General features: G+C 34.5%; 4 protein-coding genes across 5 annotated transcripts; 3 read left to right on the top strand and 1 right to left on the bottom strand.

The window, feature by feature from the left end:
- Window positions 1–45124: 45124 nt before the first annotated feature.
- Window positions 45125–50693, top strand: LOC139872395 (probable galacturonosyltransferase 7). Of its 2 annotated transcripts, XM_071860260.1 has the most exons (9): window positions 45125–45308; window positions 45963–46030; window positions 46180–46239; window positions 47198–47240; window positions 47363–47409; window positions 47499–47791; window positions 47910–48261; window positions 48673–49194; window positions 49959–50693. In XM_071860260.1, the coding sequence occupies exons 1-9, from the start codon at window positions 45149–45151 to the stop codon at window positions 50220–50222; spliced, it is 1809 nt and encodes a 602-aa protein (XP_071716361.1). In that variant the 5' UTR covers window positions 45125–45148; the 3' UTR covers window positions 50223–50693. The 2 variants fall into 2 exon arrangements, with proteins under 2 accessions (XP_071716361.1, XP_071716362.1); XM_071860261.1 differs by lacking the exon at window positions 45125–45308 and having other exon boundaries at window positions 45978–46030; window positions 46180–46262.
- A 2082-nt stretch (window positions 50694–52775) lies between these two features.
- LOC139870009 (putative F-box only protein 15) lies at window positions 52776–53954 on the bottom strand. Its single transcript, XM_071857863.1, has one exon. The coding sequence runs from the start codon at window positions 53952–53954 to the stop codon at window positions 52776–52778; it is 1179 nt and encodes a 392-aa protein (XP_071713964.1).
- Window positions 53955–57623: 3669 nt separating this feature from the next.
- Window positions 57624–58403, top strand: LOC139870008 (uncharacterized). Its single transcript, XM_071857862.1, has one exon. It carries the CDS (start codon window positions 57624–57626, stop codon window positions 58401–58403), a length of 780 nt encoding a protein of 259 aa, XP_071713963.1.
- A 5573-nt stretch (window positions 58404–63976) lies between these two features.
- On the top strand, window positions 63977–71227 carry LOC139873473 (ethanolamine-phosphate cytidylyltransferase-like). The gene is made up of 9 exons (XM_071861403.1): window positions 63977–64393; window positions 68441–68676; window positions 68917–69098; window positions 69191–69262; window positions 69360–69427; window positions 69556–69676; window positions 69947–70012; window positions 70102–70224; window positions 70851–71227. Exons 1-9 carry the CDS (start codon window positions 64071–64073, stop codon window positions 70920–70922), a joined length of 1263 nt encoding a protein of 420 aa, XP_071717504.1. The 5' UTR covers window positions 63977–64070; the 3' UTR covers window positions 70923–71227.
- Window positions 71228–72089: the final 862 nt, after the last annotated feature.

Raw genomic sequence — 72089 nt, 5'->3', positions numbered from 1 at the left:
GACAAAATTTATTTAACGGGTAGGTACTGTAGTGACCCGAACTTTTCCATTTTATATATATTAATTGAGATTGATATTTACATGATTAAATGTTTCCAATATGTTAAGCAATCAAACTTGTTAAGACTTGATTAATTGAAATATGTTTCATATAGACAATTCACCACCCAAGTTGACCGGTGATTCACGAACGTTAAAACTTGTAAAAACTATATGATGACATATATATGGATATATATATAGTTAACATGATACTATGATAAGTAAACATATCATTAAGTATATTAACAATGAACTACATATGTAAAAACAAGACTACTAACTTAATGATTTTTAAACGAGACATATATGTAACGATTATCGTTGTAAAGACATTTAATGTATATATATCATATTAAGAGATATTCATACATGATAATATCATGATAATATAATAATTTAAAATCTCATTTGATATTATAAACATTGGGTTAACAACATTTAACAAGATCGTTAACCTAAAGGTTTCAAAACAACACTTACATGTAACGACTAACGATGACTTAACGACTCAGTTAAAATGTATATACATGTAGTGTTTTAATATGTATTTATACACTTTTGAAAGACTTCAATACACTTATCAAAATACTTCTACTTAACAAAAATGCTTACAATTACATCCTCGTTCAGTTTCATCAACAATTCTACTCGTATGCACCAGTATTCGTACTCGTACAATACACAACTTTTAGATGTATGTACTATTGGTATATACACTCCAATGATCAGCTATTAGCAGTCCATTTGAGTCACCTAACACATGTGGGAACCATTATTTGGCAACTAGCATGAAATATCTCATAAAATTACAAAAATATGAGTAATCATTCATGACTTATTTACATGAAAACAAAATTACATATCCTTTATATCTAATCCATACACCAACGACCAAAAACACCTACAAACACTTTAATTCTTCAATTTTCTTCATCTAATTGATCTCTCTCAAGTTTTATCTTCAAGTTCTAAGTATTCTTCATAAATTCTACAATTTCTAGTTACATAAAATCAAGAATACTTTCAAGTTTGCTAGCTCACTTCCAATCTTGTAAGGTGATCATCCAACCTCAAGAAATCTTTGTTTCTTACAGTAGGTTATCATTCTAATACAAGGTAATAATCATATTCAAACTTTGGTTCAATTTCTATAACTATAACAATCTTATTTCAAGTGATGATCTTACTTGAACTTGTTTTCGTGTCATGATTCTGCTTCAAGAACTTCGAGCCATTCAAGGATCCATTGAAGCTAGATCCATTTTTCTCTTTTCCAGTAGGTTTATCCAAGGAACTTAAGGTAGTAATGATGTTCATAACATCATTCGATTCATACATATAAAGCTATCTTATTCGAAGGTTTAAACTTGTAATCACTAGAACATAGTTTAGTTAATTCTAAACTTGTTCGCAAACAAAAGTTAATCCTTCTAACTTGACTTTTAAAATCAACTAAACACATGTTCTATATCTATATGATATGCTAACTTAATGATTTAAAACCTGAAAACACGAAAAACACCGTAAAACCGGATTTACGCCGTCGTAGTAACACCGCGGGCTGTTTTGGGTTAGTTAATTAAAAACTATGATAAACTTTGATTTAAAAGTTGTTATTCTGAGAAAATGATTTTTATTATGAACATGAAACTATATCCAAAAATTATGGTTAAACTCAAAGTGGAAGTATGTTTTCTAAAATGGTCATCTAGACGTCGTTCTTTAGACTGAAATGACTACCTTTACAAAAATAACTTGTAACTTATTTTTCCGACTATAAACCTATATTTTTTATGTTTAGATTCATAAAATAGAGTTCAATATGAAACCATAGCAATTTGATTCACTCAAAACGGATTTAAAATGAAGAAGTTATGTGTAAAACAAGATTGGATAATTTTTCTCGTTTTAGCTACGTGAAAATTGGTAACAAATCTATTCCAACCATAACTTAATCAACTTGTATTGTATATTATGTAATCTTGAGATACCATAGACACGTATACAATGTTTCGACCTATCATGTCGACACATCTATATATATTTCGGGACAACCATAGACACTCTATATGTGAATGTTGGAGTTAGCTATACAGGGTTGAGGTTGATTCCAAAATATATATAGTTTGAGTTGTGATCAATACTGAGATACGTATACACTGGGTCGTGGATTGATTCAAGATAATATTTATCGATTTATTTATGTACATCTAACTGTGGACAAGTAGTTGTAGGTTACTAACGAGGACAGCTGACTTAATAAACTTAAAACATCAAAATATATTAAAAGTGTTGTAAATATATTTTGAACATACTTTGATATATATGTATATATTGTTATAGGTTCTGAATCAACCAGTGGCCAAGTCTTACTTCCCGACGAAGTAAAAATCTGTGAAAGTGAGTTATAGTCCCACTTTTAAAATCTAATATTTTTGGGATGAGAATACATGCAGGTTTTATAAATGATTTACAAAATAGACACAAGTACGTGAAACTACATTCTATGGTTGAATTATCGAAATCGAATATGCCCCTTTTTATTAAGTCTGGTAATCTAAGAATTAGGGAACAGACACCCTAATTGACGCGAATCCTAAAGATAGATCTATTGGGCCTAACAAACCCCATCCAAAGTACCGGATGCTTTAGTACTTCGAAATTTATATCATATCCGAAGGGTGTCCCGGAATGATGGGGATATTCTTATATATGCATCTTGTTAATGTCGGTTACCAGGTGTTCACCATATGAATGATTTTTATCTCTATGTATGGGATGTGTATTGAAATATGAAATCTTGTGGTCTATTATTATGATTTGATATATATATATATAGGTTAAACCTATAACTCACCAACATTTTTTGTTGACGTTTTAAGCATGTTTATTCTCAGGTGATTATTAAGAGCTTCCGCTATCGCATACTTAAATAAGGACGAGATTTGGAGTCCATGCTTGTATGATATTGTGTAAAAACTGCATTCAAGAAACTTATTTTGTTGTAACATATTTGTATTGTAAACCATTATGTAATGGTCGTGTGTAAACAGGATATTTTAGATTATCATTATTTGATAATCTACGTAAAGCTTTTTAAACCTTTATTGATGAAATAAAGGTTATAGTTTGTTTTAAAATGAATGCAGTCTTTGAAAAACGTCTCATATAGAGGTCAAAATCTCGCAACGAAATCAATTAATATGGAACGTTTTTAATCAATAAGAATGGGACATTTCATGTAGAATGGCTCACAAACTAGTGAACCAGATTGAAGAAAGAATTAAAGAACAGACTGCTGAAGAGGCCAATGTGAAGCAAGTCAAAAGAAAGTGGGAGGAAAACGGTGATAAGAATCACCAATACAACAACAACAGCAATTACAACAATAATCGCAACAATTATCCCAACAATCGCAACATCAATCGCAACTACAACAAACGGCCCAACAACAACAACAACAACAACAACATCAACTACAACAATCATCCCAACAACAATAATAACCGCAACAACAACAACAATCAGAAGCAGCTATGCCAAAGGTGTGAAAAGTATCACTCGGGGTTCTGCACCAAATTTTGCAACAAGTGTAAAAGAAATAGTCATAGCGCGGTGAAGTGTGAGGTCTACGGACCAGGGGTTAATAGAACGAAAGGAACAAATGGTGTCGGAACGAGTAATGGCAGAGCAAGTAGTGTCGGAGCAAGTTATGCCAATGTAGTTTGTTATAAATGTGGAAAATCGGGCCACATTATTAGAAATTGCCCGAACCAGGAGAACACGAATGGATAAGGCCGCGGAAGAGTTTTCAATATTAATGCGGCAGAGGCACATGAAGACCCGGAGCTTGTTACGGGTACGTTTCTTATTGACAATAAATCTGCTTACGTTTTATTTGATTCGGGTGCGGATAGAAGCTATATGAGTAGAGATTTTTGTGCTAAATTAAGTTGTCCATTGACGCCATTGGATAGTAAATTTTTACTCGAATTAGCAAATTGTAAATTAATTTTAGCAGATAATATATGTCGGAATCGAGAAATTAAACTGGTTAGCGAAAGATTTAAGATTGATTTGATACCAGTAGAGTTAGGGAGTTTTGATGTGATAATCGGTATGGACTGGTTGAAAGAAGTGAAAGCAGAGATCGTTTGTTACAAAAATGCAATTCGCATTATACGAGAAAAAGGAAAACCCTTAATGGTGTACGGAGAAAAGGGCAACACGAAGCTACATCTTATTAGTAATTTGAAGGCACAAAAACTAATAAGAAAAGGTTGCTATGCTGTTCTAGCACACGTCGAGAAAGTACAAACTGAAGAAAAGAGCATCAATGATGTTCCCATTGCAAAAGAATTTTCCGATGTATTTCCGAAAGAATTACCGGGATTACCCCCACATCGATCCGTTGAATTTCAAATAGATCTTGTACCAGGAGCTGCACCAATAGCTCGTGCTCCTTATAGACTCGCACCCAGCGAGATGAAAGAACTACAAAGCTAACTGCAAGAACTATTAGAACGTGGTTTCATTCAACCAAGCACATCACCATGGGGAGCTCCTGTTTTATTTGTCAAGAAGAAGGATGGTACATTTAGGTTGTGTATTGACTACAGAGAATTGAACAAACTTACCATCAAAAACCGTTATCCACTGCCGAGAATTGATGACTTATTTGATCAACTACAAGGCTCGTCGGTTTATTCGAAGATCGATTTACGTTCTGGATATCATCAAATGCGAGTAAAGGAGGATGATATTCCAAAAACTGCTTTTAGGATGCGCTATGGTCATTACGAGTTTATGGTTATGCCGTTTGGATTGACTAATGCACCAGCTGTGTTCATAGACCTTATGAACCGAGTGTGTGGGCCATATCTTGACAAGTTTGTCATTGTTTTCATCGATGACATACTTATTTACTCAAAGAATGATCAAGAGCACTAAGAACATTTGAGAAAAGTGCTAGAAGTATTGAGGAAAGAAAAACTGTACGCTAAGTTTTCAAAGTGTGCATTTTGGTTGGAAGAAGTTCAATTCCTCGGTCACATAGTGAACGAAGAAGGTATCCAGGTGGACCCGGCAAAGATCGAAACCGTTGAAAAGTGGGAAACCCCAAAAACTCCGAAGCATATACGTCAATTTTTAGGATTGGCTGGTTACTACAGAAGATTCATCCAAGATTTCTCCAAAATAGCAAAACCCTTGACTGCATTAACGCATAAAGGGAAAAAATTTGAATGGAAGGATGAACAAGAGAAGGTGTTTCAATTATTGAAGAAAAAGCTAACTACGGCACCTATATTGTCATTGCCTGAAGGCAATGATGATTTTATGATTTATTGTGACGCATCAAAGCAAGGTCTCGGTTGTGTATTAATGCAACGGACGAAGGTGATTGCTTATGCGTCTAGACAATTGAAGATTCACGAGCAAAATTATACGACGCATGATTTGGAATTAGGCGCGGTTGTTTTTGCATTAAAGACTTGGAGGCACTACTTATATGGGGTCAAAAGTATTATATATACCGACTACAAAAGTCTTCAACACATATTTAATCAGAAACAACTGAATATGAGGCAGCGTAGGTGGATTGAATTGTTGAATGATTACGACTTTGAGATTCGTTACCACCCGGGGAAGGCAAATGTGGTAGCCGACGCCTTGAGCAGAAAGGACAGAGAACCCATTCGAGTAAAATCTATGAATATAATGATTCACACTAACCTTACTACTCAAATAAAGGAGGCGCAACAAGGAGTTTTAAAAGAGGGAAATTTATAGGATGAAATACCCAAAGGATCGGAGAAGCATCTTAATATTCGGGAAGACGGAACCCGGTATAGGGCTGAAAGAATTTGGGTACCAAAATTTGGAGATATGAGAGAAATGGTACTTAGAGAAGCTCATAAAACCAGATACTCAATACATCCTGGAACGGGGAAGATGTACAAGGATCTTAAGAAACATTTTTGGTGGCCAGGTATGAAATCCGATATTGCTAAATATGTAGGAGAATGTTTGACGTGTTCTAAGGTCAAAGCTGAACATCAGAAACCATCAGGACTACTACAACAACCTGAAATCCCGGAATGGAAATGGGAAAACATTAGCATGGATTTCATTACTAAATTGCCAAGGACTGCAAGTGGTTATGATACTATTTGGGTAATAGTTGATCGTCTCACCAAGTCAGCACACTTCCTGCCAATAAGAGAAGATGACAAGATGGAGAAGTTAGCACGATTGTATTTGAAGGAATTCGTCTCCAGACATGGAATACCAATCTCTATTATCTCTGATAGGGATGGCAGATTTATTTCAAGATTCTGGCAGACATTACAGCAAGCATTGGGAACTCGTCTAGACATGAGTACTGTCTATCATCCACAAACTGATGGGCAGAGCGAAAGGACGATACAAACGCTTGAAGACATGCTACGAGCTTGTGTTATTGATTTCGGAAACAGTTGGGATCGACATCTACCGTTAGCAGAATTTTCCTACAACAACAGCTACCATTCAAGCATTGAGATGGCGTCGTTTGAAGCACTTTATGGTAGAAAGTGCAGGTCTCCGATTTATTAGAGTGAAGTGGGGGATAGACAAATTACGGGTCCGGAGATAATACAAGAAACTACCGAGAAAATCATCCAAATTCAAAAAAGATTGAAAACTGCCCAGAGTCGACAAAAGAGCTACGTGGACAGTAAAAGAAAAGATATAGAGTTTGAAATTGGAGAAATGGTCATGCTTAAGGTTTCACCTTGGAAAGGCGTTGTTCGATTTGGTAAACGGGGGAAACTAAATCCAAGGTACATTGGACCATTCAAGATTATAGATCGTGTCGGACCAGTAGCTTACCAACTAGAGCTACCTCAACAACTCGCGGTTGTACATAACACTTTCCACGTCTCAAATTTGAAGAAATGTTTTGCTAAAGAAGATCTCACTATTCCGTTGGACGAAATCTAAATCAATGAAAAACTTCAATTCATTGAAGAACCCGTCGAAATAATGGATCGTAAGGTTAAGAGACTTAAACAAAACAAGATACCGATTGTTAAGGTTCAATGGAATGCTCGTAGAGGACCCGAGTTCACCTGGGAGCGTGAAGATCAGATGAAGAAGAAATACCCGCATTTATTTCCAGAAGATACGTCAACACCTCCAACTGCTTAAAATTTCGGGACGAAATTTATTTAACGGGTAGGTACTGTAGTAACCCGAACTATTCCATGTTTATATATATATTAAATGAAATTGTTATTTACATGATTAAGTGTTTCCAACATGTTAAGCAATCAAACTTGTTAAGACTTGATTAATTGAAATAGGTTTCATATAGACAATTGACCACCCAAGTTGACCGGTGATTCACGAGCGTTAAAACTTGTAAAAACTATACGATGACATATATATGGTTATATATATAGTTAACATGATTTTATTATAAGTATGTATCTCATTAGGTATTTTAACAATGAGTTATATACATAAAAATGAGACTATTAATTTAAGAAACTCGAAAACGATATATATAACGATTATTGTTATAACAACGTCTTACTAGGTACATATGAATCATATTAAGATATTGATACACTTGGTTAATTATGTTAAATGATAAGTAAATATATTATTAAGTGTATTAACAATGAAATACATATGTAAAAATAAGACTACTAACTTAATGATTTCGAAACGAGACATATATGTAACGATTATCGTTGTAACGACATTTAACTGTATATATATCATACTAAGATATATTATATATCATAATATCATGATAATATAATAATTTAAAATCTCATTTCATATTATAAACATTGGGTTAACAACACTTAACAAGATCGTTAACCTAAAGGTTTCAAAACAACACTTACATGTAACGATTAACGATGACTTAACGACTCAGTTAAAATGTATATACATGTAGTGTTTTAATATGTATTCATACACTTTTGAAAGACTTCAAGACACTTATCAAAATACTTCTACTTAACAAAAATACTTACAATTACATCCTCGTTCAGTTTCATCAACAATTCTACTCGTATGCACCCGTATTCGTACTCGTACAATACACAACTTTTAGATGTATGTACTATTGGTATATACACTCCAATTATTAGCTCTTAGCAGCCCATGTGAGTTACCTAACACATGTGGGAACCATCATTTGGCAACTAGCATGAAATATCTCATAAAATTACAAAAATATGAGTAATCATTCATGACTTATTTACATGAAAACAAAATTACATATCTTTTATATCTAATCCATACACCAATGACCAAAAACACCTACAAACACTTTCATTCTTCAATTTTCTTCATCTAATTGATCTCTCTCAAGTTCTATCTTCAAGTTCTAAGTGTTCTTCATAAATTCCAAAAGTTCTAGTTTCATAAAATCAAGAATACTTCCAAGATTGCAAGTTTACTTCCAAGTTTTCTAAATCAATTCCAAGTAATCATCCAAGATCAATAAACCTTTGTTACTTACAGTAGGTTATCTTTCTAATACAAGGTAATAATCATATTCAAACTTTAATTCAATTTCTATAACTATAACAATCTTATTTCGAGTGGAAATCTTACTTGAAATTGTTTCGTGTCATGATTCTGCTTCAAGAACTTTCAAGCCATCCAAGGATCCTTTAAAGTTAGATCTATTTTTCTCATTTCCAGTAGGTTTATCCAAGGAACTTGAGGTAGTAATGATGTTCATAACATCATTCGATTCATACATATAAAGCTATCTTATTCGAAGGTTTAAACTTGTAATCACTAGAACATAGTTTAGTTAATTCTAAACTTGTTCACAAATAAAAGTTAATCCTTCTAACTTGACTTTTAAAATCAACTAAACACATGTTCTATATCTATATGATATGCTAACTTAATGATTTAAAACCTGGAAACACGAAAAACACCGTAAAACCGGATTTACGCCGTCGTAGTAACACCGCGGCTGTTTTGGGTTAGTTAATTAAAAACTATGATAAACTTTGATTTAAAAGTTGTTATTCTGGGAAAATTATTTTTATTATGAACATGAAACTATATCCAAAAATTATGGTTAAACTCAAAGTGGAAGTATGTTTTCTAAAATGGTCATCTACACGTCGTTCTTTCGACTGAAATGACTACCTTTACAAAAACGACTTGTAACTTATTTTTCCGACTATAAACCTATATTTTTTCTGTTTAGATTCATAAAATAGAGTTCAATATGAAACCATAGCAATTTGATTCACTCAAAACGGATTTAAAATGAAGAAGTTATGTGTAAAACAAGATTGGATAATTTTTCTCGTTTTAGCTACGTGAAAATTGGTAACAAATCTATTCCAACCATAACTTTATCAACTTGTATTGTATATTATGTAATCTTGAGATACCATAGACACGTATACAATGTTTCGACCTATCATGTCGACACATCTATATATATTTCGGAACAACCATAGACACTCTATATGTGAATGTTGGAGTTAGCTAAACAGGGTTGAGGTTGATTCCAAGATATATATAGTTTGAGTTGTGATCAATACTGAGATACATATACACTGGGTCGTGGATTGATTCAAGATAATATTTATCGATTTATTTCTGTACATCTAACTGTGGACAACTAGTTGTAGGTTACTAACGAGGACAGCTGACTTAATAAACTTAAAACATCAAAATATATTAAAAGTGTTGTAAATATATTTTGATCATACTTTGATATATATGTATATATTGTTATAGGTTCGTGAATCAACCAGTGGTCAAGTCTTACTTCCTGACGAAGTAAAAATATGTGAAAGTGAGTTATAGTCCCACTTTTAAAATCTAATATTTTTGGGATGAGAATACATGCAGGTTTTATAAATGATTTACAAAATAGACATAAGTACGTGAAACTACATTCTATGGTTGAATTATCAAAATCGAATATGCCCCTTTTTATTAAGTCTGGTAATCTAAGAATTAGGGAACAGACCCCCTAATTGAAGCGAATCCTAAAGATAGATATATTGGGCCTAACAAACCCCATCCAAAGTACCGGATGCTTCAGTACTTCGAAATTTATATCATATCCGAAGGGTGTCCCGGAATGATGGGGATATTCTTATATATGCATCTTGTTAATGTCGGTTACCAGGTGTTCACCATATGAATGATTTTTATCTCTATGTATGGGATGTGTATTGAAATATGAAATCTTGTGGTCTATTATTATGATTTGATATATATAGGTTAAACCTATAACTCACCAACATTTTTGTTGACGTTTTAAGCATGTTTATTCTCAAGTGATTATTAAGAGCTTCCGCTGTCGCATACTTAAATAAGGACGAGATTTGGAGTCCATGCTTGTATGATATTGTGTAAAAACTGCATTCAAGAAACTTATTTTGTTGTAACATATTTGTATTGTAAACCATTATGTAATGGTCGTGTGTAAACAGGATATTTTAGATTATCATTATTTGATAATCTACATAAAGCTTTTTAAACCTTTATTGATGAAATAAAGGTTATGGTTTGTTTTAAAATGAATGCAGTCTTTGAAAAACGTCTCATATAGAGGTCAAAACCTCGCAACGAAATCAATTAATATGGAACGTTTTTAATCAATAAGAACGGGACATTTCAGTTGGTATCCGAGCGTTGGTCTTAGAGAACCAGAATTTTGCATTAGTGTGTCTTATCGAGTTTGTTAGGATGCATTAGTGAGTCTGGACTTCGACCGTGTTTACTTGAAAAATGATTGCTTAACAAATTTTGTTGGAAACTATATATTTTTAACATGTGAATATTATGTGATATATTAATCTCTTAACGTGTTTGATATTATGTGATAGATTTCTACCTCTAGAACAAGTCCCATTGACTCACCTAATAATAATGAAGAGTCAAATGTAAATTGGAATGATTCGTGGACTGATTCACAAGTTCCCGAAGAGGAACCGGAAGAAGAGTCGGAACCGGAAGAAGAATCGAAACCGGAAGAAGAATCGGAACCAGATGAAGAAATAGAACCGGTGGGGGAAATAATAAAATGGTTAAGTAAAAGAAAATCCTCAACCAACCGACCAAGGTTAATTATGGTCAATGGTGTTTCCGCCAAGGAAGCAAAATATTGGGAAGATTACCAATTCTCCGATGAATCGGATTCCGACGAGAATTCCGATGATGTTATAGAAATTACCCCAACTGAATTTAAAAAGGCAAAAGAAAATAATAAGGGAAAGGGCATAAAAATAGAGAAATCTAATTCCAACCCCGATGAACTTTATATGTATCGTCAACCCCCGAAGTCCTTAAGTTGTAACAATGACCCGGGAACCTCTAAACCACCAGGTTTTTCTAAACCAATGTGGAAAATGACGGCTCGTATTAGGGGAACATCATATATCCCTAGAAACTTGGCAAAATGAACCAAAACCGAAGAAGAAGAAACAAGCGAGTCGAAATAAGATAGTTGTATTCGTGTGGTGTAATATATGTAATATAGTGTGCTTATGCTTTATGATATATGTAAAAATTGCTTGTATTAATAAGTATTTTTTTTTATGAATCTAACTCTTGTCTATTTTACAGTATAAAAACACAAAATGAATAGACATGTATGAGAGCGCGCCGCGCACCCTTTCCAGTGTAACACCCTAGGCAAATCCCACATCGCCCATGGACATGAGTGATCATGGGATTATAAGGTAATACTCACGCTTAAATGACACAACGCGTTTTGGGACCACAGGCAGAGCGGGTGTGCGAGTACATTGTAGTTAAGCGTGCTTGGACGAGAGCACTACCAGGATGGGTGACCTCCTGGGAAAGTGCTTCTCGTGTGTGGTCGCCAAGAAAAAGCCTTGCGCCTGCGGGCAAAGCGGACAATATTGTGGTCATGTTAAGCTGGGGTGTTACATCCAGCTGGCAGTTTCTGTTTCTTTTAAATGGATATTTTAGAAGGGCTTTTTGGTAAATTCACCTGGAGACGAGTTTAAGGCCACTAGATCAGATCTTGGGGTGACATTTACTCCACTTCCAACAACCTCATCCCTTCCACTTAAATTTTAGAGAGAGAATCCTAGTGTGAGAAAGCTCAAGCAAAGGAAGAAGAAGTTAGATTCGGGTCCTAGCTTGAGTTATAAAGTTGTTCATCTCATCTCTAGCTATGTTTTGATTGTGGTAGTAAGTACTAATCTTGATTTTTCCTTAGTTTGATTTGGTTAAGGGTTAGGGTTTGGGTTAGTGATGAACATAAAACCCATTGTGGGTGATTTTGGGGGGTTTTTGGGTAAGACTGAGTCATGAGGACTCATGATTGACTAACCTAGGGTTTCAAAGTAATAAATGGTGTTAATGAGTCTTAAATGGTTAGTTAAATTACTAGCTCACTTGTGTTGTTAGTGAAAAGTGTTTTGGGGTTCATGGTGGACTTGAAATAGGTCAAATGGGTAAGTTTGACTTAGCGGGATGAATTGGGTATGAAAACACCCTAGATATGTTTTGATGGGAGTCTTAGAACCTTAATCACTAGCTTTTAGTGGTTAGTTGGGGTTTTGGACCTCGGTTGAGTGATTCTAGTGCAAATGAGTTATAAATACCCTATTGGGTCATAAATGCACTAGTGAGATTAGTTGGTGTACAATCCAACTTGTAATGTGAATTAATTGGGCATTAATTATATTTAGGTGACTTGCTTTGAAGGTTACAAGTTGTTGGAAATTTCACCAAGACGTCAAGGTGAGTGGAATACTTATGTATGTATGTATATAATTTATGTGCCCGTGTTAATTGTGTACATAGCCGTTTTGTGCACATGGTTATGAGTAATGGCCGTTATTAAGTGATGTCATAGCTGTTTTGGGACACTTTGGGGGAATACCATAGCCGTTTTGGGATACCTCGGGGCTAGCATACCATAGCCGTTTTGGGAGCTAATCGAATAACCGGTTCTTACTCACACGTGATCAAGTGATGCCATAGCCATTTTGGAACACTTGGGGGTGATGCCATAGCCGTTTTGGAACACCTCGGGTGTTAGCATACCATAGCCATTTTTGGGAGCTAACGGTTGTTATGAACACCGATGACTTGTTCGCGAGGTCATTCCCTTGCGATGTTGGTTAACCATGGTTTATACTTGTTGATGTTTAGCATTTCATTATTATTATGATTTTTATGCTATTGATATTGCTAGTTGTACGTTTGATGATACTAGCTTTTATTACGAGATGATATGCGATTATATGCATTGTATGATGTTGTGGATACGAGTAGGTAAGTTGTATATGCATGTATATATTTATTCTACTCACTAAGCTTTAGCTTACCCTCTCGTTGTTTACCTTTTTAGGCTCCGGCTTGGATAAGGGCAAAGGTATTCGCTTGGATTAATGGCTCACGAGGGTTTTAGCTTTTTAGAAGTTCAACCAAGATATGGGTAGTTTAACCTTAAACACCATGCTCTAAGTGTCGTTTGGAAATTAAACTTTTGTGGTCGAAACTCGTACTTCGTATTTAAGGGTATTTTGGGCGTATGTGGGTCCCGCGTTGAAAAACTCGTTTTATTATTGGAATGTGTTAGTTTTACTTAATATAACATGCTGTAAAAAGCGTTTCGTCTAAAAGTTCCGGGAAGTGGGAGATCTTTAAACAAAAATCACGGAATTTGGACAGCGGGCTGTCAGCCTTTCTGCGTGCCGCGCACAGACTGGGCTGTGCGCCACGCACCCAGTCTGGGCAGAAGTGTTTCAATTTTTTTTTCATGTTTTTGGTTGGTTAACGGGTTGGGTCGTTACAAGTGGTATCAGAGCATGGTCTAAGGGATTTAGTGACTTGAGATAGGCGCCTAGACTTAGACTTTTGTGTTGTTGAGTTATATGCGGACTTGTAGGACTACGGGTCGGTACGGGTTTTGATTAGTGCCTTGGTGCATAGGTGGACTAACTATGCTATGTTATGATGTTACTAATCATGTGAATTGTTTTGAACATCGAGCAAAATAGTTGTGATACGTTTGAGCATGGCACGGCATCCGAGCGTAATAGTGAGTCGCGACCACTATTACGGTTGCAAGTCAAGTCAAGCAAGGACGTGTGACAAGTATTGAGCTACGTGTGGTGTGCTTGTGGTCATATGTATATATCCTTATTGTTTTGACGTGACGTCTAATCCATTTCAGTTTTTAGAATGAAGACGAGAAATGGAACGGATACAAATAACGGTGGTGGTCCCTCTCATGTGGAGGAAGATGAAATGAATACCAAAATAGAGGTCGCTCTAGAGAACTACGTCTCGGTTTTCTTTCTAAAGGTTAAGCAAATACTTGAAGAGTCGGTTTCGGAACATATTGTCGATTTAATTCGGGAACAAATGGCCGACGCCTTGAAAGAAGAACTTGAAAGGAGGTTTCCTAGACCTTAAAACGGGGGCGAGATGGTTTTTAGCTACAAAAACTTTATGGCAACTAAGCCTCCTCTCTTTTACGGGGATCCCGACCCCATGAAAAGTACGGCTTGGATCTTCGATGTTGAGGGTTGCTTTCGTACTAGCGAATGCCCACCCGAAAAGAAGACAAGGCTTGCCACTAGTTTAATGAGGGGCAACGCTAAAGATTGGCTTAACGGTAAACTTGCTATGGTGGGTGAAACGGCTTTTGTAGGGTTGTCTTAGGAGGAGTTCAAGAAGGAGTTTTTCCTTGAGTATCGTACGCAAGAGAATCTTTCTAAATTGCGAAACGAGTTAAGAAATATGCGTCAAGGGTCTTTAGACCTAAACACTCTTAAAACCAACTTTCTCGCCAAAGCGCGTTTTTGCCACGAGTATGTGGGGAATGATCAATTGTTGATGGAAGATTTTCACGCAACCCTTAGAGTTGATTTGAAGGGTAAAATTAGTATCGATCATGTTGAAACTTTTGCTAAGCTATTGGCGGTGGCGAAGGGGTTTGAAGCGCAAGCTCCGAGTCCGGTTAGTTATGGGACGAGTAAGAGAAAATTTGAAGCGTCTAGTTACTCCAACAAGAAGAGCAAGGGCGGGTCCGAAAGTGTCGGAAGTGTGAAGAGAGGTGGTTCGAATACTTTTACACCTACTTGTTATAGTTGTGGGAAGAAGGGTCATTTCTCCCGCGATTGTCCGAGCAAGACGGTCACATGCTTTAATTGTTAAAAAGCGGGGCACCGGAAGTCGGAGTGTCCCGAATTGTTAGGGGATCAAGTGAAGAAGCTAGAAAAGGCGGCGGGTACGGCTAGGGGAAGAAACTATTTAATGACCAACGATGAAGCTAAACAATCCAACGAAGTTGTCTCATGTACTTTCATGGTTAATTCTAATCTGGCAAGAATACTATTTGATAGCGGTGCTAATTTATCGTTTGTGGCTCCGCGATTTGTGTCTAAGCTTAATAAACCGCTAGCTAAGTTAAGTCATCCGATAGAAGTCGAAATAGCGGATGGTAAGACGGTGTTAGGGGTTGATGTTTGTAAAGATTGTAATGTTGTGTTTGGTACCGAAACGTTCAAAACCGATCTTATTTCGACGACTTTGGGTGAGTTCGATATTGTTGTGGGTATGGATTGGCTCGATCGTTATTGAGCTGATATTGCATGCCATGAAAAGTTTATTCGTGTGAAGACCCCAAGTGGGGGAGAGTTAATTATTCATGGCGAGAAACGGAGAAGACTTGTGCCATTGTGCACTTATGCACGAGCGCGTCGTTTCCTTAGTAATGGTGGCATGGCTTTTCTTGCCTATGTGGTTGATACTCGTGAAGAGCTACCACCCATTCGTAAAATACCGGTGGTTAATGAATTTGAAGACGTTTTTCCGGATGAGTTGACGGGTGTTCCGGCGGAAAGACAAGTTGAATTTCGCATTGAGTTGGTTCCGGGGGCTACCCCCATTGCTAAAAATCCTTATCGTTTAGCACCAACAGAAATGCAAGAATTGTTAAATCAAACCCAAGAGTTGCTTGAAAAAGGTTTTATCCTATCGAGTGCTTCGCCATGGGGCGCTCCGGTTTTATTCGTGAAGAAGAAGGATGGTAGTATGCGGATGTGCATCGATTACCGGGAGTTAAATAAAGTGACGATTAAGAATCGTTATCCATTGCCTCGGATTGACGATTTGTTTGACCAACTCCAAGGTGCGACGTATTTTTCGAAGATTGACTTACAGTCCGACTATCACCAAATGCGGGTCCGTGAGGAAGATATTGAGAAGACGGCTTTTCGAACTCGTTACGGGCATTTTGAATTTGTAGTGATGCCTTTTGGTTACGAATGCACCGGCGGCATTTATGGACCTTATGAACTGAGTGTGCCAACCCATGTTGGACAAGTCGGTAATTGTGTTCATTGATGACATACTTGTCTATTCGAAAAGTATGAAAGAACATGAACACCATTTGCGTGAAGTGTTGAAGATGTTACGGAAGGAGAAGTTGTATGCTAAATTCTCAAAATGTGAATTTTGGCTAAGGGAAGTGCAATTCCTTGGCCATATTGTGAACAAGGAAGGGATTCAAGTAGATCCGGGGAAGATAGAGACGGTAAAGAGTTGGGAACAACCGACTACACCAAAATTCGAAGTTTTCTCGGATTGGCCGGTTATTATCGTCGGCTTATTTAAGACTTTTCTAAAATTGCCTCTCCATTGACAAAATTGACAAGGAAGAATACAAGATTTAATTGGGAGAACGAGCAAGAAATTGCTTTTCAATTGTTAAAAGTGAAATTGTGTCAAGCTCCGGTCTTAGTGTTGCCGGAAGGTGTGGAAGATATGACGGTTTATTGTGATGTCTCATTAAAAGGAATCGGGTGTGTTCTAATGCAAAGAGGTAAAGTCATCGCTTATGCCTCTCGACAATTGAAGGAACACGAAAAGAGATACCCGACTCATGATCTTGAATTGGCGGCGGTGGTACATGCGTTGAAAATTTGGCGCCATTACTTGTATGGTGTCAAGTGTACGATTTATTCGAATCACAAGAGCTTGAAACATCTTATTGATCAATGAGATTTGAATTATCGTCAATGTAGATGGATGGATGTGGTAAAAGACTATGATTGTGAGATACTTTATCATCCGAGCAAGGCGAATGTGGTTGCGGATGCGTTAAGTCGAAAGAGTCAACATCCGGCAATACGATTAGGATTGTTACGTATGATAATTTCTAACGATTTTCTTGTTAAGCTCGGTGAGATTCAAATTGAAGCTTTTGTTAATGACAAACATGAAGAATGAATTGTGAGGCAAACGGAGTCTATTCAATTAGGCCCTCATGGGTTGTTATCCTTTCAAAATAGGGTGTGGGTACCAACGATGGGGGATTACTGAAAGGTACTTCTTGATGAAGCGCACAAGTCAAAGTATTCCATTCATCCGGGTGCAACAAAAATGTACCTCGATTTGAAGAAAGAGGATTGGTGGCCCAAAATGAAACGTGATGTGGTTAAATATGCTGAAAAATGTGTTACGTGTTTGCAAGTAAAAGCCAAACATCAAAAACCTTATGGTAAATTGCAACCTTTAGAAATCCCGAAGTGGAAGTGGGAGCATATTACCATGGATTTTATTACCAAGTTGCCGAAAATGGCAAGAACCCAATTTGATACTATTTGGGTGATCGTTGATAGATGGACGAAAAGTGCTTTATTTCTTCCTATTAAAGAAGCAATTACATCGGAGGCACTTGCGTTAATGTTCATTAAAGATGTGATATCTAGACATGGCGTTCACGTGTCTATTGTTTCGGATCGGGACACGCGTTTTACTTCTCGATTTTGAAAAAAGTTTCATGAAGATATGGGTACGAGGGTGAATATGAGTATGGCGTACCATCCTCAAACGGACGGTCAAACCGAACGTACAAATCAAACATTGGAGGATATGTTACGGGCGTGTATTATCGATTTCGGTGGTAGTTGGGATGAACACTTGCCTTTGGTGGAATTCTCGTACAACAATAGTTATCATGCTAGTATTGGAATGCCACCTTATGAGATGCATTACGGGCGTAGGTGTCGAACTCCGATTTGTAGAGGTGAAGTGGGGCAAAGGGAAATCGGGAGTACCGATTTGGTTTTAGAGACAAATAGTAAGATTGAGATGATTCGGACTCATTTGAAAGTGGCTCAAGATAGACAAAAGTCGTATACCGATAAGCGTAGGCGACCAATTGAGTTCCAAGAAGGTGACATGGTGATGCTTAAGGTTTCACCATGGAAGGGTATTACTCGATTCCGAAAACGGGGAAAGTTAGCTCCTCGGTTTATTAAGCCATTCAAAATTTTAGCTAGTGTTGGTGAAGTTGCATATCGTCTGGAATTACCCGAAGAGCTTGTGGGGATCCATAATACATTTCATGTTTCCCATCTCCGTAAGTGTCTTGCGGATGATTCTTCATGGGTGCCATTAGACGAGATTGAGCTAAACAACAAATTAGAGTATGTTGAAGAGCCGATTGCTATACTCGATGAAAAGGTGAAAAGGTTGAGAAATAAAGAGGTGAGAACCTTTAAAGTTCAATGACGTCGTAGTAAAGGTTCCGAGTTTACAGGGGAACCCGGAGAGTTTGTTTTGGTATATCTTCCCTCTTGTCATGCGGCTTGGATCGCGAGGACGCGCTCCGATTCAAGTGGGGGAGAGTTGTAACACCCTAATATTTATTGTACAAAAGTGTAAATAAGGTGCATGAAGTGTGGGAAGCTGTGTGTAATTAAACTGTGATCAGAGACGGTTCAGATCATTGTGCGCGCCGCGCACATGTATGGGAGCGCGCCGCGCACCCTTTCCAGCTGGCAGTTTATGTTTTTTTAAATGGATATTTTAGAAGGGCTTTTTGGTAAATTCACTTGGGGACGAGTTTAAGGCCACTAGATCAGATCTTGGGGAAATTTCCGACTAAATTTAAACTTTATCTTTATATTATTCTGACACGATAAGCAATGTTTGTTAAGTTAAATCTCAAGGATTTTAAACTATGTTTATACATTCATTTAAACCTCGACCAAATTCCAATGATTCACGAACCATTAAATGAACATATATGAATATGTATGTATATGTGTATATGTTATAAATTGAAAATGTCAACAAAGTATTTAAACGTATAATGCTTTATATGAACGTATTTGTTTCAATATGATTATCGACGAAATTAAAAAAAAATATATTAAATGATTGAATTATCAGAAACATTGAATTATGATTACAAGTCTCTGTTGAGAGGTCCACTATAATTTGAGAAAATCTATTCCTCTTAACGATATTTGGAATAATTTGTAAAACTATTTATAAATAAAAATAAAAAGTGTCATTTACGAAAGTTAGACAAAAGCTAGTGGAGAATTGGTTTCCATAATATTCTATTAATCTATTTTCAAACGTACAAAAATGTTTTCAGTTTAAAAAGAACTTTATTATTAAAACGTATATAACTTTTATAAATATCTAGAATCACTTTTGACAACTCATTAGTTAACCAGTATAATAAATATAACGATATTTATATTTTATTTCATTAAATATATATAACGATTTAAATTAATATTATATATATTTATACGCGTATTATACATACATAGTTTTTAAACTTTTACTATAATTTAACTTTACATTTACTTTACTTTTACTTTACTTTAACTTTAATAATTCACTTTAATAATTCGTACTTTAATAATTCACTTTAATAATTCATACTTTAATAATTCACTTTAATAATTCATACTTTAATAATTTACTTTAATAATTCATACTTTAATAATTCACTTTAATAATTCATACTTTAATAAGTCACTTTAATAATTCATACTTTAATAATTCACTTTAATAATTCATACTTTAATAATTCACTTTAATAATTCAAAAATCTATTATAAATAGAATTCAATAGGTTTCATTATTTCATAGAAACTTGAAAATATATTTCTCTAAACTCTCTCAATCGATTTACATATATATATATATATATATATATATATATATATATATATATATATATATATATATATATATATATATATATATATATATATATATATATATTTGCTCTGTATTATTTCAAGATATTATTAGTATACATAAAATATTACGACGGAGTAATGTCCGAGTGATTTCAAAATAGTTTTTTTGAATGAGTCGAAGCTAAGAAAAGTATATTTTACTACTTAAGATATATAAAAGTATATTTTATCATATATAAACGTTAATATAAATTTTTATTAATAAATGACTTTTATTATTATAAAATCTAATAAATATATTTAAATATATAAAACGACTATAGTTAAGTTATATAATAAACACGTATAAATTTTAGAAGTCATTTTGGGTCAAGTTGACTTTTGTTGACTTTTGCATATTAGTCTCGAGCATTAGGATTGTGGTACACTATGACTTGACCAAAAATTGTTAGACAAACATTGACCAACATATAAATATATATAATTAATATAGGTTCGTGAATCCGAGACCAACCTTGCACTTGTTAAATGACGTTATATGTATTTTTACTACGAAATACAGTATGGTGAGTTTCATTTGCTCCCTTTTATATATATTTTTGGGACTGAGAATACATGCGCTGTTTTTTATAAATGTTTTACGAAATAGGCACAAGTACTAAAACTAATTCTACGTGGGTTTAAACCAGAAATATACCCTTAGCTTGGTAACATTAAACTACTTGTCTATGTACGGTAGGCGTGAATCCTAAAGATAGATCTATTGGGCCTGACAAACCCCATCCTGTCTATGGATGCTTTAGTACTTCGAGGTTATTTTAAACACACCTGATCTGGTGTACTTTAGAGGGTAAAACATGAACGTTAAGGCTTGTTACCGGGTGCCTACAATTTATAGAATACTTTTATACACTTACGAATGTACATATATTTATAAACAGAAATCTTGTGGTCTATTAATATATTGAAATGATTGTTATGATAAACCTATGAACTCACCAACCTTTTGGTTGACACTTTAAAGCATGTTTATTCTCAGGTATTAAAGAAATCTTCCGCTGTGCATTAGCTCATTTTAAGGATATCATTCATGGCATATTTTGAAAGACGTTGCATTCGAGTCATTGAGTTCATCAAGATTATTATTATGTCAATTATAGTTGGATGTATTATGAAATGGTGTGCATTCCATCAACTTTCGTTTTAAAGAAAGTTTGTCTTTTAAAAACGAATGCAATGTTTGTAAAATGTATCATATAGAGGTCAAAATACCTCGCGATGTAATCAACTATTGTGAATCGTTTATAATGTATATGAACGGGTCCTTTCAGTTGGTATCAGAGCGGTGGTCTTAGCGAACCAGGTCTGCATTAGTGTGTCTAACTGATAGTCGTTAGGATGCATTAGTGAGCCTGGACTTCGACCGTGTCTGCATGTCAAAAGTTTTGCTTATCATTTTTGTCGGAAATTGCCTGCTTATCATTCTTAGTCTAGACACGTCTTACTGCATTGATTGCATGAATAGTGTATAGACAACATTCATATCTTAGCGTATCTGCTAATCCATATCTTAGCGTATCTGTTACTGTAAACTTTGCCTGACATATCCCGTAATTTCCTCCGTAATCTACGAAATCTTTTGCGCTATATATATAGATATTCTATGTAATTAGAATACCACCCGATAGCCGAAAAATCATTTCATATCGAAAAATCCTTTATTCAATCGAATGAAATGGAATTCGTCATTAATTCAAGTCCCTCGAATTCCGATATGGAATCCCACTCAAGCTCCGAAAGCAGTGTGACCAGAATGGATCAACCAATTAGCCATTATCTATTCTGGATGAATTGGGGATAGGTTCGTAGCCTCCTCAATAATTGGAGACAAGAAGAAGGTGATCCCTTCCATCCACCACATTGCCCTCTTGGCGATGAACCTGAAGCATTTACCGGCGAACCGGTCCGAAACACCATTTTCTCTCTCATTTCCAGAGTATCTCATCACGATTATATACTACATCAAATTCTAGATTTTATTTATCCGCTCGTCCGAACCGACAATCACCCTGGTGTAATAGAAGAAGTCAACGAGCTTCGCGCTCGAGTAGTGGCTTTAGAGAATATGGTGCAAGGGTTACAAACACCAACAAATAACGAAGTATTAATTCATAATTTCAATTTTATTGAATAAATACTCCGTAAAAGTTATGTAATTTCTAAAGTCTTTAGGGATTATTCAGTTCTAGTTTCAACCGTAAATCAAATGAGTTTAATTTAATATTAACTCATTAAATCTATGTTACATCTGAAGAAAATATGCACATATATATTTTCATAAAGACTGTAATAAAATTCTGTTGTACAAAATATTAATTGTGAAATTTTTTTTAACGGGTAGGTAATACCCGAGAGATATATAAATTCACAATTAATATGTTACATTTTTCGAATCTGATTAAGCAAATCATCAACTATACTCCCAAAATCTCACAACAATATACATTCTTGTATAGAAATCAAAACAACCATTCTCACCTAAATTTGAATTACGCATTCTGATTTTGACAAATCAAAATTCAAGTCATGATTTAACAGAAGACATCACTCTTAGATTCCTACATCTTTCAAAGCTATACTTTGACTTCAAAACTATGTTAGAACATCATATGTATATTAACGATTACAAACTGTGTTCAAACTCTCCGAAGTTTTCGAAGACACTTCAAACAATGAACAATCGAGATGATGATCCAACCACATATTACCCACATTTATGTACCTAAAAAGCTCTCGAAGCCAAAGTCATAGTTCTACGCGTATCCATGTTAGACCCTTTGGCATTTACTAGCTAAAATGACTTTTCAATTCCTTTTCAAAGTAGACAGTTTTGTCACAGCTCCAGCAAGTCAACTTTGACTTTTCAGTCGGACTAGTCGTATTATAACCTCGATAGATACGTTGCCCTTTCGTCATCATTACTGGGGACCTTTCATATCTCGCCACCTTAGCAATAAACTTACCAACAACTTCAATTATCTTTGACTTTTCGAAAAATCATTATATTTATTGAAATCACATCATTTACTCATTCGCATCTTGTAACGAGAATTGTCATACGAATCATCGGAAAACAGTAACCAGTATTTTGAAATCTCGCAGCATGTCTACGCCAACAGTTATATGTGTACGTAAAACGTCAATCTCCTGTACTTACATACTTTGAATGTGAAGTTCTGAAAAATATTTTGAACTGCAAACTAGTTCTTGAAATGCTGACGAAGCATCAAAAACTGTAAAAGATCTTAACAGTAAAAAGTTTGATGACAAAGAATAGTAAGGTGGTAAAGCTGAGAAAAAGAGAAGGTTTGGAACTGGAAAACGGATTGAACAGACTATGAAGGAGGCTGTGGATAAATCACAAAGACTAAATCTGCCTTCAAAGAATCCAAATGATTCAGTGCCTGCTAAAGTCATTAACGAATACCTTACTCTTTATTCTAAACCTTTACAGACAAATCTTCATCATCATCCATCAATATTAGAAATTCTAAGATATTATCATATCTTTCATTATAAATATCCGCGATATTTCTGAAGATATTTTCACAACTAATCTTATCTGAAGTCATTTATCTCTTTGCGCTATCAGTGTTACATCATATAAGAAACTATTAGTTTCTATATTCTATAAACTTTCGAGTTTAAATTATGAATGTTTTGAAGTAATGTTGGGAACTGAAGCATGAGTTAGTATAATATAATGACACTTGATCAACGTGATTATATTTCAGTAAGTCATGCTGAGTTTCTAATGGGACATGACGATTCACAGACCATGCGGTCATCGTGTTCCATGTTACACGACTCTTGTATTCTATTTAATCTCTAAAAATATCAAGAATATATTTACTTGATGATTCGGTCTTTTCAGGGTATTCTGGTAAATTAACAAATCAAGATCGTGCCATTACCATTTCCTTCTTAGAACATTAACTATGTTCATTCTGAAATTCATATCTGCGAATACTGGACCATTACAAACATTGCTTAATCGCAAGAAGAAGAAACGAAAGGAAAAAACTCCAAAATAGAAATTGGAGTATAAATCGCAGCAAATAGAAGGGAGCATTAACTGTGGATGTCAATGATTATAGAAGACAAAAGCAGGGGCTTTGAAATATAAGGGAAGATATAAAACCCAACAACCACCCAAAAAAATTATAAACCGTATATATCGATGCATATAGCAATATAAAGACACGGAAGAACTAAAAACACTATAAAACCGAGAGTATAGTAGAAGTAAATAGATTCTTCCGGAGACAGATGAAAAAGAAGAACGACAGATATGAAAGTGAGGAGTATATCGAGAATCAGTACTGGATGAAGCATATTGACAAATACTTTAAAATATGAGTTGAGGGAGAAAGAATAGAAGGTGTGAGTTGTAAGGAAACGAAGGAGGTGGATTTATAGTGAAATACCCGACAGAGAAATCAAGATGGATTATCGTATTAATTCGAAGAGAATCATAATCTCCTTAATCACCGAAGCATCAAATCCAACATAGATTACAAAGATTTTCTTTAAATTCGGAGATCAATTGTGATGACGTCAAAAGATATGACGAATCACTATAATCTTATTTCCTTCATTTATGATAACTTCCCTCATACGCTTTGAGTAATCGAATTATTTTATCCATACTTCTTAGACATGATAAAACTTCATAATCGTCATAATAACATTCTCATTGTTAGCCATAACGACCTCTATCAAATTTCGGGGACGAAATTTCTTTAACGGGTAGGTACTGTGACGACCCGGAAATTTCCGACTAAATTTAAACTTTATCTTTATATTATTCTGACACGATAAGCAATGTTTGTTAAGTTAAATCTCAAGGATTTTAAACTATGTTTATACATTCATTTAAACCTCGACCAAATTTCAATGATTCACGAACCATTAAATGAACATATATGAATATGTATGTATATGTGTATATGTTATAAATTGAAAATGTCAACAAAGTATTTAAACGTATAATGCTTTATATGAACGTATTTGTTTCAATATGATTATCGACGAAATTAAAAAATATATATATTAAATGATTGAATTATCAGAAACATTGAATTATGATTACAAGTCTCTGTTGAGAGGTCCACTATAATTTGAGAAAATATATTCCTCTTAACGATATTTGGAATAATTTGTAAAGCTATTTATAAATAAAAATAAAAAGTGTCATTTACGAAAGTTAGACAGAAGCTAGTGGAGAATTGGTTTCCATAATATTCTATTAATCTATTTTCAAACGTACAAAAACGTTTTCAGTTTAAAAAGAACTTTATTATTAAAACGTATATAACTTTTATAAATATCTAGAATCACTTTTGACAACTCATTACTTAACCAGTATAATAAATATAACGATATTTATATTTTATTTCATTAAATATATATAACGATTTAAATTAATATTATATATATTTATACGCATATTATACATACATAGTTTTTATACTTTTACTATACTTTAACTTTACATTTACTTTACTTTTACTTTACTTTAACTTTAATAATTCACTTTAATAATTCGTACTTTAATAATTCACTTTAATAATTCATACTTTAATAATTCACTTTAATAATTCATAATTTAATAATTCACTTTAATAATTCATACTTTAATAATTCACTTTAATAATTCATACTTTAATAATTCACTTTAATAATTCATACTTTAATAATTCACTTTAATAATTCATACTTTAATAATTCACTTTAATAATTCAAAAATCTATTATAAATAGAATTCAATAGGTTTCATTATTTTATAGAAACTTGAAAATATATTTCTCTAAACTCTCTCAATCGATTTACATATATATATATATATATATATATATATATATATATATATATATATATATATATATATATATTTGCTCTGTATTATTTCAAGATATTATTAGTATACATAAAATATTACGACGGAGTGATGTCCGAGTGATTTCAAAATAGTTTTTTTGAATGAGTCGAAGCTAAGAAAATTATGGGTTATAGCTATGGAGGTGATGGGTATGGTTCATGGGTATGCTCGTGAGGTCAATCTAGTGTTTATCATCTCCGTTGCGTCTACCTACTTTCCTGCAATATTGAATCTCAATATTGATACGTGAGCACTCATAACTTAACTTTTATATATCAATAGTGTATCCCTGACTAGTGCTCGAGTATATAGGATTATGCATGCTTGTACATTCGATATTGTCCTTAGATAGGTTTGTTGAATCCTGAATTAGATACATATGCTACTGAGATAGGGTATATGATATGCATGTCATTGGAAAGCTAGCGAAAAATTAAGAACTTTTCATTTAGATATCGAATGGTTTCGATGAACGGATTTGAAGTTATAGTCAACTGAATTTTAGTATTATTGTTAAAATGATTATTATTACTATCGTCGTTATTATTTTAATAGAAATATCATTGTTATTATAAAATATCATTATTACTATTATGTTAGTATTATCATTTTATCATAATAACATTTTTAGTAAATATAAATATTGTTATTTTTTTATAGAATAATAATAATTATTATTACAAAATAATACAACTTTTACTTATTATTATTATGATCAATATTATTTTATCAAATAAATAGGGGATACAAAGATATTTTTCACCACGCGTAATATAATTACATTAATAATACATACCACTATAGTTTTACGATATTAAGTGAACTTTATAAATTTTACTACTTAAGATATATAAAAGTATATTTTATCATATATAAACGTTAATATAAATTTTTATTAATAAATGACTTTTATTATTATAAAATCTAATAAATATATTTAAATATATAAAACGACTATAGTTAAGTTATATAATAAACACGTATAAATTTTAGAAGTCATTTTGGGTCATGTTGACTTTTGTTGACTTTTGCATATTAGTCTCGAGCATTAGGATTGTGGTACACTATGACTTGACCAAAAATTGTTAGACAAATATTGACCAACATATAAATATATATAATTAATATAGGTTCATGAATCCGAGACCAACCTTGCACTTGTTAAATGACGTTATATGTATTTTTACTACGAAATACAGTATGGTGAGTTTCATTTGCTCCCTTTTATATATATTTTTGGGACTGAGAATACATGCGCTGTTTTTTATAAATGTTTTACGAAATAGGCACAAGTACTAAAACTAATTCTACGTGGGTTTAAACCAGAAATATACCCTTAGCTTGGTAACATTAAACTACTTGTCTATGTACGGTAGGCGCGAATCCTAAAGATAGATCTATTGGGCCTGACAAACCCCATCCTGACTATGGATGCTTTAGTACTTCGAGGTTATTTTAAACACACCTGATCTGGTGTACTTCAGAGGGTAATACATGAACGTTAAGGCTTGTTACCGGGTGCCTACAATTTATAGAATACTTTTATACACTTACGAGTGTACATATATTTATAAACAGAAATCTTGTGGTCTATTAATATATTGAAATGATTGTTATGATAAACCTATGAACTCACCAACCTTTTGGTTGACACTTTAAAGCATGTTTATTCTCAGGTATTAAAGAAATCTTCCGCTGTGCATTAGCTCATTTTAAGGATATTACTTGGAGTCATTCATGGCATATTTTGAAAGACGTTGCATTCGAGTCATTGAGTTCATCAAGATTATTATTATGTCAATTATAGTTGGATGTATTATGAAATGGTGTGCATTCCATCAACTTTCGTTTTAAAGAAAGTTTGTCTTTTAAAAACGAATGCAATGTTTGTAAAATGTATCATATAGAGGTCTAAATACCTCGCGATGTAATCAACTATTGTGAATCATTTATAATGTATATGAACGGGTCCTTTCAGGGTGACATTTACTCCACTTCCAACAACCTCATCCTTTCCACTTAAATTTGAGAGAGAGAGAGAGATTCCTAGTGTGAGAAAGCTCAAGCAAAGGAAGAACAAGTTAGTTTCGGGTCCTAGCTCGAGTTATAAAGTTGTTCATCTCATCTCTAGCTACGTTTTGATTGTGGTGGTAAGTACTAATCTTGATTTTTCCTTAGTTTGATTTGGTTAAGGGTTAGGGTTTGGGTTAGTGATGAACATAAAACCCATTGTGGGTGATTTTGGGGGTTTTTTGGGTAAGATTGAGTCATGAGGACTCATGATTGACTAACCTAGGGTTTCAAAGTAATAAATGGTGTTAATGAGTCTTAAATGGTTAGTTAAATCACTAGCTCACTTGTGTTGTTAGTGAAAAGTGTTTTGGGGTTCATGGTGGACTTGAAATAGGTCAAATGGGCGAGTTTGACTTAGCGGGATGAATTGGGTATGAAAATACCCTAGATATGTTTTGATGGGAGTCTTAGAACCTTAATCACTAGCTTTTAGTGGTTAGTTGGGGTTTCGGACCTCGGTTGAGTGATTCTAGTGCAAATGAGTTATAAATACCCTCTTGGGTCATAAATGCACAGATTAGTTGGTGTACAATCCAACTTGTTATGTGAATTAATTGGGCATTAATTATATTTAGGTGACTTGCTTTGAAGGTTACAAGTTGTTGGAAATTTCACCAAGACGACAAGGTGAGTGGAATACTTATGTATGTATGTATATAATTTATATGCCCGTGTTAATTGTGTACATAGCCGTTTTGTGCACATGGTTGTGAGTAATGGCCATTATTAAGTGATGTCATAGCCATTTTGGAACACTTTGGGGGAATACCATAGCCGTTTTGGGATACCTCGAAGTTAGCATACCGAGCTAATCGAATAACCGGTTCTTACTCACACGTGATCAAGTGATGCCATAGCCGTTTTGGAACACTTGGGGGTAATGCCATAGCCGTTTTGGAACACCTCGGGGGTTAGCATACCATAGCCGTTTTTGGGAGCTAACGGTTGTTATGAACATCGATGACTTATTCGCGATGTCATTCCCTTGTGATATTGGTTAACCATGGTTTATACTTTTTGATGTTTAGCATTTCATTATTATTATGATTTTTATGCTATTGATATTGCTAGTTGTACGTTTGATGATACTATCTTTTGTTACGAGATGATATGCGATTATATGCATTGTATGATGTTGTGGATACGAGTAGGTAAGTTGTATATGCATGTATATATTTATTCTACTCACTAAGCTTTAGCTTACCCTCTCGTTGTTTACCTTTTTAGGCTCCGGCTTGGATAATGGCACAGGTATTCGCTTAGATTAATCGCTCACGAGGGTTTTAGCTTTTTGGAAGTTCGACCAAGATATGGGTAGTTTAACCCCAAACACCATGCTCTAAGTGTCGTTTGTAAATTAAAATTTTATGGTCGAAACTCGTACTTCGTATTTAAGGGTATTTTGGGCGTATGTGGGCCCCGCATTGTAAAACTCGTTTTATTATTGAAATGTGTTAGTTTTACTTAATATAACATGTTGTAAAAAGCATTTCGTCTAAAAGTGCCGGGAAGTGGGGGATCTTTAAACGAAAATTACGAAATTTGGATAGCGGGCTGTCAGCCTTTCTGCGCGCCGCGCACCCAGTTTGGGCAGAACTGTTTCAATTTTTTTTTATTTCATGTTTTTGGTTGGTTAACGGGTTGGGTCGTTACAACTCCGGTAAGGTTCGAGTTGCGAATGGGAGTACAATTGATATTGCAGGTATTGGTGATCTCGTGGTTAAATACTTGAGTTATGCTTGGATCTTGAGGAATGTGTGGTTCGTTTCAAAGCTCAAGAGTCGATTGATCTCGGTTGGGCAATTGGATGACGATAATTGTCATGTCCTATTTGGAGATCAAAAGTGGGTAGTGCTTAATGGAGATTATGTAGTTGCTCGCGGGTTTAAAAGGGGAACCATGTATATGGATCAAAAGTGGGTAGTGCTTAATGGAGATTATGTAGTTGCTCGCAGGTTTAAAAGGGGAACCATGTATATGGTTGAAGTTCCTAAGGAGGAATGGCTAGGTGATTTTGTGGATGTCAAAATTCATAATGTGCCAATGCTTTTCGGTATTGTTGAGAAGTCTTGTCTGAGTGGGAGCTCAAAGGAAGTCAAAACTAGTGGAGATTCAGGTCAAATTGGGTACACTAGAGTCTTCGGTACTTCGGGTAGATCTTCTCCAATGAAAACTTTGTTGCGATTGGTCGAGAAAGATGAACAAGAGATTTTCTTAAGAGTCATGGTTGATGATACATCCGTACAGTGGGAGTTGGCTCGGGGTGGAAAATCGGGTTTGTCAAAATACGTGTGCACGTATGTGAATGGTGTTCCAATGTGAAAGCAAAGGTGTTAAAGTGGACGATTATGTGTACAAAAGTGCTCTCGTGCAAGGTCTTAATCGGTAATGTTCATGTGTTCGTTCTACCGACGGGTTTTATTCTTTATTGTAAATATAGATCGGGTGGAAGATATTGTGTACGGGTGGTCGCTTGGGCGATAGGGTTAATTGAGTCAGCTTGGACTCAAACGACCCGTTTTACCAAAAGTAAGGAGGTAGGTGCCATAAGCAAAAAGAAGTTCTTGTTTTCCAACCTAGTAACAAAAGGATCGGATTATAGCTCTGTTGTATTTTTTGGTTACTTCACTTGCTCGAAGGTTATCGGGTGAAGTGTGGCGTAATCGGTTGCAAATCTGGCATTATCAAAAAGAGGTATAATCAGCGGGTCAAGTTGTTGTTGTGGGATGATGTTGATGTTAATGATGTTAGGTTAAAGATGGGTGTTGTTTAACGTCTATTCGAGTGGGAGATTGTTGGGAGTACGAAGCGAGTTAAACAAGGAATTGAAAAACGTGTAAAAAGGGTGTTGCTGAGTGATTCTTGCGACCGCGAGTAGAGACATTGTGGCCTCGAAATTGCAATATGAATCAGGTCAGGAGAAGAGCACCTCGCGACTGCGAAGTGCATGGTCGCACGCGAGAATGTGGCAGACGGTCCAGAATCATCTAGAAGCTTGTTTCTTGTTCGTTTAGTAGTTTACTTGTTGAATTATATTTAAACATTCTATTGTAACCCATGCATGCATCCACAAAAATTATCAATAAAAGAACTCTCTTTGGTGACCGATGATTAAAGTATTCATTCGTGCTTACATATAACCTCGTTAAATTCTCTTGTCTTTATCGTTTTTGCTAGTTTCTTTGTATACATCAAATATTTTCGTTTATTGTAAGTGGGTTTGATAACCTAGAGTTATCAAGTCTTGTTAGGGCTCACGTGTTTTATTCCTAACATCACGATGAAAGGAATAACATTTATGGATGAATGTTATTTTTCGAACGTTTTCTGGTCAAAATAATAACATTTATTATAAACTGTCTTTTCTAAATATTCATATTTTCACGTGATCTTAATGTTTGTAAAAATATTCAAACAAAAAAAAAAAAAATTCCCCCAAAATAAGAGTTTCACTCTTGATTATATATATATATAATATATATATATATATATATATATATATATATATATATATATTATGTCAACATCAAAATAAAGTAAAAAGTCCACTTTAGCCAATTTTCAAACACGTTACAACATCATAACTACGTCATGACAACTTGATTACATTTTCCAAACATGATACTAGGTGAAAATGATATAAAAAAATATTTTAAAACCTACAAATTTAAAAATTATTTCACATATTGTGACTTAGGGATGGTAATGGGCACGACAAAACCCGTGATCTGCGAGTACACATGCTCGTGACGGGCTGCTATTTATAAAAAAATGTACAAACGGGCACGGGTCGGGTAAAATTTTGTCCCTGTTGGCGGGTCGCGGGTATATCATACCCGTCACAGGTAAACCGACCCACCAATCTATGATGCCGGTTTGAGCTACCTGCGGGTATACATGTTTACCCGCTTATATATACTTAATTATACAATATATATTATAGTTTTTAATGTGTTTTCATAATTATTCGTGGCTTTACCCGCTGGTAGTGGGGTATTAGTGATTATAAATTAGTTAAAGTGCACATTTTTGAAACCCGCGGGTCATAGGTACCAGCAGAAAAATTTACTGTTGGTGAGTAAATGGTTACCTGCGAATAAAAAAACCTTAGTGCGCGGGTCGCGGATATTAAGGATCCGTACCCGTCTCCCGCAGGTGCCATAATAATATTGTGTACATTTAAACAAGGGCGGCACTGCATTGAGATTGAGATTAAAAGAGTGTGGTGGCCCCAAAATATTTAGGTTATTAGTGTAACAAGAGGATACAAAGCTCGCAGTTTGTTGCATGGTGGTTATGGTCGGTTAACGATAGATTAGCTGAACGATTAAAAATCGGTTTACGGGTCAGTTAACGATCGGTTAATTAAACTGTAAAAAAAAGGGGTTAAAGGTCGGAGCTTCGCTGCGGGTTTTTTTCATCACTTAACTGTCGGTTAATTAAACGTTTAAAAACACGGTTAACAGTCGAGCAATCAAACGATAGAGAAATAAAGGAGTTAAAAAGGAATGAAAAAAGGAAGTAAAATAAGATTATAAAAAAATAACTTCGTTGCGGGGTGTTTTTTTCGGTTAACGGTAGTTTAATATAACATAAAAAAAGAGTTAACTTTTGGATAACTAAACGTATAAAAATAAGGAAGGAAAATAAAGGAATTAAAAAAAATGTCGTTAAAAAAAAGAAAATAAATTAAAAGGAAAAAAGTCGTTTAAAAAGTAATAATACGTATAAAAATAAGGAAGGAAAATAAAGGAATTAAAAAAAATGTCGTTAAAAAAAAGAAAATAAATTAAAAGGAAAAAAGTCGTTTAAAAAGTAATAATTTTTTTTGTTTTAAAAAAAACAGGGTTTATGAAAATACCCTAAAGTTGGAGGTATTTACCATAGTGCCACTATGAACTGTAAATGAAATTTAAATGTTTTCAAAATCATTTTAAGTTAACAACAATCTAATAAATCGTTTTCAATTTTTATGTCAATGGCACCACCTTTTCTAATCATCATCTTATTATTATTATTATTATTATTATTATTATTATTATTATTATTATTATTATTATTATTATTATTATTATTATAGAATGTTCCTTCATCACCTTCATCATTATCAAATCTTGATTTGACGAACAGAACATGGAAACTTTTAAAGTGCAGTATCGTTATCTCGGTCATGCATATGGCCCTACTACCAAACGATAGGCTCATTATTTTCGATCGAACTAGTTTTTGGTTATTCAAATATTACTCTTCCACCGGAGAAATGCCCTCCGAAAATTGATTTTTACATTCATTCGGCTGAATTCGATCATGCAAAACTCACTGTTCGTCCGCTTACTATTTCTATCTGATACATGGTGTTCTTCGGGTTCGTATTTACCCAACGGTGTCTTAATTCAGTCTGGTGGGGGTCATGACGGCAAACGTGCTATTAGGACCTTCAATCCTTATGACAACTGTGGCTGGATAGAAAATCGAAATGGGCTGGTCTCACAATGATGGGATACATCTAACCTAGTGATGGAACTTGAGCTTTATAATCGATGGGGTGAGATTGATACAAACGACAAGACCGGAATCTCAAATTATAAATGTAAAAGGTTTACTTTATATATTTATATATGTAAAACATAACCATAAGGTAGCAAGTCAAAAGAAACCAAAGAACATTGTACACAGACTACAATTCAGCTAGACCAGCTCGACGACCATTAATGTCTTTAAATTCATCCATTAAAGCTTTCGAGTCTTATCTTTTGGCAATATTTTTTTCTGTGTTCACCACCATATTCGCTTTATATTATCTAACCCCACCGTTATTACCTATGCCAACAACTTAGGCCAGTTCAACATGTCTATATTCGCTTTATATTATCAACTGTTAGTACAAAAACTAATAATTACGAGGATAAAAAATTCGCGCTTCGCTGCAGGGTGGTTTTGGTCGGTTAACGGTTGGTTAATTAAACGCTTAAAAAAGGTTAAGGTCGATTAATATAACATTTAAAAAAATAAAAGAATGAAAAATGAAGATAAAAAAGTTGAACAAAGAAAATGAAAAAAAGTTGTAAAAACAATAAATTCGTTGCGGGGTGGTTTTGGTGGGTTAACGGAGGATAATTTAAAGTTAAAAAATAAAGTAAAAGGTTGAATAATTAAACGTTTAAAAAATAAAGGAATGAAAAGTGAAGGTGTAAAAAGGAAATGAAAAAAAAGTAGGTTAAAAATAATGTAAAAAGTTAAAAATAAATGGAAAATGATCAAAATAACCTTGTGAACAATACAAATGGTGCTACTATTCACATGAGTAAGATGGTAAAAAAATATCACCCCTTTTAAACAAATGGTGCTACTCTTCACAGGGGTAATATGGTAAACAAATCTCACCCCTTTAGTATAGTTTATTATATATATATATATATATATATATATATATATATATATATATATATATATATATATATATATATATAATTAATTAAAATTTATCATGAGTAAGAGTGTAAATCTTAATCGTCCTTCAAATTACTACAATAATTTATGTTATTCTTTACACCTAAAAATAAAATTTTAAGTTTCAGTTCGATATTCAAACATTATATATTTTATGTTGAGTGACTTCAACTCGCAAAATATTGATAAGTAGATTTTTAGGAACGCCATCTGGTCTTAGACAATGACTTTATAAGTTATAACAGTTTGGTTAATTTAATATGACAATAGATAGATTGTCAAAACTCAAAACATAAATAAATAAATATTAAATTATATTATTCATTATAGATAAATATACCGTATGCAATATTACTCTATATAAACTACTCTGTAGTTATGAAAGGTTGATAAGTAACATGTAAATGTAAATGTCATGTTGATGTCATATTTCATTGAATATTTTTTTAGACTTTTTTCTTTTTGAATTTTAGTTTCTGTCCATTTTAACAAACATTGCAACATTTCTTTTCTAACTACTTGACCATAGGGTGACCACCGAGTTCTCTATATAGCAGGAGGCTCATGTTCAACTTTAATAATGCCCATGATTAAAATAATTGGGCACTTGATTAGAGGGACCACCAATATATGCAATTCACCCAGTAACAGGTCTTGTCGCTCATGGGGCTAGTCACAAAGAGGTTTTACTCGCTATTGAAGACCCAATGTGGTTGTCGCTATGGATGTTTCTTATGCGAACCCAAAACAATCCTTTTCCATTAATGGTACATAAAAATTTAACATATAATAAATTATTTTTAACAGCAATGAACGAGTCATATTTTGCTCATTAAATTACAATATTCTTGATAAACGAAAGGGATGGTTTGATGGTTATTCAAAGCCGTTTTTTTTATTAGATTAACGATTACTATTGAAATAATACAAGATGCCTTCATCAATAAATGAAGAATCCCAAGAATCGGTATATCCAAATCGTGACCATTCATGCTCGAAAACAGTAAACTACTAAGAACTAACTAAACAAAAGCAAACTAACTCGACCCGAGTCTATACGAATAACATCAACCAAAAGTAAAACAAATTGACCGAATAATATATATCACGTCGATTGTTAAAAAAACAAAAAGTTAAGTTTGAATTACAATTCAAATATTAAATAATATAATGATAAAAATATAATGAAGTAAGATAGATTTTTAGAATGAAAGTATATCGAATAAAATACAGAATAAGTTATGTAAGTATTTTTTTTTAAGCAAGCAAATGTATAAATTAGAAGACCATATATTAGCAAGTATGACGACACTAAAGTATCCTTATTACATCAACTTTAACAGTTAGAAAAACAATTGACAACAAACAACTCTTACAATAAAAATCACACCACCCAACCCACGGCCTAAGAATCACACCCTAAAAACCAACCACGCCCCAACTTTAATGTCACGAGAAAAGCAAAACAAAAAATTAGAAACTCAAATGGATTTAAATTATGGATTGAACTTGAGAATTCGAATAGTCTTTCGAGTCCAAACGAGGAAATATCTTCATCAAACCCGTATTCTTCTTCCATGGTCTCCATCATATCAACGTTTGGAAGACACCGATCAAATCTGTTAAGAGATTTTTTACGTTTCTATTGTTTTTTGCCCCGAATGTAACTGGAAAAAAAAATATGATGCTTATATAACGCTTTCTTAGTATTTTTCTGTTACTTATGACGAAATGAGTCGTTAAGCATTTTGTCGAACTATAAACATAATTAATTTATGGATTCAAACACAAACCCTTTTTACAAGGCTAGACCCAATGTCATCTATATGTTTTTCTTTTCATCCAACATATATATATTTTTCCATGATCATATTTAATGTATAAAGCAGTTTAATGGATATTGGAAAAAAAAAAATTATGATCAGCGTAGCATGGTTTGATAATAATATAGATAAAATATAGTAGTTGCAAACTAAAAATCATATTAATATTTTTTGTGTTGCTGGACAATGTCTGATCAATATTTATCGGCGTTTTAACAGAATGTGGAAAGATACTTGGTTGGGCAGTGAACCCTTATGTGTTCGTTTTAACAGACTGTTTCATATCGATAACAATCCGGAATGTACTGTTGCGGATAGGAGGTTTAATGATGTATGGAACTGGTATTGGAAACGGGCCGACATTGGTGGAAGAAATGAATCTATGCTGCTTGATTTAAATGAAGTCTTGAATAATAAAAATTTAACTATTGACGAAGATTCTATGTATTGGGTGCTCAGTTCTAAATGTGGTTACTCCGTAGCAGATACAAGGAAACACACTGACTAAGTTATCTTGCCTTCTTTACAACCATGTACAAGATGGAATAAATCCGTCCCGAAGAAAATCAACAATTTTTTATGGCGTTTAGCCATTGATAGGCTTCCAACAAGAATCAATCTTTCTAACCGAGGAGTGGCTATTGATGACTTGGGTTGTCCTCTATGTACTTATGGTCTGGAAGATATAAATCATGTTATGTTTTCATGTGTGGTGGCAAAAGTTGTTTGGAGGAAAATTCATATATGGACGGGTGTTGATACAAGCTTTTTTGACTCTTGGTTAGATTGGGTAATCTGGTTTGATCAATGGGAGTCTACTCGTACTAACAAAATCTGGTTAAATTGCGTTGTGGCAACTTTACTTTGGGTTCTTTGGCGCTTTCGTAACGATGTTATTTTTTTGGGTAATCGGATGAGGAAGGACGAAATATTTGCTTCCATTAGAAGTTTTTCTTTTTCTTGGTTATCTAGTCGTTGTAAAGATAACTTGTCTTGGAACAATTGGCTAATTAAGCCATTGTAAGTGTTGTTGTTTGTTGCTTCTAGTTTCTTACTAGAAGTCTTAATAAAGTTATTTTTCTAAAAAAATATATTTATTGACGCTTATTAATGTACTTTGTTATAGGTTATTAAATAATAAATAATATTAGTAAAATAAAATGATGTTATGGCGTAACTAGGTTTGTTAGTGTTTTGTTTTACTAATAATATATGAATATATGAATATATGATATATGAAGGTCTCTGAGGGGGTTTTTCCAACTATCATCGTCGCGAATTGGGTTTTCACCTAACGCGTGTGTCGGTGACAAATGAGAGCATTCGATATCGATATCACCGTTCAAAAATATATATATATAAATATGATATAATGAAAAAATGATGAGAGGTAAGTTTACATGTTATATTTAAGTGTATGGTTATACCTCTACACTTATTATGAACAACTATATCCATAATTGTTACATATTTATTAAATTGTCTGTATTTATTACGGGTGAAAGATGTCATGTGATATTTCTATCATATATTTTTATACATCAACCACTTTTTTATGTTAATTTCTAAAATATCCCTACATCATAATAATTGTTTAATAGTTTTTGCGTGAGTCTTTGCTTGTCAAATGAAAAATTTAAGTTTTTTTTTTTAAGCCGGAAGGGATAGCTCAACTAACATAAAAAAATAACTAATTAGCACAGCTCATAGCTCGTTTAATCCACAGTAAAATCACCATCCCCATATCAACTTTCTTATAATAAAAACCAAATCCATCATTATAATTGTAATAGTGAGATTTATTGATATCGGGTAAAAAGTCACATTTTTACTTCGATATTAGGGCCTAAAAATAATAAAGTTTCAAGCTTTATTGACAAAATAATCACTTTGTCAGATGATTTTGTAGATATAGTAATTACGAAGATGATGCAAAAAGAATCAGGGGAATCGGAGCTAAAACGAAGATTCTATAGCGAAAACGGTGAAAGACAATTTACGACCCAAGAAACCAAGTTACGATCAAGCGAAAACAGCAAATCAGGCAAGCCATACGGCTTGCCATCCGAGCTGCCATATGGCTTGCCACAAGGGGAAACGACTTTCCATCCATCCGAGCACCACAAACGGCTTGCCTGGTCAAACGGCCTGGCCATACGGCCTGTCAGCCATTTGCCAGCCATTTGCCAGCATCCTACCTGCCGTCCTGCCTGCCGTCCTACCTGCCGTCTCACTTGCCAAGGGTTTTTCAGCCCAGTTATTTACAACTTTGCCATCAAGCATTTCCTATAAATGGAGGCCTCATCCCACCATTTTAACACACACCTTCTTCACTTCTCTCTAAAACATCTCTCTATTGTCGCTCTCTAATTGTAACGACCCGGATTTTTCCGCTAATATATTGAAGATTAATATTTATATAATTAATGTTTCCAACATGTTAAGCAATCAAACTCATTAAGAATTGGTTATTTTCAATGAATTTTATACAAACGTTTGGCCACCCAGTCTGTCTGACGATTCACGAACGTCATAAATTGAAATAATTATATAATGATGTATATATGGATATATATATATATATATATACTTATGATTTGTTAAAATGATATTTAAGTATCTCATTATATATAATAACAATTGGTTATATACATAAAATGAGATTACTAACTTAAAGACTTCAAGACTATATACATATATATAACGATTAACGTTGTAATAACTTATAAATTAAAATGTATGTATATGTATTGTATTAATATGTATTAATACACTTTTGAAAGACTTAATAATATATATCAATATATTTATACTCAATAAAGATAGCTATACTCATTTTCTCATTCAATTTTATCAAGAATCCTATTCGTATTCCTACGGTATTTATACCCGTATCATACCCAGCTTCTATACGTATTTACTATGGGTATATACATACCAAATCATTGATCTTAGCAGCCCTCAATCAGTTGTGAGACATGTATAAACATGATGTAGACTTGTGAGAACCATGGCTTGGAAACTAGTATGACTAAATGCATAAAATTACAAACCATGAAGTCATGTTGTTGCCCCCATTTTGATGCCAACATGTAGGATAAATAACCATCCATTTTATTCCAATTAACTACATCATTTTACTCTCTAAACACATACTCAAACACTCTCTCAAACCTCCATTCAATTCAGCAAGTATTGGTCTCATAATCCAAGTTATAATCATCATAACAAAGCTTGATCAAGAACACTTCAAGAATTCCAAGCCATCAAGGGTATCTTTGAACTCAAGATATTCTCCTTATTTCTCCAGCAACTTTACTCATTTGATTTGAGGTAGTAACCTTATTCATAATCTTATTCGATTCGTATTCATATAGCTATCTTATTTTGAGTTATAACTAATAACAACAAGAACATAGTTTAGATTATTTCTAAACTTGTTTGCAAATAAACTTAATCCTTCTAAATTGACTTTTAAAACACTTCAACACATGTATTATGACAGTATGTCAAGCTAACATAAGGATTTAAAACTTGTAAACACGAAGAACACCTTCAAATCGAATATACACCGTCTTAGTCGAACGGGGGCTGTTTTGGGTTTGATTTTAAAAACCTATCTTAAACTTTGAATTAAAAGATTTCCTTTGGTGGAAAATCTTATTTTATATGGATATGAAATATATCCAAAATTCATGGTTAAACTCTAATTGGAAGTATGTTTTTCAAAAGAGTCATCAAGATGTCGTTCTTACGACGGATATGACTATCTTCTTGTATTTGACACCTAAGCTGTATTTTAGACTATAAACATATAAATTTTCTGTTTAGATTAATAAATAATGGTTCTATACAAAACCATGGCAAGTCGAATCACTCAAAACGGATTTGTAACGAAGAAATTATGGGTAAAACAAAATTGGATATTTTTGTTTGTTTTTAGCTACGGTTTTGATTAATAAAAATGGATGCTAACCTTATCCTAGCTAACTTACCTTGTATCCTACATGTATTTATACATGTATTGTTCCCAAACTTATAGAAATACAATTTATAATAGTCGTGATTAAGTTCTACGACAATATATTATAGTCTTAATAAAGATCGTAAGGCACCATATATATATATATATATATATATATATATATATATATATATATATATATATATATATATATATATATATATATATATATATATGACTTGATCACCGTGGATTCGTATACAAAGTTTTGACATATCATTTTGACTTCTTCTATATATATTATTGGAACGAACTATTAGACACCATTGGCAGTAATCTTGAGTTAGATGTGGGTCGAAGTGGATTCCAAAATATTTTATACTTTGAGTTGTGATCGAGCCTGAGACATGTATACAATGGGTCGCGGATTACTTCAGACAATATACATATTATGTGTCTTATTATATTAAGACAATATATTATAGTGTTAGTGAATTCTAACACAATATACGCATTTATATTTATATATATATTTATACTGTTGGACTATTGGACTATTGGACTATTGGACTACGAACATTGGACTACTAACAATGGACAATTAAAATTATCACAAGTATTATAAGTATGGAATATTAATTATATATATATATCTTGACACAAGAATATTATTATTAGGTTCGTGAATTTGTCAAAGGCCAAGTCTTACCACCATCTATTCGGAAATCATCACAAGTGAGTTATAGTCCCATTTTTACTATCTAAATTATTTTGGAATGAGAATACATGCAAAATTTATAAATGTTTTACAAAATAAGCACAAGTTCATGGAATTACATTCTACGATTGTTTTGTTATACCGGATATCTGTACTTATTATTATTATGCTTGGTAACCTAAGAATTAGTGAAAAACACTAATTGACGCGAATCCTAAAGGTAGATCTACGGGCACCAACCACCCCCATTTTCGAATAGTGGAAATGCTTTAGTACTTCGAAGGGTTCTTGTCATACATTTGAATAGTAGAATATATGATGCCAGATATCTTAAGCACTCTATGTTAAGGTCGGTTACCAGGCGACTCATCGTATGAATGATTTTTGCAGTTGTAATGATCCTGCGCATTTAATTAAATGAAATCTCGTGGCTTATTAAATGTTATGATCATTATATAGAAATTAAACCTATGACTCACCAACATTTTGTTGACGTTTTAAGCATGTTTATTCTCAGGTGAATATTAAAAACGCTTCCGCTGTCGTATGCCAACCCAAGGTCAAGATTTGGAGTCGGCATAATTGTTGTTTAAACTTGCATTCGGAGTATTTGTTGTAATATATTTGATCATATTGTAATGGGTTGTGTAAAAACTTATTTATTTGAGGAGATTGTCTTTGATAGACAATCTAAACTATGTCATTAAGACCTTTATTCAATAATAAAAGTTATGGTTGTTTTTAAAAACGAATGCAAGATTTGAAAAACGTCTCATATAGAGGTCAAAATCTCGCAAAGAAACCAATTAATATGAAACGTTTATAATTAATATGAACGGGGCATTTCACTAATGATCAGTAGGAGATTAGTTATCTCTCTACTTTCTCTCTCTAGATTCTAGAGAGAGAAAAGTACAGAGATTAGGAAAATAATTATCTCTCTATTGTCGCTCTCTGGTGATTAATAGGAGATTAGTATGTAGTTAGTAGTGAAAGCTATAAAACATTGTAACGCTACGGATATTATGAAGAAATACAAGTGTTATTCTGCCGACATTATTCGGTAATATTTATCATTTCTTTTATTAATTTATTATAATATTCTTGTTTGAGGTTTGTGATTTATTAATATTAGAAATGCTTATTGTCATGATGTGTGAGTAACTACTTGATTGTTTGCCATGATTTAATAATGTTAGTTAGGGATGATTATCGTTTCGTACTCGCTTTCTGTCTATGATATTAAACTTCGTTATTATCGTCATTCCACCAATTATAAGGTAGTTAATTATCTGTGTTTGTACATTGGTCAAGGTTTGAACCCATCGGAAATACTATAAAGTACATGGGAAATTACCATAGGACCAGATCAAGACATTGGTCAAGAGTATAAGACTCGAGAAAATACTGTTGCAACAGTAGAGTACAGTGTTGATGTACTATAGGACCACTTGAACATGGTCAAGGTTAGAAGCTATGTGATGCATATGTTTATGATCCTGGTGGGCCCAGTCAAAGCCCAATTAATGTTGATGATTTTGTTTGTAAATTGAGATGTGCTTCTTGGGTCAATCAATAAGAGTGGGCCAAAGTTATTAGAATAAAATTGGCAGCTTCACAACACATCGTAAGGAGCAAGCAAAGCAACTAGAATTTTAATTGGAATTGAAATCTTATCTAGTTTGAATTTTAAATAATGATCTTATCTGTTAGTCATATTTTACTATATTAAATAGCACGATAGTTCTAGTCATGAGGCAGTTGAAGTTATGATTATTATTGTTTGAGTGAATAAAAAAAGCCGAGGCTTTTGTTTATCCTTTTATTCGTTCCATTCCATATTTTGGATCTATTTCTGTTTGGTCACGATTCTTACATTATTTGGTATTCAGAGCTCAGGTTTTGGCCAAACAATGTTTCGTGGAAGTTATCGAGGAGACTATTGCAGAATCGCCGATCGAGGCAGCGATGGGGATAATCGTAGACACGCCAAAAGAGGCAACGAAGACCCTCGAGACGCAGAAATTGAACAATTATATAATCGAATCGCCAAGTTGGAACTGAACCAACAAAGATTCCCTGCTCGCTACGATTCAGAAAGAATCGATTCAGAATCCATTTATGATACTGAACCTATCTATGATACAGTTGAGTATAGTCCATCCGATCAGAATCACGATAGCCTAGTTCCTCGTGACATGCTAATTGAGAAATCAATTAGTAGGGAATCTAGTGTTTACACCAAGGTATATCTATCCAATGAGTATCTCGCAATCGTCCCGACACTACGTTATCTTAAATCATGGTGAGCCACGTCTTCTTTGTCCTTAGCTGTTGCATGCTAGCTAGCTTATTTTAATTATATTGCTTTAATATTTTACATACAATTATAAATCAAATCAACCCAATTATTGCCTTTACATAATTTGATATCCCGGATAAAGTGGTGTTTAGAATAAACCGGTTGGACTTGGTTTTTGGATTTTCTCAACAGTCGCCAATTTATTGGGACCAAAAGGATCCTGCCTCTCTACAAAAGGTGTACCTGGCCACTAGTCTTGGATACTAAATTGTGTACAAACCCATCTTAATCACTAAATTATCTGAATAAGCTCTGTTTCAAATTCGACTGCTCAAGGAACGAGCCTATGTCATATTTGCCCTTGCTAACCCGTAGGAAGGAATAATAGATTTAGGTCCAGCATATATAAATTAAACAATTAGCTTCTTTTGATATCCCGAATTAACGTTTAGCGACCTAATGACGTCGCACTAAAATAAACCGTCCGATTCGGGCATATCATTTATCAATCGAACCCAAAAGCAATTCATTCCCCTTCACCAATATCGAAACTATATCGTTCAATTTATGATTTAAAAATGCTAAAATTTTTTCTCAATATGAAACTTTTAAATATACATCGAAACATAGTTCATAATTTAGGGATGATTGTGTTTACACCAATGCGAGAAATAAAAACAATGATACATACTTCGAAGTTCCTTATTTATTCGATTGAAAACTAACCTTAAAATTATAGTAAAAATGTTTGTTTACAGAGGTTGAAGAAATGCATTAGATGTGAAGTGAAATTGATTGATGTAGAAGAGATTCAAGGCATGTACAAGTGAAGAATAAAGAAAAAGCCAGGAGATAATAAGACAATTATATTCAATAATTATGGTGTATAAAAGTATTTGGGAATAAAGATATTTTGAGAAATAACATAAAATTGTGGTGGATTTATAAAGAATAGTTTGAAAATATCAATTCCCATAGAAGTTTGACATCCCTCGAAAATTAATGGTTTTGAAGTGAGAGTAAAAGTGAGTAAAATCAAGAGTTGAAGTGAGAGTAAAAGTGACATATGAGAGAAAAATAATGTTTTCACTATGAATACACCAAGTTCGTTCCCTAGGTGGATTTACTACGGAGTATAATTTAACAATTTCAATTATAATTCCCTAGACTCCCCAACCCCACAAACATGGGAAACCGTAGACACGCTAACCTCACAAACACGTTGGTCCTAATCCTACACAAATATAGTCTAATATCCTTGCAGTCCGAGCGAAGCTCATACTCGAAGGGTACATAATATTAAAGAAAATAAAAAATATAACTATTTGTTTTATTTGCTGCGTGGAGATATATTGATATTCATTGATTCAGATGCATATATTGTTTGACCGCGTCCTCTTTTTCCTTAACGTTTTTTTTTTACGTTGTGTCATGTTTTGGCCAAGGATTGAGAAAACTTGGGCATACAACCTTTTATATTTTTAGGTGTGAGATTAGTTGTTTGCTACGCTGGTAGCACGTCGTTTGTTTTTATTTTCGTTGGGTTAGTAGCGTACTTTTGTTGCTTGTTTCGTTATAGTTTGGTGCGGCGTTTGTTAGGTGCGCTTGTTTGTTTAGTGTCGTTAGTTTGTCGATTCGTGTTGTGGTAGTGTTTCCGTCATATTTTTCGTGTCTTTCATTAAAAAAAATAATTTATAGGGGTTTAGAGAATTGAAGGGGGAAATATACAATTAAATAGTTCTGTAGGGGCAGTTTTGTAACTTCTGCTTACTAAGAGTGGTTTAGTATAGTGTCATCTACTTAAAAACTACAATAAATAAACTGAAGTGTAGATTTAAGATGTGTGATGGTAGGGGATGAAGAAGACTGTTGCAATTTCATCACACAACAGCAACAACAACACTATGCCGTCAGGAAAAAAAAGATGGAGTTGGCTTGTGATTTCTGTTTTAGGTCTCGTATTACTTTCGATGCTCGTTCCTCTTGCATTCATACTCGGTCTCCCTCACTCAATCGGTAACTAGTTTAATTCCTCATTCTGCCCTATATTCGATGTGTAACTTGTTAGATCTGTTTTGACCTAATGTTTCTATCGCTGAATTAGTAATGCTGTTTGTTTAATTGATCTGTATTCGCGTGTAATTTGTCCAATGATTACTGTGAATTAGGTTACTTTATTAGTGATTTAGTGCTAGGTGATTTGGATCGAGTTTAGTGATTAATATGTGTTATAACTTTTGTATGTCGATATATTGTGCATTTGTTACGTAGATCTAAACTATGTTGTTCAGTACATACATATATTCATATTCATACTAGTATATTATATGTGTACAGTGTACAGTGATTGATTAAACTGATGTTATAAGTACCGTGTATAGATATAAATTGATGTTATGAATACTCTATGTAGATATATACAGGTTGTATTATAGACCGACTGTTATTTAGATCCAACTGCTATTGTTCATATAGTATGTACTATGTATATGTATATGTATATGTATATGTATATGCATATGTATGCAAGTATGTATGTACTGATTAAGTGAACTTTTAAAATTCAGATCTGTAATATTTTCAGTTTCAGCATTACATTACAGTTGATGTTAATTGTAAGGTTATATTGGACGGTGACCACAAAGTTAAGTTTGGATGTGGTTTTTGCAGGGTCCGTTACTGAGCAAAGGAGTTCTACTTCAAGGAAGGGGCCAGCTGTAGATACATCATTTAATAAAGTAATGCTTTGTTCTTGCATTCGTGATAGCAACATCATAATTAACTTCGATTATTCGATTATAATTTGATTATTGTTTATTTAACGAACCACTACTTCTCTGTGATCATCTTCATATGTTTACCATAATATATATATATAATTTTACAGGGAGGGCTATCATCACGTGTAGATGGACTATTGAAGAATCTTGGACCAACTCTTCCAAAGGTTCATTGCATACTGCTTTGATGGTTAAGACTCAACTTTTGTACTATAAGTATTAATCTGTTGGCATTACACCAATGCCTGTCTCATTGATACTAAAATAGTAGCTTTGTTGAAGTTCAGTTATAGTGGAACCCATGTAGGAGTGACTAATGCTGCTCTACATTGCAAATATGTGGTTAATATAAAATTAGATATTTAGATAAGTCAAGTTTCTTGCTTAGGGGGTTGTATGACTGTCTATACTTATCACCATGATTTATCAAGATATCATACCTGATTGCATGACCAAGTAGTTTGGCATAGAAACTCCAGATTTTATGTCTCATCCAGTTAACCTCTCTTTTACGTTATAACTGAAAAACATTTTTTATTGGAGAACTTGTAGTATTATTGCCTTTCATATGATTGTTCTAGATTCTTGTGGGTTAATATGTCCCAAGGAAAGACCAAGAATGATTCTTATGAAACTAGAACATATAGCTACTTGTATTGGTCAGTTGCTCCCAAGTTTACTTTTGCTAAATATACTTGATTGCGTGCTACCTAAATTTGATCATGTTTTCTTAGTCTCCATATTAAGTGATTAAGTGATAATTACATTAAGACCGATAATAGTAAATAGTATCAAGCACGTTGGAGATTATATCAGTAATTAGCAAATATAGTACCTTATATCTTGAACCTATCATGATACAACTAACGTACGAATTCAGATATCATATCATTAGGGATTGTAGTTTGATGTCTTTGTTCTCCTCACGAATGAGAAGTCTCAATCTTTGGTTACTTGTAAGGTTGTATATTTGACATTCTGATTTTGTGTATAAATGTCCTTTAAACCTAAACTGTTTAATAAGGATCAGTTTGCTTATGTTCAATGCTGTTGTAGAAGCTTAGCTTTTCGGGTACACAGTTATCCATTCACTGTTTATCTCACTGTCATGCATGTTATGAACAGGATAGAAGGAACTCTGTCACAAAAGCTGAGAACAAAACTACTGGTAGACCATTGTTATTAGAATGTTTTTGTTTACCTTTTTAAAATTTAATTTATGTCTTTAAGGCTTTTCAGCCACTATAGACAATAGACAAAGCTTTTTATACATCTTATCATTAACTGCAGGTTTTGCTGCGCCGAAACAAATGATAAAGCCACCTCAAAAAACACATGTAGGCATATGTTTGTTATAATATTTTTTTAATGCTATTAGAATCAATATCGTTTGTATTGGTTTTAATTAATCCTTCCTATTGTATAGAATGGAGGTTCATCAGCTGATGGCCCTAAAAAAGTTGAAGCTATTGGTGAGAGTGAAAAAACATGTGAATTGAAATTTGGGAGCTACTGCTTATGGCGTCAACAACATAGGGAAAAAATGAAAGATTTTATAGTTAAAAAAATGAAGGACCAGCTTTATGTTGCTCGAGCTTACTATCCCAGTATTGCAAAGCTTCCAGCCCTTGACCATTTATCACAAGAAATTAAGCAAAACATTCAAGAATTCGAACGTATCCTCAGTGAAAGTTCCTCTGATACAGATCTTCCCCCGCAGTAAGTTCTTATTTTTGTTGTTCCCTTTTTATTCTATTATAATATTCTACTATTGTATATTCCATTACTATTTTTTTTTTTTAAAGTTTCATAGGCGTTAAATATTTTGTGTTGGTAGGGTTGAGAAGAAGCTGCAAAAGATGGAAATGACAATTACGAAAGCAAAATCAGCTACAGTGGATTGTAACAATGTTGACAAAAAATTAAGACAATTAGTTGATTTAACAGAAGATGAAGCCAACTTTCATATGAAGCAGAGTGCTTTTCTTTACCAACTAGCAGTCCAAACAACACCAAAAAGTCTCCATTGTCTGTCAATGCGACTAACTGTTGAATACTTCAAAACATCACCTGCTGATGCTAATCAATCAGAAGATTTATTGAACCCGGAGCTTCATCACTTTGTTATGTTTTCTAACAATGTGCTTGCATCGTCTGTAGTAATCAATTCGACTGTTATGAACTCAAAAGTATGTTCTCCTATCTACTTTATTTTTGTAAAAATAGTAACTGGTCTAAATAGGTAGTATTATGTAGGAGACAGGTTGAATAGTACCACCTTTGGTTAAAAAATTTATTCTTTCTATAAACTATTAGTTTCAAGTATGATTACAAGTTATTTAATTTCAACATTAGTTTATATGTTAAAAAAATTCATTTGGAGCTTTTACACATTAAAATTGATACTTTGACTGAGTTTCTACCCGTTTGACCCAAATGACTTGTTATCCTTTTTAAGCTGATTTTTTAAACATAACTGTTTAACCAGCATGCGATATAATTAACCCAAATCAACCTGTTAATATGTGAATGGGTCGAGAGGGTCACCTTTAGATTTATCATCTCTGTCATTATCAGGGACTCATCAATATTATTTTCAGGCCAGTGGGAAGCAGGTGTTTCACGTGTTGACGGATAAGCAAAGTTTCTTTTCCATGAAAATGTGGTTTATTACCGAAACGTACAAGGATGCTACAGTTCAAGTATTGAATATCGAGGATCTCAACCTAAAAAGTCATCTTTTTTCTCATTTTTCAATGCCACAAGAATTACGTTTCTCGTTCTCTTCCGCCTCCGAAAGTCGAACGGAATATATCTCGGTTTTTTCACATTTGCACTATGCCCTCCCACACATATTTCCAACTTTGAAGAAAATAGTAGTTCTTGATGATGATATTGTTGTCCAACGCGATTTATCAGCTTTATGGAGTCTTGATTTGGACGGGAAAGTTATCGGTGCGTCTAAGTTCTGTGCAGTGAAACTCGCTGCATTAAAAAGTTATATGGGGAAGGAAAATTATGATGCCGAATCTTGTACGTGGATGTCAGGGTTAAACGTAATTGATTTGGTTCAGTGGAGGAAACGAGATGTCACTAAAATGTATCAAAGTTTGGTGCAACAGGTGAGTTGTTTTCAAATTTGTTCCTTCGATTACTTTTATCACTTTTCTTGAGTTATTAGCTTATTTATTTGTAAAATATTAGTGTTGTAACTTGTAAGGTTTGGTGACTAGCCTGTCCTGTTTCGCCTAAAAACGTCTAGTAAGGGGGTCAACGATAAAAAGTCGGTCAAAGTTAGTTTGAGTTGGGTCCGAGTCAGTCAAAGTCGGTCAAACTTTATACATTGAAAATATAAGTATATTACTCGTATATATTAAGTATAATAATTAAGTATATTCATGCGGGTTAATGGGTATACCCGTGGGTTTTTCAAACGGGTATCACAGATTCACCGGTCGGATTTTACCCATCACGGGTATTATATATCCACGACCCACCCGTGACCCGTCAATAGGTACAAAATTTTGCCCGTCCTGTACCCCTGGGTAAAATATTTTGATTTTACCCAGCAGCCAAGGGTACGGATACCAGCGGGTTGCGGGTTTTTCCGCCCATCGCCATCCCTACTTTTGTTTTTTATACATATGTTTGGAATATTTACATTTCGAATGTTTATGTTTGATATATTCATGTGTAATATACATGTGTTAAATATATATTACTAAAAGTCAACGTTAGTCAATGTCCGACTTTTCCCCGACTCGACCGACTATTCATTTCAAAGTCCCGGCCAATTCGTCTACGTTACGGGACTTTTCCAACCTTGTAAAATATTAACGTTATGTGCGAAGGATGTGTTGACCAACACCTATTTGGTTGTAAACAGCGACCGAGTGAAGCAACTACGTTAGGAGCAACAATGCTGACTTTTCAAGGATTACTTGTTGCACTTGATGACACATGGGTATTATCTGGCATGGGTCATAACTACAGTATTACTTATGAAGCTATTAAGAAAGCAGCTGTATTACACTTCAACGGCAACATGAAACCTTGGCTTGAACTCGGTATTCCAACCTATAAAGTCCACTGGAGAAAATTCTTAAACAAGGATAATCATTTCTTGACTGATTGCAATGTGAACCCATAATTTTGTTTACAGTGGTTGCAAATGTCATATAATTCTTTAATCAAATGAAAACGAAACTAAATCTGGACCCGATACTTGAGGGATGAAGATCAGCAAGATATGATCTCTGTGTATTTCTAGTTATTGGACTACAATTTGTCCAGTTTCTTCATCTGTCCATGATCAAGAGAAGATTGGAGTTGGGATTAATAGGGAATTTGAAGAATTATTTTTTAGTTTTCTGTTCGGTGTTAATTGTAGGTATGCAAGTGATTACCCTGAAATTCGTTCTTCATTTTGTTTTTGTTTTTTACGATTGTTATAATATATTTATTTGGATTTGGATAGAGTCTGTGTATTCATGACATTAGGAATGTGTTGGTGATTAAGGATAGCAAATAATTCAATTACTTTAGATGATGTACCTTTTAGGTATTATGATCTTTTTTTGTATTACACTTAAGCTGGAATTTCTGCTTCAATGATGCTATGTAAAATGTTTCTGAAGTGCAATAATAGTTGCATTGCAAACTACAAACAAGATGCTTTTATCGAGTCTTTTCATATTGGGTAATCTAGATAATTGTTTTTTCTACAAGTTGATGGATACTGCTAGATCAATTTTATCACAAATTTTTACCCCTATACTTGAAAAAATGGGTTGATTAGATTACAAGGAGCGGTTTGGTGTTAAACTCGATATTAGAGAGTTAAACAAGGTGATTTTTAGGTCAAGTGGTTCAGACTTGACGAATCTTTTTGACGTATGTTAGCTTTAGAGATTGTATACGCAAAACGAGCAAACCACGGGGACAATTCGTGTACTTTTTAAAAGTATGTGACCTACACTGATATTTTTTCTAGATATATAGCCTATATTGGAACAAAATGAAAGTATAAGGCTATTTAGTAGCTTTAACCCTTTTTTCTAATGATCATTTACTTCATATTCAAATGGATATAGCACTGAACATTGTAACAATCTTAGATTTACTATAAATGGGTAAAATCGAAAATGTCATCTGCTCACTCACAAGTCACAACTGGCGAATGATCCATACAAAAAATATTCATGGTTCTTCCGCACAACATCAGAACTCCCTTAAATTCAAAGCAACTTTTCAGCTTTATTCTATGCTAATATAATGATTTTACAATAACTTTTCCAGTTAAAGTTTTGATGAAGATAGTCTACAACTTGTCTCGCATCCACTATATTAGTTTCAGGGACAACAAGAAACTCCCTTAAATTAGACATAACCAAACTATGTAATGCATTTTTGGACTGTTTTGCTTCTGGACTGAAACTATAGTAACAACTTGCAATTAGAGCTGCCAAACATATGTTCTGTAATTCATTTTTCGAGAAATGATATTTTTTGTTCTTTTTTCATATACAACAACAACAACAACAATACCCAATCCCACGAATGTAGGGTATGGGGGAGGTGGAGTGTAGACAATCATTCCTCGTACTCTAGACTAGAAGGAAATCCCTACTCCACTTGCGGGTATAGAACCCGCGACTAGATAAGATCGTCCCTCCCTCTGCTCGAGAGCCAAGCAAAATTGCTTCCTAAAAGACCTCCGGCCAGAACTGCTCATCCAAACGAAATAATGCGGACATATCATTGTTACAATGTTCTTTTTTCATATGTCACGGTTATATCATTTACATAAACACGGATTGTTAAATCATTTATTTCGTTGAATAATAACTGGATTGATGGAAAGAAAACATCATTCGATAGAAGAATGGGCTAGGACTAATGAATACATTCGTTTCGTCACAAAAACTTGCCATCTGTCCTTTGATTCCATAAAGTATAACACTTGATGATGCAAGTTAATCGTCTCTAACAAAAGATGGGCTCTTACTCATAAGAATCATAGTGTTTGTTATCCAACATTTAGGTGGAAATAAATCTAGTAATCTACATCTTGCATCAAGTGAAGATGCCGCCAAATGAATTTGAACTTTTTGATCGTTAAAACATTTTTAACCTTTTTATGAATGAAAGTCAAAAAATCTTGACATAATAGGTAAACTAAAATGGTATTACATTCGATAAATCTCCTTATGATATACTATTGAAACCTTGATCTCAATTCTCACACTTAACAATAAAAAGGATGCACAAATACCTGATGTTCCTTAACATTAAGGCGGGTTTGACACCTATGCAACCTCTTCAACATCAAACATCAAACATCTTTTTAAAAGACAAAAACAATCGAAGGATTATATTTAGATGAAACAACGTGCAACTCAGATAGTTGCAGACCCCACTGCACCCTCATGGAGTTCACTTTGAAATTGCAAATAATTTTAGAGAAAAAAAGAGAATAATACACCTGCGATAATAATAAAATAAAAAGATAGTTGACAATTGACAGACCATTATAAGAAAACATATCTGATATAGTTTTATTGAAATTCATCAAGATGTTTGTATACAACGTTCAACTAATATGCACTATAATAAGTGCACTATAATCTCAATGCCAAGCTTACCTTATTAAAAGTCAACAATGTGTTTCTTAGCTCCACCATTTGAAAAATATATCACAATCTTAGTGATTATGTAATAGTAGTGTTTCGACGTATGAAGTTGCTAAGAAAGGAAACCCAACTCCATAAATACCAATATCATTGACGTGGTCCGAGTCAGGATCATAAACAAAAAGGGCATTTCGTTCATCGGTATCATACAACATGTCAATCATAGGTTCGCCGGTTTTTCTAAATCCAATAACCCTATGTATATTCAATGGTGATGTCTCTGGTGCCTTAAAAACGAATAACTTTTTAAATGAGTTTGGAACACCATGTTCCATGTTCCATACACAATATTCTCGTTTTTCACCCACCATATTGATTTCAAGTACCACAAGAGATGTCCGAAACTCAGATATAGTCAAACTACAGTTACCAAGTCGTGCCAAACTATCTGGGAGATAAATGTCTGCAAATTCTTCAGATATCATATCAAATGATAAAATCAAATTACTCAGATAATATCCATCACCCTCAGTCTTACGAATTCGATCAGTAGCAAGCCAGTATATAAACCTATCTACGCTTGCCTGGCTCCGTGTCAATGTAAGTGATTTACGAGGCATATTATCAGAAGTCTTCCAAGCCCGTGAGCTCAACGTATAAATCTCAAGTTGAAAAGGGTTGCTTATCATATTGTACTGAAAAGACCAAGTATAAGTAATCTTAACAAGCGTAGGGTCCATAGTTCGAGGACAAACCCCGAAGCCAACGACAGTGTCAAACGGGTAATCTCGAAACACATTAGGCACAACAACACTAACCGATTTGTCAATTGTAGGATTCCAAATGACAACAGTCATTTGTTTGTACCTATTACTCGGTACAGGAGTATTGTAAAAGGAAAACAGACCTTGAGACGTACCTAACATTAATGGAAGCCTACCAAGTTGTTTAATAGAATTTGGAACAATTAACGGAAACCAATTTTCGGGAAAACTATCATCATCATCATCCAAAATCGATAGATAATTTTCATCTTCTAAATTCCACTCATATAATTCTGGTGCATCAACGTACCTTACAAACAGATTATGTTGCAGCTGAGAGCAGTTGACGTGATAATTAACAATAAACTCAGAGCTATCGATCAGAGACTTCCATGATTTTGAAACCGATCTGAATCGGATCAATGATATCACGGGGAGATTTTTAATAATTTCCGTTTGAATTTCAAAAGGTATGTGGTCAGACATTTTAATTTTGATTTTGATTTTGATTATGAGATGATAATTAGGGTTTTGATAATGTTGAAACGAGAGATGTGTATACGTACCAGGAAAATAATCTGCACGGGTAGCAGGAATGGCAATGGATAGGAAATGGATAGTGGATGCCATATTCACATCCATATTCATTTAATTTTTGTTCATCCATCCATATCCATATCCGTTGGATTAAGCGATTTAATGGATATCCGTTGGATATTAAATAAAACGTTAATTTAAAGAAAATTTTGACAATTTTATATAGAGCATAACAAATGTAAATATTTAATCTGAATATTATTGGTTTCTACCAACGAAGCATTGCTTCAATGGGTCCGCGGTTACACTTGTGTACTCGTAGGGCTAGAGGTCTCGGGTTCGAGCCTCGTCACCCGCTCTAGTAATTGAAATATATTCCTTGAAGGTGGCCCAAAGGGAAGGTTTTACCGACCCGCTTCGGGACTAAGATCCGGCCCGCCTGCCCCTCGGGATGGTTAAAGGGTCGGATCCTCAGAGTGTGGTTCGGGTTTCCTGCCCGAAAGCGCGTGTGTGTGCAAATGATGACTAGGCTTCGGTCCGGACTGATGCAAGCTTGCCTTTCAAAAAAAAAAATATATTATTGGTTTCTTACTAAGGTTTGGATGTAATTTGTCATCGATTTTGACTTAATTGAGCAAAATGCGTTATAATATAAGTAAATATACGTTTAAACTAATATAAATGTGTTACTTTAAGTGTTGTTATTAACAAATTAATAATTGTGTCGATCATAACCCTTATTTTTGTTAATAAATTAAGAGTTTGTATGTTATATGTATATGTATATCGATATGTAGATGTTTATAAATATATTTTAGTACGTTTATATCAATATATAAATGTATTTCGGGTGGTAATGGATATATCCATGGATGACATATTGTCATCCATATCCGATCCACGAAATATTTAGATCATCCATATCCATATCAATATCCATTAATCGTCCATTTATATCATCCATATTCATTATAAATGGATCGGATCGGGTGGATATCCATGGATGGAACATCCATTGCCATCCCTAAGCAGCACCACCGTAATTATCAGGAGTTTTCTAATGTTATAAAATTTTTAGCTTTATGATTAGAAATATTCAAGTTCGAATAAAAATACATTAAAATTAGTGGGTATTTATTTGAGGTGATTTTTGCATACGTACAAAAGAATAATTCATGTTTATAAAAATCCTAATTATTTTTTAGAGCTTTTTGAGCTTTTATTAAAAAAGCTCCTATTTCATGAGAAGCTTCCGTTTAGTTAAAAAGGCTTAAAGCTTTTAGAGGTTGGAAAAAGCTCCTTTTTTGAATGTTCCTTCCGTTAGCGTTTGAGAATTTTTAAAGAGCTCTTTGGAATTAAATTACTCAAATATCCTTAGAAGATCCTCCACGTAACATAACCCTTCAGCCATAATCAAACAATCACTCCTACGTAACATAACCCGTCGATCAGTCCATACGGACATAATCATAGCTTCTGATTTGATCAGTCCTCAAGAACTCTCTCGTCGGATCATTCACCTCTTCATCTACGGTATGTTCGATCACTCCTCAGGCCTTCGATCAGTCCAATGCTTGTTTTTTTTTTTTGTTTTTTTAAATCCTTACATGGGTATAAGATTCCAAATAGCAATAGAAACGTGTTATATGATGTACGTTAGTCCATACCCGAATTGTGCCGATATTTCTAAATCCTATGGTATGTTCGTACACGTTTGATGTTGATGTATAGTGATCACACCTTGAGAGCTCTATATGTATCCTGTAGAGTGTTTAGTTTATAAATAAAATTTGCTAGGCTTTCCAACAAATAGACACAACCTCTTAATAAAATACCCTAATGCCCTCCGAAAGCATCGGGCGATTTTCCACGCGTAAAAAATTCTTCACAAAAATCATCGTTTTTCGCTCGTTCTTACTCGTTTGTTCTTCTGTTTTCATTGATCTAATCCGCTATATTGGTTAAAAAGTTGATTACTGGTTTATGGGGAAGAATTCGGGGGTAACTAAGAAGAAGAAGGAGGTTGTTGTTCCAACACCACGTGTTCTTCGAAACAGAACAATTGGTTCCGATTCACATGATGATTCATTAACATCCAACAATCAACAGTCTGACGAAGATGCGCCTGAGCAATTAAGGGAAGGTGATTCTGCGATGGATGGTGTCGATTCTCCGATTACCCAAACGGTTGATCTAAATAATATTCCAATGGATCAAGAAGATAATGTGAGTATTCATACAGTGGGTGAAAACTCAGATGAAGATGAAAGTCATAAAGGGTTAGATTATGAGTTTCCTCCATTGAAATCAGGAAGGAGTAATGGAAGCCCAAGTAGTCCTATAACCCTTGTGCATGATGAACGTGAGATTCATGAATCTGACTCTAAGGGTTCCCCAAAGAAAACTTATGTGGACATGGTCAGTGGGACTACTTCTTCAAGGAAGGTAAATTTTGATTTATTGATAACACTAATAATCTGGAAGAAGGAATAGATGTAGTAATCCCTATGACTGCTGTAAAAGAAGCAGCTGATCGCTATTGTCATACTCTTTATGGCTACTTCATTGGGAAGAGGGTGGCATATCCAGTGGTAAAAAATTACGTCGTGAACGTATGGAGGAAATATGGCATTGAGAAAATTATGATGAATGCAAAAGGCTTCTTTTTCTTCAAGTTCAGTACTGACAAAGGAATGTTAGATGTGATCGAAAACGGTCCATGGATAATACGGACAGTACCGGTAATTCTTAATAAATGGTCCCCGAATGTGTCATTAACAAAAGAGGATGTATCAAAGGTTCCGGTTTGGGTTAAATTACATGATGTGCCTCTAGCTGGATTCACGGAGGATGGTTTAAGTTGTATTGCTTCACGTGTGGGACGACCTATGATGTTAGATTCATACACTAGTACGATGTGTATGGAATCTTGGGGGAGACCAAATTATGCCCGAGCTTTAATTGAGGTGTCGGCTGATATGGATTTAAAGAATACTCTTAAAGTAGCTACCCCATGCATGGATGGCCTGGAGAAAACTATTGATACGGTACAAATCGAATATGAATGGAAGCCACCAAGATGTTCTCATTGTAAGATTTTTGGGCATTTCGATGCTCAATGTCCAAAGATAATTCCCATTAAGGTGGCTACAAAGGTGAATGATGATGGATTTCAGAATGTAAAGAATCCTGCCAAGGTTGTGAGCAATAAGAATCATACAGGTAAACAAGTGGCTGGTTTTGTATTGGAGAAAGCTAAACCAAAAATGGTGTATCGCCCTATTAATAAGAAGCGAGTGGAGGAGAATCCTAGGAAAACAAGTGATGTTGGCCCGAGTAATTCTAAGCCCATTAATGTTGAACTTTCAAACCCATTTGCAGCCCTTGATAATATGAATGATGAAACGTGTAATGTGGACAAGAATGCATTCCAGTTAATTGATGAAGAGTCTGATGTGAAAGAGGAAGCAAGTGATACCATGGGTGTTAAGAAAGGTGTCGTTATCTCTGAGGGGGCAAGCACTCCCAGTGGAAACGGTCACGATGATTAGTTTCGCCTCCTGGAATATAAGGGGTTTGAATCGTATCCCCAAACAAAAAGAGGTGCGGGAGGTTGTGATGAGTAATAAGTTGTCGATGTGTGCCATTCTGGAGTCCCATGTTAATGTTAGTAAACTGACAGGGGTGTGCTCTTATGTTTTTCCTAATTGGCAATGGACGTCGAATAATAATGTTTGTCAAAAAGGTACACGTATAATTCTTGGTTGGGACCCGGGAATTGTAAATGTTATGGTGCTTTCATCTTCTGAACAAGTTATGCACTGCCAGGTTATATTTGTGCATGATAACTCGCACATTTTTATTTCATACATATATGCTGCTAATTACTATAGTGACCGGCGCAAATTATGGAACGAGTTGACGCTTCACCATAGGTATGTAAGAGATTTCCCATGGGTGCTTATGGGAGATTTTAATTCTTCCTTGCATTTAGATGATTCGACCTCGGGATCTTCTAAGATAACGATATCTATGAGAAAATTTCGAGAATGTATTGATAGCATTCAGGTGACTGATCTAAACCATATGGGCCTCCATTTCACGTGGAATCAAAAGCCAAAGGCGAGTAGTGGTATCCTAAAGAAGATTGATAGAGTCATGGTGAATGATGCGTTTCTCACATCTCACGTAAATGCTTATGCATTATTTCAGCCATACCGAATTTCGGACCACAGTCCTGCTATCCTTAAGATTCCTGCAGGTAATATGGTTAGACGTAAGCACTTCCGTTTCAGCAACTATATTGTGTATAAGGACCAATTTCAAAGTTGTGTCAAAGAGGGTTGGGATATGCATGTAGAAGGTCACTCGATGTTCCAACTGGTTAAAAAATTGTGATTCCTAAAAAAGTCTTTACGTAAAATTATGTGGGATAAAGGGAATTTGCATGAGCGAGTGAAACATTTGCGTGATGAACTAGATGCTCTCCAAAAACAACTTGACCAGAATCCTTTTTCATTATCGATTCGTGAAGCTGAAAGTTCTAAATTGAAAGAATTTAATGAGGCGGTCTTGGAAGAGGAAAGATTTATGCAGCAAAAAGCCGAGATTGAGTGGTTACGGGTTGGTGATAGCAATTCGGCTTACTTTCATAAAGTCGTTAATGGAAGAAAGAATCGAAGCAGAATTAATGGTATCGTGGATCATGACGGTAATGTAGTAGAAGGTAATCAGGTCTCGGATATCTTTGTCAAATATTATAAAGATTTCTTAGGCACATCTGCTAATTGTTCTCAACTGTCTGATGTTGGGAACAATTTTACTAAAAGACTTCCTCCTGATATTGCTGCATCCATGGTGGAACCTGTAACGGCGGAAGAGATTAAAAAGGTGATGTTCAGTATTGGGGAAGGAAAATCGCCCGGTCCGGATGGTTATACATCTGCTTTTTTTAAGCACTCATGGGATATTATTGGGATGGATGTTATAAAGGCTGTCCAGGATTTCTTTAATAATGCCCAACTCTTGACCGAAATCAATCATACAGTCCTTGCATTATTGCCGAAAGTTCAAAACCCAGGTAAAGTGAACGACTACAGCCCTATTTCGTGTTGTAATGTGATTTATAAGTGCATAAGTAAAGTTATTACTGAACGTATTAAAAGTGGTCTTGATTTGATTGTGAGTGAGAACCAATATGCTTTTGTGCCCGGAAGACGAATTTCGGACAACATCTTAATTACTCAAGAGATCATGAAAAACTACCATTTATATCGTGGTACTCCCCGGTGTGCGTTTAAAGTGGATATTCAGAAAGCCTATGATACCGTTGATTGGAACTTTCTTGAATTTATTCTACATCAGTTTGGCTTTCACAATTCTATGGATCATGATGTATCATGACCACCTCGTTTTCTATTAACATAAATGGTGAGCTGCAAGGTTACTTTAAAGGAAAACGGGGTTTAAGACAGGGCGACCCGATGTCTCCTTACCTTTTCACGTTGGTAATGGAAACTCTCACTTTGTTGCTCAAACGTAATATCAGTAGATCGGAGGAGTTTAGATATCACCCAAAATGTGGAGATCAAGAAATTATAAATGTTTGTTTTGCGGATGATTTATTTATATTCTCCTATGCAAGTTCAGCTTCGGTAAGGGTGATTGCAGACTCTTTGAATGAATTTACGAGTTGTTCAGGGTTGGTCCCAAGTATCCAGAAGAGTACTGCATACTTCTGTAATGTGCCGGCGGGAATTAAAGCTGCAATTCGTTCGATGATGCCCTTCGATGAGGGAAGCTTGCCGGTAATATACCTTGGGGTTCCATTAGTTTCTTCCCGGCTTATGATTAAGGATTGCAAAATTTTGGTGGATAGGGTTAAAGCTAAGATTGATAATTGGAAGAACAAGTTCCTATCTTTTGCGGGTAGAGTTCAGCTTATTGTTTCGGTCTTTTCTTCTATGCAAGTGTACTGGTCATCTGTCTTTATTCTTCCGGATCAAGTTATAAAAGACATTGAAAAGTTGATACGCGGGTTTCTTTGGTGCCAAGGTACTTTGATTCGGGGTAAAGCTAAGGTCAAATGGGTAGATGTTTGTCTCCCGAAATGTGAAGGCGGTCTTGGTATAAGGAGTTTAAAGGTTTGGAATGTTGCTTTGATGTCTACGCATGTATGAAACTTACTATCCCGGAAGCAATCAATGTGGGTGAAATGGATCTTCTCATTCCGTTTACACACGTTGAATTTTTGGGAGGTAGATATTCCCTCAGATGCTAGTTGGGGATGGCGAAAGATCCTTGGTATTAGATCTCTTATCCGGCCTTTTATCATTCATAAGGTAGGTAATGGGGTAAACACCTTGGCATGGTATGACGTTTGGAGTGACTATGGCCCATTGATTGATATTATTTCTACACGTGATATTAGAAGAGATGGGCTTTCGAAAGATGCATATGTTTCTGAATTTTGTTCGAACTCTCAATGGGAATGGCCTCCTTCACGGGCCTCTAATTACCCGATGTTGTTTAATATTGAGTTTCCAGACATCTCGAAGCCGGATAAAATGCAGTGGCGAAATGTCAATGGGGACATGGTTGATTATTCTGTTCGAGTGGCATGGGACTCATTAAGACCTCGTGGTGGTGCTGTTCCATGGTATCACACTGTTTGGTATTCTCAAAATATCCCGAGGCATGCGTTCGCGGTATGGCTTTTAGTTAAGCAAAAATTGAAAACTCGTGATCATCTTCAATCATGGGACATCCAAAGACAAGGGGGAGCAGATTCGCTGACCTGCTTGCTTTGCAAAGGCCCTCCTGATTCACAAGCTCATCTATTTTTTGAGTGCCCTTTTTCTTTGCAGATTTAGAGTAAAGTGAAAGATCTATGCCTGATACGTTTTGTGTCCAACAATTGGAATGTTTTCGTTAACTTTATTTCTCCAGTTGCTCATCGTCGTGTGGCTAGAGTGGTGGTCGCAAAGTTAGCTTTTGCGGCGTCTGTTTATTTTATTTGGCAGGAGCGAAATAACAGGTTCTATAAAGGTGAATCGCGTTCAGTTGATCAATTATTCAAGGTTATTTTCTCAACGGTTCGTCTTAAGTTAATGTCCGTGAAATTCAAGGACTCGGTTCAAGTTCAACATTTGAAAGATCGATGGCTGCTGAGCTAATTCACGTCATGTTGTTTATTGGTCGTGTAGTTAAGGATTGGAGTTCTTCTTGGTTATCACTAGCTTTTGTTAGCTTTGGTAGTTTTGGCTTGTATTTAGATTACAGAGCTCTCTCGTGTAGTTACTGAACGTATTGTTTATCTTTTGTTTATTTATAATATTCACCGGGTGACCCCCCTTTTACCCAAAAAAAAAAAAAAAAAAAAAAAAAAAAAACAAATAGACACAAGGGTTTAAAACGTATAGTTTTCAGATAGTATATGTGTTTACATCAATTTGAGTTCGGTAAGAGATATAGTTGTTGGATCCAAAATGTGAATGTTAATTTAGCATTAGATAGTTTTTCCCTCTATGTCCATTTTTGTCATTTTACTCTTTTTTCAACAGCTCCAGCTATTTTGTCAAACACTTAAAATATTTAAAAAGTTCCAGCTAACAGCTAGCAGCTACCAGCTATCAGCTACCAGGTAACAACTCTAGCTAACAACTACTTTTCCCAAACATACCCTAAATCCTCCAACATCTAATGTACAAATAACACCTTTTACCTTAAGCCTAACGGCACACGAGCTCGACGGTTTGGTTTAAACCATTCAAAGTAAAAAAATGCTAGTACTAAATTGGGATTATAACTTAAAATGACAATAATAACTAACATGAGCGAACCAAAATAACAACCGGTTAGCAAAAAAATTAATATAATTATTTTTATTATAAATTCAACCGAACCTTTTCGTTCTGGTTGAGTTTAAAAGTACTAATGCATTCAATCGAACCATTAATCTTTTTTTTTTCTTTCAAACATTACTACTTACTAACATAACCTTCATTTTCCTTTTGCTATTTGCTATTCCTTTTTGGTACATCTTTCTTAAAAACAACATAATAAACGAATATGACAAGTATTCTAAGATGTATTACTAGTAACATCTTAATTTTAGACCTCTTTTGAGGATGTCATTGTAACGACCACCAATTCGTCTTGTGATTGTAATCGTTAAAGTTAATTAAAACAACAAACTTAATAAATCAAAATGAGTTTAAAGTTCAAGGCTAGTGAATGTTGAATGTTATCTTCTTAGATGTTGGTTTCAAAAGATACAACCCGTCATTCTATAAGCTTATGAATATAAGCGTTGTGAATAAATCAATTTACTTCCTTATCGAACACCATCAACATACACAGTACCATGTAGGACCAAAGCACACAAAGTGTTTCACACACGTGCAAAAAATATTACACATGATTGTTTACACAATTATAGAAATGAGTCATTCACATGTAGGGTATGTTGGGAAAAACTAGTTGGTAGCCGATTTAGCTGTTAGCTGTTAACTTGTAGTTAGTAGTTAGTAGTTAGTGTTAGAAAATAGGGTTGTAATTGATAGTTAGATTGGTTCTTGAATCGTGTAATCACTTTCTCGATTAAGTATTTCGACCCTACAAGCCTCGGGTATCACGAAATCCTAATCGGGATAAGACAAGAACAAAATTTGATTCCAAACAACAAGATTCAAAGAACTGTACACTTAAACAATATTTGTTTTATTTTGAACAAGCAGACGATGAAGGTGGATATGTCAAGTTTTGTTGTTATTATCACCAAACATAGGATAATCATGCAAGTATCTACCTACAAAAGTTGTTGATTCACCTATAATTTTTAGAGTTGTTTAGATTCTTTAGTTATTTATGTATTTACATTTGAAACTAGTGATTACTAATTTATTCAACATAATCACGTGCTTTTATGAATATACTTATATTTTCTTCCACTTTAATATATTTTCTTAGTTTATTATATTTTAGCACTTGCATTTTTATTCAAAGGCTAATGCTATTTGTGTATACGATTGTCAACATAATCTTAACTGAACTATCATTCAAGTGTGTCGTTTAAATAAATCCGTAGAGCTGGAGTTATGGGCCAAAATGAGTCTAGTATAGATGAAATTGGACTTCCAAATTGCTGCCCATAAAGGCTGCCCCTTGAATTATGATGCCCGTTCATGGTTGCAAAACTCAGATGACTCGCCCGAGTTCTCGGCGATAACTCGACAAAATTGTCCAAACGAGAAATCGGTGTCTAACTCGCTCAATTACTCGGTCAACGCTGGTCAAACAGTGGTCAACGGCGTCGAAAAACTCAGATGTTGCCTGAAATGTTTAAAGAGGAGGAAGGAGAACAAGAAAAGGAAAAGGAAGAGAAGAGAAGAGAAGAAGGGAACAAGTCAAACATGTCATGAATTAAGCCGGAATACAGTTTCTTGTAGCAGATTTTTAGGGTTTTTAGTTACTGTATACGGATTAAAAGGGAAGGAAGCGTGATCTTGATTTTTAGGGATTCTAGATCCGGTACAATGTACAGATCTTGATTTTTATAAAGAGTTAATATTTTATTTTTCTTTTTGAAATGACAATAACAACGCCTCAACTTTTATCAAACTTTAATAACAAGAACTAATTTGATAATCACTCTTGAACCTTTAACAAAATGACAATAATAGCCCCTATTATTTATATATTATCAAAAAATATATATTTATATTGAAAAGTCAACATCCGAGTTCTCCCCCGAGTCGTCGAGAACTCCTCAAAAACCTTCGGCAGAAACCTTCTGCCGAGTTCTTACTGAGTCGCGAGTTTAACAACCTTGTGCCCGTTACCATCGCACGCCCTCCACGGAATCAGGCGCGGCCCTTTCTAAGACTTTTAAATAGTTTATTCCCATCTTCATGTTATACAAAAAAGGATCTTTCACTAGTAAAATACATTTTCGGCATATCGTTAAGTAAAAAAGAAAAAGAATAAAAATAAAAGCCAAACCACACGAAATGAGAATAAGCATAAACACACAATTTCTTTAGTTAACATCAATTCATTAAAAATATGGTTTCAGATGCAGGTTTAGAGAACGCAAAACGGTTTCTAGCGACATGGTTAATCGGAGGTCTGGTAGCAGGTCTATCAGTGGTGGCCTTACACACCGCTTTACCGGAACTTTCACCGATAAACATAATTTCAAATCACAGAAAGAAGAAAAAGAAACCTATACGCGTGTATATGGACGGTTGTTTTGATATGATGCATTACGGTCACTGTAATGCACTCCGTCAAGCTCGTGCACTCGGAGATCAGTTAATTGTTGGCGTTGTTAGCGATGCTGAAATTACTATAAATAAAGGACCTCCGGTTACACCTCTTCATGAACGGTATGTGTATTCATCTTTAATTTTGATTCGATTTCATGAAAATAGGTTACTTGTGAGATCGAGGTTTGCGTGTGATTCGGTGTAAATGCTGTGTTTAATTTTGAGATTGATGTGAATGTTGATTTTGAGTTGTAGATTAGGTTAAATGACGTGTTTGTAGTTTGTTTACTAGAATGAGTTTGATTTGATTTTATGAAGTTAGGTTATGTCTGAAGTCTGATTAAGTGCAATGCTGTGTTAATTTGAGTTTAATTTGGAGGTAAATGTGGATTTTAATTTCTGGATTAGGTTAAGTGTTTGAAGTGTGGAGGTGTATATTATATTGTAGATTGGAGATGCATCATATACTGATATAATTGATAACTGATGCATTTGGTTTGATTGATATTAGTGGAGTGATAAAACAGTAGTCTAAACTTTGAAGTACTTAGGTGAATAGTTTCGGTGCTTTTGCAATGCTAGGTGTTGGTTATGATGAAATTAGGTTACATATGACGCCGGCGTTTGTATAATTCGCCATAAAGCTGTGCATTTTAAATATCCTTTTTGTAGTTAAATGATACTCCCCCGTTTGAGAAAGATTGTTCGCCTTACTATTTATGTATGACTCAAAACAATTGTCTACTTGCAAAAAAATTAAACTCCCCAATATACGCTCATTTATTACTATGTTTCTTAAATAAATTCAGTACATAAGAAGGGCACAATTGACATATGAAGGGAGTGTGTAGTTGATGTATTGTTTTGATTGACAAAGACGTAATTGTTTCTAGATTAGGTTACATTTGTCGGTGGATATGTAATTTATGCAGCGGGAAGGAGTAGGTTGCACTCTACTCTAAATAGGTGACTTGTTTGGTACTTGCACAATGGTTATTGTTTGGAGTTTATTTGGCATTGATACATTGTACGCAGGGGAATGTATGATTACGTAAGTGTGATCGTGCGTAGTGAATTAATTGCGGTGATATCAATATATTATACTGAATGATGTTATTAAATTGTGAAGCAGCATGTGCCACATAGATGGAAGTCCTTCGAGCTTTCATGTTATCTATATGTAGTTTTGAATGAGTAATAAAAGGGTAAGAGTGCATAGCTATTTATAGGAAGTGGGTCAATACTTGATGCCATAGATTGACTTAACCACAAAGTATGCATTGATTTATTATTTTTTCTTCAATTATTATTCTAGTTAACTGATATAGTACTACCAATAACGTTAACTTTTTTTGAAAGTTCACCTTTCTCCTCCTTCCCACCACCACCTCTCCACCCTTACTCCTCCTGTCTTCACCAATCCATCTTCACCGTTCCTCTTTTTAACCTTCACCTGCCATCTTTAATTTCCCCTTTCATCTCTCTACCCTTTCTCCTTTTCATTTTCACCTGCCATCTTTATTTTCATACTTCACCTCCACTTTTTTTTTTTTTGTTTTCATCTGCCATTGACGATCTTAATCTATCTACACCATTCCGTCTCCACAATTACTCCTTTTTTCCTCAACCCCAACCTCCCAAGTTTTCCTTTCTCGTTCTCTGGCCATTTTAACCTTTTCCGGCATTCTGATTTCAATCTCTCTTTCCTTTAATTTTATCTTTTTCTGCTGTCCTTTCTCCGTCTTAATGCCTCACTCAGCTCCTTTGTCACCTCCAATTTCTTCAAACCCTATCTCCTCCCCACTCCCATTGCTCAATGTCGTTAACCGTGTGTCACCGAATAACCCTAATCAGCAGGAGAAGGTTCTGTCGGATCAGCAAATTAGAACGATCTTTATAGGAAGGATTGTCAACTCAGTGACTCGACATATGATTGAGTCAGTTTTTTCTAAAGTGGGGCCATTGTCGGAGTTAAAATTTTGGCCCACTCGTAGATACGCTTTCATCACTTTCGTTGAGAAGGTTGATGCTCAAAAGGCCACGGGTTGTGTATTTTTGGTCGTCCAATTTTCGTTGGGAGACCACGCAAATCAAACACAGGTAGCTTTGATAGAGCGAAGGTTTCTTCCGGTGCTAGATTACGTTGCAAAATCCACCCTAATGTGTCGGTCATGGACCGCTCAAATCTTACAGTTATGTTGGTAGACTTCGTCCCATTGACGGACACGAAGGTATCAAGTTTTTTGATATCATGTAACGCCCATGTGTCTCGGATTAGCAAGTTCGGTCCTTTTGGATGTCTTTGCGTTTGTGGAGACTTGATTAGTTATAATAATGTTATCAATTCTTGCTCCAATGCCTTTGTTTTGATTGCTCCTTTCGCGGATTTGGGTTCTAAATTCTTCCGTTTTGCGTGGCTTGAGATTACGGGAATCCCAGTTAATTGTGCTTCTATGGAGAGCGCAACGAAAGTAGCTGCTTTATTTGGTGATGTTATTACAGTGGCGGATTCCTCTTCGCAATTAGATAATGTTGGATCATTTTTTGTCTTCGTTAAATCGACTAGCGTTAAGCACATTCATGATTTAGTCGTGGTCGATGTGGAGGATTCTTTTTGCTCTAGAAGTGATGTTTGGGTTTCCGAGATCTCGGATTCGTCTAGTGTGAGTCGTATCTTTAACTCGTTCGATCACAATTTGTTGGTTTCTACCAATCGTTTCGTGGTTTCGAGTGGTCCGTTGGTTGATGAAGTGGTTCAAAGTGGCGGTGTGACAACAAATTCTTACCAACCTAAGACGTGGTATGTTTCTCATTTTAATGAGGTGAATAATGGCTTGAAGAGAACCTCCCTTTCTGTAAGTGATGTTGCTACTGTTTCAGTTTGTGATGTTCAACCAAGTGTTCATTCTTCTGGGTTCAAATTTGGTTCTATAGATGAAGGTGTTTTGAACAAGGCTGGTTTGGCTTCTAATAGTGATGTTTTAAAAGAAAATTATCCCACTGTTTGCGATGTTAATTTTGAAGATACAAGGAAACAAATGGGTGATAGAAATAGTAGTGTGGCAGTGAATGTTGTTGAGCCAATAAGGGAAATGCATGCAGTTAATGATGGGACCAACGACGTTTCTTTTGATGTGTCGGAGCCGAATGATGACAATATTACTTTTGCGGTTAGATTAGATCGATTGAAGAATGAAAAAAAGAAAAAGAAGGAAGAATTGTTGGCAAAAAGAAAGGTTGAATCGAACGTTGAAATGCCTAAACCGATTTTAATTGGTCGTAGTGGAAGATGTTATTGTGATTGCGAGGTTACCTCGTGTGACGGTTTTTGTAAAGCCTGGTATGTTTTGAATAAGGATGTTTCAAGATGTTTATTTAGTGATGTTAACCCGCATTCAAGAAAAAAGGCGAAGGCGGCTTCCACTTCCGATGATTATAAGCTTAAAGATAACATTGACGACTTGGATTACGGGGACGCAATTCAAAACTTGTTTATGGGTCCTCAAGATGGAAAAGATGGCGGCTCATCGGCAATCGGGCGAGGTAATATGTCCGCGGAGGCTTTCGCGGCATTCGATGTTATGAAGACGCGGTTAGCCGGGGAGAGTGCACCGGGTGATCCTAGTGTGTTATCTTACAAGATAAAGAACCGTTCCGAGAAGAATTCTTTGAAAGAGACGACCAATGGAAAATTAAAAAGAGCAGGTCCTCGAGGTTGATTGTTTCGGTTCGTCTTAGTGTTCTTCGGTTGGTTTCCATCCTTGTATTTTCATGTATTATTTCATTTTTGTTTGGTTAATATGTTTGTATGGTTTTCGGGATGTTAGGGAGCTCGCTTATAGATAGTTTTTGTTTTAATGGTTTCTTTTTAGGTGTGAGGTTCCCGTTTTCTCTTGTCCCTTTGTATTCCCTGTTGAGGGTATTTTCCTTTGAAAAACGTCCTCGTTTCTATATGAGTATTCGTTTTTTTTCGCAAAAAAAAAAAAAAAAAAAAAAAAAACTGATATAGTACTCCTTAGTTCCCTAAGAAAGTTTTAAACCATGAATAGTATGCACATAGATACATAGATAGGTAACCATCTTTGTCATTGAATCAATGTAAATGGTTATAGCATCAAGTATGCAAAAAATACGGTTTTCACTTTTTTTGTTTTTTAATAATATTAGGATGCTTATGGTGAGTGCTGTTAAGTGGGTTGATGAAGTAATTCCTGATGCACCTTATGCTATAACTGAAGAATTTATGAGGAAATTGTTTGACGAGTACAATATAGATTATATCATTCATGGTGATGATCCATGTATTCTCCCTGATGGAACTGATGCGTATGCCCTTGCAAAGAAAGCTGGTCGCTATAAGCAGATTAAACGAACAGAAGGTGTATCAAGCACAGACATCGTTGGTATGCATTATTCCTTGTTTTAACTTAGGTTTAGAAATTAGATTCTAGTTTAAACTAGTAAAGAATATTATGTACAAGACTTGCACCATATTTCGTCCAAAAAGTGAGAGAAATTGGTACCAGTAAGGCGTAGCATACAAATGAGGAATGTCCTTGTGTATGTTTCCCCATATCTTATATTGAGATTAAGTTGTTGGTGCATTTATAGTTTTGAATTGTTTTGTAATGTGACGACTACAGGACGGATGCTTTTATGTGTTAGAGAGAGGCCTAGTAGTGAGAGTCCTAGTCATGCTTCCTTGCAAAGGCAATTTAGTTCTGGTCATAGCCAGAAATACGATGATGGTGGCTCCGGCAGTGGGACCCGCGTGTCTCATTTTCTTCCTACATCTAGGAGAATTGTTCAGTTTTCCAATGAAAAGGTGCTAAATGCTTAAGCATATTTAATACAGTAATTTATTTGTTGTTTTACTCAATTATTATAGTATTTATGCTAATATTGTTATTTTTGCAGGCAGCTGGACCCAACTCTCGCATAGTTTATATAGATGGTGCATTTGATCTGTTCCATGCTGGACATGTGGAGGTGGGTTCCTAACTTAAGTTCATATTGGCTTATTTTAATTCTAATTAACGGTTATATTTATATAAGTTGTGAAACCTAAGATCTTGTGTTTTTGCAGATTTTAAGACTTGCTCGTGAGCTTGGAGATTTTTTACTTGTTGGAATTCACACAGATCAAACCGTGAGGTAATAATTTATAATGATAATGATGTCAATTTTTATATCACAAAGATCAAACCGTGAGGTAACTATCTTGATTATTTTCGTAACTTATTGATAAATATTTCTTTTGCCATTTTATTGCTCTCCTTCAGTGCCAATAGAGGAGTGCACCGTCCGATCATGAATCTCCATGAACGAAGCTTAAGCGTTTTGGCTTGTCGGTATGTGGATGAGGTCATTATTGGTGCTCCATGGGAGGTCTCAAAGGATATGGCGAGTTACATCACAATTCAAGTTTTTAATTTGCTTCATGAACACAATATACCTTTTATTCCCTTTACTTACTGAGCAAAGGGAACAAGTTTTACCTTTTATTTCGATCCTCAAGCTCAAACACGCTCTTTATAATTTGATATTGATATGGATTTATGTGAACTTTTTCAATTTTTAATTTTTTTGATGTGTACTGCTGACTGCAAAGCGTGGTACATCTTCAACATTATTATCAAAAAATGCTAATAAAATTGCTAATAAATGATGCAGATCACAACCTTTAATATCTCTCTGGTTGTCCATGGGACTGTAGCTGAAGATGATGATTTTGGAAAGGTATGTAAAGTTTATACAATCGGTGGCCTTGTTTTGTTTCGAGATTATTTTTTACTCTAATTAATAACATGATGTGGGGTCCACCTCAGGATAATCGTGATCCGTATGATGTTCCAAGAAGTATGGAGATATGTAAAGTGTTAGAAAGTCCTCTGGACATTACTACTAGCACAATAATTAAGAGGATTGTATCAAATCAGGAAGCATACCAGGTTCTGTTACTTTACCTTTTGAGATACATACATCTCTTTATTTATAAGCACAAAAATTAATGAATAAATAATAAGATTTGACAAAATAATTTCTTAGACCCCTTGTATCGGTTGGGGAAGGAGGGCGTGGGTGATGAGGTGGCAGCAGGCGCTGCCTCTCTTGATCCGTATCGAGGCGTTGCTGAACCAAAAAAAAGGTGGCGTCCGTGGGGCTGCAACGGGGTAGGCAACGGTGTTGTTTACTTTTTTTAATTTTTTATTAATTTAAAAATATTATTTTATACCCCTTTTTAATAACTAATCCAATTATATTTTTACACATCATCACAATACTTCCAACCCACACCAAAAACCCACACCACCACTACTCTACAAAAACAACCCACACGTCCTAGTCATCAAAAAGGTACAAAAAGCAACCCACGCCCCCGACCACTACAAATAGTCTTATATACATGAAGTACTTATGAAACTATCATTTTGGGACATTCCGAACACTCTACCCTAAACGGCTGCAACACCTTTTATACAGTTAATCATTTGCTTACTGCTTACACATACGATCATTATAATTGCTTAGGTTGGTTTATGCTAACTTTTATCCTTTTTTTTTTTTCTTACTTTAGAAACGTAACGAGAGGAAGGGAGAAAGTGAGAGGAGGTATTACGAGGGTAAGAGTTTCTTTGCGGATGATTAATACATTTATACATACAAATGAATCCAGATATAGAAAGGGTATTTATGCAGCTGAGTAGTGAAAGGCTAATCTCGCCGGACACATTTTTGTTTTCATGGTGTTGGGAGATTGGTAGTTGAATCTTGACTTGATTGCATGTAGGATTTATGTAGATTTCTTATGCAATGTCTTACCGGGCTAAAATTTGTTTCCTAATCATATTGCTATTCGAATAAACCTTTTTATATATCTCCTATTAATTAATGTATTCCTTTAAAGGTTTAAGATTAACAGAAAAATTTGCCGTGGTCAACTGTTCAAATGCTTGTACAGGTAGGAACTAATGCTCGTACAGGGATCTAATTTAATCAGTGTTTCCGTTTTATGTCTGTACTACTGTGGCAAAACAAGCATTTATGTAGATTTCTTATGCAATGTCTTACCGGGCTAAAATTTGTTTCCTAATCATATTGCTATTCGAATAAACCTTTTTATATATCTCCTATTAATTAATGTATTCCTTTAAAGGTTTAAGATTAACAGAAAAATTTGCCGTGGACAACTGTTCAAATGCTTGTACAGGTAGGAACTAATGCTCGTACAGGGATCTAATTTAATCAGTGTTTCCGTTTTATGTCTGTACTACTGTGGCAAAACAAGCCTGTGGAAACACTTGTTTTGAGTTTTAAAGTTTTAGAGTAATTGTTGTGGTGGTGACAAAGATTATGTTCATATTTAATATAAGTTTTCAAAATAATACTCGTATAATGTAAGTCGTATGCTTTAAACATATTTTTGGTGACAACCCGTTTACCTATCCTTTCAAAGTTGAGACCATACAATTAGCAAGTAGACTAATTTATGTCTATCCTTTCAAAGTTGGGATCATATGCTCCGTAATGAGTAAGTAGGCTAATTATGTGAAAATATATTAAGTTCCTGAACGCGCCAAGATGAAATTCAATCCCCAATTCACAAGTAGATTGATGATTAATTTATTTTAAAATTGATTTGATTACTAAATGCACCAAAATGGTTATGATAATGCTTTCAGCAGTCAATAACTTGATATTGCAAGTAAAATGCTACTCAAAGCATGAGTGTTTATAGTTTTATATATTTGCATAAATAATGTTTTATAATATTTTTAAATTTTTTTTAATGGCAACCTTTAGAGTTGGCATTGGC

This window comes from Rutidosis leptorrhynchoides, chromosome 10 (genome assembly GCF_046630445.1).
Source record: "Rutidosis leptorrhynchoides isolate AG116_Rl617_1_P2 chromosome 10, CSIRO_AGI_Rlap_v1, whole genome shotgun sequence".
NCBI classification, from domain to species: domain Eukaryota; kingdom Viridiplantae; phylum Streptophyta; class Magnoliopsida; order Asterales; family Asteraceae; genus Rutidosis; species Rutidosis leptorrhynchoides.
This window is presented reverse-complemented; position numbering and strand designations above follow the sequence as displayed.

What these genes read in the sequence shown, in the direction of transcription:
- LOC139873473 (XM_071861403.1), top strand. Translation starts at nt 64,071, where the DNA reads ATGGTTTCAGATGCAGGTTTAGAGAACGCAAAACGGTTTCTAGCGACA. An exon ending in ATCAAGCACAGACATCGTTG is followed by an intron (nt 68,677 to 68,916) that starts GTATGCATTATT and finishes TGACGACTACAG; the next exon opens with GACGGATGCTTTTATGTGTT. An exon ending in CACACAGATCAAACCGTGAG is followed by an intron (nt 69,428 to 69,555) that starts GTAATAATTTAT and finishes GCTCTCCTTCAG; the next exon opens with TGCCAATAGAGGAGTGCACC.
- LOC139870008 (XM_071857862.1), top strand. Translation starts at nt 57,624, where the DNA reads ATGAGTAATAAGTTGTCGATGTGTGCCATTCTGGAGTCCCATGTTAAT.
- LOC139872395 (XM_071860260.1), top strand. Translation starts at nt 45,149, where the DNA reads ATGAAGAAGACTGTTGCAATTTCATCACACAACAGCAACAACAACACT. An exon ending in TTGGACCAACTCTTCCAAAG is followed by an intron (nt 46,240 to 47,197) that starts GTTCATTGCATA and finishes TGTTATGAACAG; the next exon opens with GATAGAAGGAACTCTGTCAC. An exon ending in AGCCACCTCAAAAAACACAT is followed by an intron (nt 47,410 to 47,498) that starts GTAGGCATATGT and finishes CCTATTGTATAG; the next exon opens with AATGGAGGTTCATCAGCTGA.
- LOC139870009 (XM_071857863.1), bottom strand. Translation starts at nt 53,954, where the DNA reads ATGTCTGACCACATACCTTTTGAAATTCAAACGGAAATTATTAAAAAT.